Source organism: Nicotiana sylvestris, chromosome 2, assembly GCF_000393655.2.
Source record: "Nicotiana sylvestris chromosome 2, ASM39365v2, whole genome shotgun sequence".
Classification (NCBI taxonomy): domain Eukaryota; kingdom Viridiplantae; phylum Streptophyta; class Magnoliopsida; order Solanales; family Solanaceae; genus Nicotiana; species Nicotiana sylvestris.
The window spans coordinates 29,546,042-29,618,130 of NC_091058.1; the positions used below are offsets into that span (position 1 = coordinate 29,546,042).

The 72,089-nt window shown below is 38.1% G+C and overlaps 3 protein-coding genes across 3 annotated transcripts; 2 read left to right on the forward strand and 1 right to left on the reverse strand.

Annotated features, from left to right (window-relative positions):
- Positions 1 to 25,150: 25,150 nt before the first annotated feature.
- LOC104246448 (serine carboxypeptidase-like 31) lies at positions 25,151 to 29,270 on the forward strand. Its single transcript, XM_009802257.2, has 10 exons — positions 25,151 to 25,470; positions 25,996 to 26,103; positions 26,192 to 26,287; positions 26,562 to 26,654; positions 26,750 to 26,832; positions 26,939 to 27,223; positions 27,350 to 27,471; positions 27,595 to 27,690; positions 27,888 to 27,993; positions 28,634 to 29,270. The coding sequence occupies exons 1-10, from the start codon at positions 25,185 to 25,187 to the stop codon at positions 28,781 to 28,783; spliced, it is 1,425 nt and encodes a 474-aa protein (XP_009800559.1). The 5' UTR covers positions 25,151 to 25,184; the 3' UTR covers positions 28,784 to 29,270.
- A 2,908-nt stretch (positions 29,271 to 32,178) lies between these two features.
- LOC138884105 (uncharacterized) lies at positions 32,179 to 33,536 on the forward strand. The gene is made up of 3 exons (XM_070164895.1): positions 32,179 to 32,556; positions 32,619 to 32,928; positions 33,205 to 33,536. The coding sequence occupies exons 1-3, from the start codon at positions 32,179 to 32,181 to the stop codon at positions 33,534 to 33,536; spliced, it is 1,020 nt and encodes a 339-aa protein (XP_070020996.1).
- Positions 33,537 to 46,295: 12,759 nt separating this feature from the next.
- Positions 46,296 to 47,939, reverse strand: LOC104246449 (probable 2' cyclic ADP-D-ribose synthase BdTIR). The gene is made up of 2 exons (XM_009802259.2): positions 47,356 to 47,939; positions 46,296 to 46,433 (listed from the first exon to the last, which is right to left on the reverse strand). Exons 1-2 carry the CDS (start codon positions 47,859 to 47,861, stop codon positions 46,307 to 46,309), a joined length of 633 nt encoding a protein of 210 aa, XP_009800561.1. The 5' UTR covers positions 47,862 to 47,939; the 3' UTR covers positions 46,296 to 46,306.
- Between the last annotated feature and the right edge of the window lie 24,150 nt (positions 47,940 to 72,089).

Here is a 72,089-nt window from a genome sequence, read left to right on the forward strand (position 1 = left end):
AGTGGGAGGCACCCATAAAGGTAACTGAGTTGAGATCCTTCCTTGGCCTTGTTAATTACTATCGTCAGTTCATCAGTGGATACTCAGCAAAGGTCATACCATTGACTAAGTTGCTAAAGAAGAACAAGCCATGGGTTTGGACGGAGCATTGTCAAAAGGCGTTTGAAGGTCTTAAGGCAGCTGTAATAGAGGAGCCAATCTTGGCATTACCTGACTTTGCCAAGACTTTTGAGGTGCATACAGATGCATCAGACTTTGCCATTGGGGGTGTCCTGATGCAGGATAAGCATCTTATAGAATTTGAGAGCCGCAAATTAAATGAGACGGAGCGGCGTTACACGGTACAAGAGAAGGAAATGACTGCCATTGTGCATTGCCTTCGTACATGGAGACATTATCTGCTCGGGTCGAGGTTCGTGGTCAAGACTGATAATGTGGCTACTAGCTACTTTCAGACACAGAAGAAGCTCACACCAAAGCAGGCTAGGTGGCAGGATTTCTTGGCTGAGTTTGATTATGTGCTGGAGTATAAGCGGGCAAAGGTAACGTTGTAGCCAATGCCTTGAGCTGGAAAGTCGAGCTTGCTGCAATCACTTCAGCGAGATGGGATATTCGGGAGGCTATAAAAGAAGGCATGCAACATGACCCAGCAGCCAAACAACTTATCGAGTTATCCAACCAGGGTAAGACGAGACGTTTTTGGATAGAAGACATCATGTTGCTTACCACGGGTCGGCGGGTCTACGTGCCTAAGTTTGGAGACATTAGACGGCAGATCATAAGGGAGAATCATGATACAATGTGGGCTGGTCATCCAGGCCAACATCGCACCAGGGCCTTGGTTGAGTCAGTCTACTATTGGTCACGCATGCGAGATGATATAGAATGGTATGTGCAGACTTGTCTTGTATGTCAGCAGGACAAGGTTGAGCAACAACAGCCCGGAGGACTGATCCCATGTGCTAATAGTACATAGACCTTTATCCACGTCGACCACCTTCCTTCTCCACCATAGCATGGCAGTCTCTGAGAGGTACAATATTGCAGTGTTGATCTTGGCCTCATCGTCTTTCACTTTGACGTGCGTGAAGTAGTTCTCCAAGTGCCAAAGGAAGTTTTCCACTTCTTGTGCATCACGAACACCTTTGAACACCGGGGGTTTGGGAGCCTTGATCTTGGCCTCCCTCGTCACCACAACATTGCTGGCTACCTCGGTCACGCCAACATTGACATGCTCATCAAGTGACTCTATCTTTGCCTTCATAGCATCGATAGTACTCAAAGCCTCCATGAGTCTGCACTCTAAGGCAGTGATGATTTGCCATAGTTCCATCTCAGTCTGCGTACGTCCCTCCAAGTCATTTCGGATACTCTCAATCTTTTCAAGAGTGTGCCCCTCAAGAACGTTAAGGGTGCCTTCCACCTTCCCCAAGCGTTGGCCAAAGATCTCCACAGCGTCCATCCCCGCGTTCATCTTTATCACCCACTCTTTACCGAGCGAGACATCCTCTGGAAGGACCTCCACTTCATCCTCACTCGCCTCAACGACAGATGGTTCTTATGATGTAAGCCCTTCGTTTGACACAACCTCAGGTGGCACCTCCTAGCTCTTGTTGGTGGCATTCCTCTTTTTGTTACGGCCGCTCTTGCCAGCAGCATCCTGGATGATGTTGGCTTGGGTGTTGGCAGTGTTAATTTCTCTGTCGTTCGCCATTCCCTTAGTTGAAGCCTTCGCTCTGATATCACGTTGTCACGTCCTTAGTTGTTAACTAAGTACACGTGCGACACTTGACAACTCGCTCACAATCTTGCACAACTTGCTCACGTTCTTGTTATGTCAAGTCAGCCTTACTGTACTCAAGATCGGTAAGAGAATGAAAGAAAGAACACAATAGAATTGTTAAAAGAATCTTTGTATTAGAGAGAACTTGAATTGTTTGCTTGATGAATTACGAATGAATGACCCCCTTTATATACTAGTCTCCTAGGGGCTAGTGTGTAAATATTAATTATTACACAAGTCCTTGAATTTACAAGATAAGGACTTTTTCTAGAATTCTTTACAAGCCTAGAAGATTCCAAGGACTTTCCTAGCAAATCCATAATGATCTAAGTTCTTCCTAAGGAAATGTTCATACCTTTCTAGAATCTTCTCACAAATGCTAGTCTTCTTCTTATGTAAGCTTCCACATGGCATTAATATATGCCAAATGGCGCCTATGTGACATGATGACATGGCGGGTCATCACATTAGGCCATAAAAATTGTTCAGCCGCCCCTGTTCTTGATAAGAAGCGCTTTCACTTTAATAGCCTTATGTACCCCGAATTCAAATAGTCCGAGCCTAGAGCAAATACCGGTCACTCAATGGAGAAAAATGGAAAAAATACATAGCAAATTGAATGTTCACATGCATGGTCAATAAATGAAAATTCGTAAAAAGAAAAATTTAAATAATGAAATTATTTTAAACTATTTGCGTTGCTCCAACATTAAAATAATTGAATATCAATATTAAACTATTTGTGTTGCTCCAACATCAGCACTTTCCTCAAATCTTTTCCAATATGCGGTGCTAATTTTCAGGATTTACATTTCAATATCAATATCCTTTCATAAATGAAATAATTTTAAGGCCCCAAATGCAATAAGATTAAGAGTAATTGTTAGGCAGACAAGTTCCACTGAAAGGAAACCAATAATCATATGGTGAGAGAATTTAGTACTGATTCTAGATGCACTCGCCATTTCATTAGATTAAAACACCTTACCACTTTTTTCATATTTGTGTTCTCATTATGTCCTACTTGACTTATTACAGAGCAAGATAAAGTAGTTATTAATTAAAAAGATTGTGGAAAATTGAAAACGATAAAGCTAATCTAAAGAAACAAAAAATAATGATTCAGACACCTCGAATGCCTACTTAGTGGGAGGAAGCGCTTTAATGTAACCAATAGCTCAAGTGGATGGGAGTAAGAGACTTTATGTTTAAAATTTTATTAAACAGCATTTAGCCACGTTGTCTACGAAATTGAATAATTACGAATCCATATCATGTGATACAATATATTACTCCACCTATGTTTACATGGAACCTATGGTACTATATTCTCTAACGAATTGGACGTCGCTCCGAAAGATTCACCTAGAATTATATTTAAGGTACTTGATAGAACAGTTGGAGGTACAGATAAATGGGCTGTTACGGGAAAAAAATTACTAGACTTGCATTTTCTTCTATAAATTTATACTACACCGATTTAGAGAGTTTGTTGATAGTTCAACTGAAATTTGTCAACGGATAGTGGTCAAAGATGATGGCTTGCATTTTCTTAAAGATTTTACTACCTATAAGTTGTAGTGTATATGTTACAACTCATATCCACATGTGTTAGTTCATGCCATATATTAGTTAACATAAATCCAAAAAGGAATTATCTTTGAGATGATAAGAAGTCAATCCTATTGGTCTTAAGTGATACAAGAGTGTATAAGAGTGATTAACCAGTATTAGAAGTTAAACGAATCAAGGATGTTGTAACTCGTATTTTCAGGTAATCTAGCGGCGCTTAATACACTCAAGAGGTCATTTATTAAGGTATTTTAATCATATAATATCTGTATCATAAGTTTTGAAGTCAAACGAGTTATGAAACAAAAGTCGACAAAGGTTGTCGCAACTTAGGTTCATAATTTTACTTAAACATTAGGTCAAATGTTTCTAATCTTTTCTCATAATTTACAAGGAATTACGGGGTGATATACCAACTAAATTAAAGATATATGAGTCTAGTTTCCAACGCATTAAACCGTTCATCGATACGATCTCGGAGTAGAGAGATATTCGCGTTTTCGCGAGACTGCGCCAAGCACCTCTCTATGGGGCCCACTAAGTCGGTTTAAGATATTTGGACCTATATAGGATGACTCCAACCCATTTTAAGTCATTTCTTTTCACTATTTTCAGACCTTAGAACCCTAGGAACATCCTCTCAAGGTTCTCTCAAGATTCAAGACCCAAAAAAGGGCAAACAACACAAATCAAGTGTCGGGAATTCCGTGGCGCTAGTAAGTCTCTTGTTCTTCTTGTTGTTGCTCATTTTTGTGTCGTTCCAGCTCGTGTGGGAGGTGGTTTTAAAGGGTTTATGTTCTGTAAATACTCCCTCATGTTCTTAATATCAATCCTAGGTGATTTCAGGCCTTCTAAAGTGATTCTAGTGCCGAAAAACACTAATTGATCGCTAGTTTCGCTTTGTTGTTGTTGTGGCAGCATTGGAGGGATATTTCATGGAAATTTAAGGTCAAATTGGAGTTGTTCTTTCTGTATAAAGGTAAGGAACCTCTTACTCTATATGTATTTAAGATTATCCAAGTTGCGGCTAAGCCATTGAAGCTAGAACTTGTGAGATATATATCGAAAGGCTTGGTAGTAATGTTATTGTTTTGTGGACTGTTTTGCGTTGTTGTTGGGCTGCGTATTTTACTACTATATTGTGGAGTTTTGGAGGAGGAAGGGTGTGGAGAAACACCATATATATGTAGGTTTATGGGCTGATAGTTATTCGTAATATTTCCAGGTTGTTTGACACGACTACGATGGTCGTCGTATGTATGGAGTGATTAGACTGTGTGTGAACTATTTTGGGAGGCTCAATATGTTTATTATTGATATTGTTTGAGCTATTTGGTGACTGTTTTGAATGGTGTGAGGTCATATATATAGGGGAGGTACTGTCCGTTTCATCGTAAAATAGGTTGTGGTCGATACATAATAGTTATGACGCTTAAATGATAACGATAATATCGTTTCTCTTATTGTAGACTAAGGAGTTTTGACAATTGCATAGCTTGAGATTGGGGCAGTATATACAAGGTATGTGAGGCTATCCCTTTCCTTCTTTTGCACGACTTCAATTGTACATAATGTAATGAACGAGCTTCCAAAGATACTCTACTCTTAGAAGCTAGCAGTACTTATATTGTTTTCCCTCTTATGGAACGATTGATGTTAATGTTGCTTCTCTTAGTCTTATGTTATCAATGTTGTTGGTACTTCCTGATTCTTATAAGGTTCATAGTGAAGAGTTAGTCCTAATAACGCGTACAGAGGATACCGACCTTACGTCACTCCGAAAGGTTTAGAATGTGATTCCATGAGTCGAGCATGCATTATATATATGTATCTATTTTACTCTACCGAGCCACGCTATAGTTGGCCGGGTACGGCACCTATTGTGCAACCACTGATCAGTTGGGTTTTACCGAGCTCCACGTGGCCGGGTACGATTCTACCGAGCCTATTATGGCCGGGTACGATATGATGATGATGATGCCCACAGAGGCGAATGCTTTAAAGGTTTATGTATTTATACATATGTATCATGCATTTCATGTAAGTAGCCCTCAGAGGTACTAAGATGTTACAGGTTGTATATTCTCTATCCTTGCTTACATTACTGATCGTATTTATGGTTCCTTGCCTTACATACTCAGTACTTTATTCGTACTGACGTCCTTTTATTTGTGGATGCTGCATGTCGTGCTGCAGGTCCTGATAGACAGGCAGGTGCAGCTCTCCCACCACAGTAGACTGTCCAGTTCAGCGGTGATTGGCGAGATCCCTTCTCCGGACTTGCCTTGGTCTTGGTATGCAATTTTTGTTATAGACATTATGGGTATGTCGGGGCCCTGTTCCGGCTATGTTGCAACACTTATGTTCTTTTAGAGGCTCATAGACAGGTGTCGGCTCATGTATAGTTTGGTATGCCTTGTCGGCTAGTTTTTGTTGTATAGTCTTTCATAGTAGCGTGGTAGCTCATACCTTATACGTAGTTTCTTGATTGTCTGGTCATCCCCTGCTATGTATGTTCATGCCGTCATATTTTATTGCTGGTTGTCCATGATCTAGGTCTACCATTTATATTGATCTCGTCAGCCTTAAAAGATAATAATGAAGGTTAGATGAAATGTACGTTGGTGCTCGGCAAGTGTGGTCGGGTGCTAGTCATGGCCCTTCAGTTTGGGTCGTGACAAACTTGGTATCAGAGCAAGTCTGTCCTAGGGGTTGTCTATGAGCCGTGTCTAGTAGAGTCTTGATTATGGATGTGTAGCGCGCCACATTTATAATCAGGAGGCTACATGACATCTAGGGTTGTTACCTTCTTCCTGAATCTAGATCGTGCGTAAAGTTGAGTCGTAAGTGTTCGTCTCTAATATTCACCTTGTTTTTTTCAGTGATGCCTTCGACTAGAAAGCAAACGATTAGTAGACGGCTTGATACAGCAGCGGGAGAGGGTACCAGTCAGGTGCCCCAAGTCAGAGCAGGATAAAGTGAGGCTCAAAGTGAGATGCCCTCTCATACCTCATCTACTCCATCTCCTCCAGAGGATATTAGAAGGCGCCCAGCGCCTCCAGTTCCTCCGTCTGGCACTCCAGACCAGGATATGCGGAGTGCTTTGCAGTTATTGACTAGCTTGGTAGCTGCTCAGGATCAGAGGCAGAATACAGGTGCTGCTGAGAAACCAGTTAGTACAAGAGTTCGTGATTTTATTAATTTAGACCCTCCAGTGTTTACCGGATCAGACCCCAAGGAGGACCCACAGACTTTTATTGACCAAGTTCATCGTACACTTCGGGTTATGCATGTTAGTGATACAGAGGCAGTAGAGTTGGCTTCTTATCGGTTACGGGATTTAGCGGTTCTCTGGTATGATAGTTGGGAGAGATCCAGGGGTCCGAACCCTCCTCCAGCTGTGTGGAAGGAATTTTCTGAGGCCTTTCTTCGTCACTACTTGCCAGTTGAGATACGACGAGCTAGAGCTGATAAGTTCTTGAACCTTAGACAAGGTAATATGAGTGTGCGAGAGTACAGTATGCAGTTTGATTCTTTGGCAAGGTATGCTCCCCATATGGTGGCCGAGATGAGTGATAGGGTGCATATGTTCGTGAATGGGTTGGGACCACATCTAATAAATGAGTGTACGACAGCCTCCTTGGTGGAGGGCATGGATATTTCCCGTATTCAAGCTTATGCCCAGACCCTAGAGGATCGTAAGCGCCAGCAGAGGGCAGTTAGGGAGCAGGATAGAGGCCAGCATAAGAGGGCGAGATTTGCAGGGTATTCTGATGACTTCAGAGGCCGCATCAGGCCACAGTTTTCGAGGAGTTCGGCGCCACCTGTAGCTAGTGCTCCTCCACAGTTTCAGAGGCCTCGATATGATCGATCCTATTCTGGTCCAGGTCAGAGTTCGCGGGCATCTGGCTCGCAACATCACAGGGATACTAGTCAGATGAGACCCCCAACACCACATTGTGATCAGTGCGGCAAGGCCCACTTTGGACTGTGTCGTCGAGGTTCTGATGCATGCTATTCGTGCGGGCAGCCTGGCCATATGATGCGGGATTGTCCTAATAGAGGAGGTGATGGTATGGCTCAGCCGACTGGATCTGTGTCTGGTTCTTCCTCATCAGTTCGACCTCCAGCACGGGGTTTTCAGCAGTCGACAGGTCGTGGTAGGGGTAGAGGTGCAGTGCCGAGTTCGAGTGGTGCTCAAAATCGAACCTATGCTCTAGTAGGTCGACAGGATCTCGAGTCGTCTCCAGATGTTGTTACAGGTATTATATCTGTGTTTTCTTATGATGTATATGCGTTGATTGATCCGGGATCTACATTATCATATGTTACACCCTTTGTGGCTAATAAGTTTGGCATTGAACCTGAATTGATAAGTAAACCTCTCGCGGTATCTACTCCGATAGGAGATTCTGTGATTGCTAGAAGGGTATATAGAGGTTGCACTGTGATGATTTGTAGTCGTCAAACCTCGGCAAATTTATTTGAGTTAGAAATGGTTGATTTTGATGTGATAATGGGAATGGACTGGTTGGCCTCATGCTATGCAAATGTTGACTGTCGTACGAAGATGGTTAGGTTCCAATTTCCGGGTGAACCCGTCATTGAATGGAAAGGGAACATTGCTACACCGAAAGGTAGGTTTATTTCCTATCTTAAGGCAAGGAAAATGATCTCAAAAGGTTACATTTATCATCTCGTTCGCGTTAGGGATGCGGAGGCGAAACCGCCTACTTTACAATCAATCCCTGTGGTCAACGAATTCCCAGATGTTTTCCCAGATGAACTCCCAGGCCTTCCTCCTGAAAGGGAGATTGAGTTTAGCATTGATGTGTTGCCTGACACTCAACCGATCTCTATTCCTCCATACAGAATGGCCCCGGCAGAGTTGCGAGAGTTGAAGGTGCAGTTGAAGGACTTGCTGGATAAGGGCTTTATTAGGCCTAGCACTTCACCTTGGGGTGCACCAGTCCTCACACTCATTTTTTTACATAACAACGATACCAATTTATCGTACTCCATTGTAAGCAGCAATTTAACATGACACTGTGGAGGTGAACTATACCTCACAGAGTTATTCTCCATTATAACCGCACCCCTCAATATAATGAAACCCTTATTTTTTGCTCTTCAGACATTATAAAAAAATGCTTGATAAGAAGAAGAGAAATATGAACGGAAGTTTGAAGGAAAGTTTTGAATGGATTTTCATAAAATTCTAACGCCTTTAAATAAGGCAAGTCCTAGCTTGGGGTGCAGAATATTTTTATGTAAAACGCAGTATAATACCACGTTTTATGTATTTGAATTATTGTTATGTCAGTTATCCGCAGAACACTTAATTGTGGGCCCAAAAGTTAGTGTAAAATGTAGTATAATACTACGTTTAAGTAAAATGTAGTATTATAATACGTTTTACACTAACAAACAAATTGTCAGTCCTGCAGAACACTTATTTGGTGGGCCCAAATTGTTGTAAAACGCAATATTATAATGCGTTTTAGTAAAATGTAATACTGCATTTTACTTTAACGACTAACTTTCCGTTAAAGTAAAATGCAGTATGATATTGCGTTTTAGGTAGAAATATAACTATTTTTTAACTGTACAAACGTATTTTATGTCCAAAAAAGAAATCATTTTAGTTTCGGATTCATTGGACTGTTGTCACTACAAACAGGAATATTGATACTACTGTTCGTACAACTTTGGCTTTCTTATCGTGGTCATTTCAAGAAAACCTATTCATAATCTCTTGCCTTATTTTCTCTTATCTTTGGGTTCAGTGTTCCAAATTTTGACAACACAAAACTTGTTCTTTGACTTTTCTTTTGGTTTTTTTATTCGATGTCCGGTGTTTGTATTGGGTCCGATTAAATTTAGATTCGCGACGAATGTTTTATATTTGGGGATAAAGTGTTCCCTAACAAAAGCAACTTCATACTAGAGCTAGAACTCAAGACTTTTGGTTAAGGATGAAGGATTAATTATCACTCATATCGATGTTTAGCCTTTTTTTTTAACCAAGTGTTCAGTAGCCGCTATAAGCTCGACTAATTCGACTTCCCGCTGAAAAATCCCACTTTGATGAGTGATACATAAGTGTTACTAGTAATTAGCGATTGAGAATAGAAAAAGCTTTCACTAGTAAAACTTAAAATAAATTTATTGGTGGAAAGTTTTATAGGAAAGTCGAATTTAACTAGGAATGTATAATATTGTGAAGGATGAGCGCTTGGACATTAATTTAAACTTGGCTAAAAGGCAGACCGCAATTAATTATTATAGCTTTTAAGCTATTTACTATAGTATTTATTTATTTATTTATTTAATCAAACATTTACACCAATCAATTTTTAAAATTTTAAATTGAAATCTGAAGTTTCAAATTGATTTAATGGTTCTAAAAATACGTGATCTATTTTTATGCTAGTTATTAGGTAGTTGATGCTATGTGAAAGATTTGAAAACGAGATAAGAGTTTGAGAGTAAGGCGATAACCAAACCGAAAAGTTAACAGTCGGGGCCTCAAGCTTGTCGATTCGGGGACCTAGGGGTCGATTCTGATGCTCGACTGGGAGCTATGGGGGGTGATCGATGGGTAACTGACAGTTAGAATATTCAACGACGGCTCTTTATGGCCAATAATAAGCAATAAATGAAGAACAATAGATAGAACACGATAAATATAGGCAATAAATGGAGCAATGAAATCTAGAGAATGTGTTAGAGAGTAGAGAGAATGTTCTAGTGTATTTAGCATAGAGCAATAGATGTTTACATAATGACAAGGATCCCCTTTATATAAGAGGGGGAATCCTAACAAAGTACAAAATATATTAATTACAAAGATATGGAGTTGGGACAACTAGTTGACGCCCTGATTCGGGTTTAGACTAGTCTGACAAACTTTGTCGGCTCTAGTTGTACATTTTGGGAACTCCCCACTTTTCCATCATAACCGTTGGTCCGCATCGTCCCGAGGTCGAGCATCGATAACCCTCGAAGATGAACCTCGACCCTAGTCTCGAACCTTGTGAAATGCGCTTACGAGGCACCATAATGACGGAAAATTGGACCCTCCGATTTTACCGTATACAGATAGTCTCTGCATTTCTTAGAGTGAAAGTGATAATAAACAACCTTGAATTCCAGCCCCTCCGGTACTTCCGTAGTGACGGCAGTCATGAGGTGCCAAAAGACAACGTACGCACAGCCCTTGAAAGCCTTCGCATTGATTACGGCAGTTGGCTGTCCCCTGGCCTCCTTTAGCGTGCATGCGAGGCTTCTATAAATATTTCTTTTCTCGTTGTTTACAACTCACTGCACCACCAAGCCCCAAAAAATTTCCTTCTACCTTTACTTTTGTTTTTTCTTCAAAATGCAACTTCCCTTTTTCTTCTAGAATCTTTTAGGAGTCGCGAAAACTTCCGCCTCTGCTTCTCAGGAGAGAGTGACCTCCTCCTCTTCACTTCCATCTAAAGTCAAAGAGGTAATGCCTTATCGTGCTGAGGAATGCGTTCCAAAATTTTTTGCAACGGCTTCCGATTTCAAGGTCGAGAGACCTTCTTCGAAGCTTGGGCGTCGTGAGCCTGTGTCTCAGTATATTAGCTTGGTAACAGATGTCGAAAGGGTGAGGACTGATTGCCGCTGGGGGGACGCGGTGCTTGTGGAGATCCCTACTCGGGAGGAGGATATAACGACGTATAAAGCTGATTTCCCCAGTGTGTATACTTACCCATTTACCCTTGGGCCAGTGGGGCCATCTTTGCCTTCGATAGACCCCGTGATTCTCGACTTCTGCCAACGGTATCAAGTGACCCTTGGCCAAATTCACCCTTTATTCTGGCGCACTGTCTACATGATCAGGTACTATGTGAATATGATTGAGGAGATGCCTTTCACCCTTGATCACCTGATCAGGATGTACAACCCCCGTCTCTTCCGTGGGGGTCTGATTAAGCTCCACATCCGAGCTCTGAGGGCCCACTTCTCTTGTATCAAAGAGGTTGGGAATGGAGGGTAGATGAGTTGTTTCGTCCGAGTGAGGACTTCAAACCTAATCCCAGTGGAAAGGATATCGTTCCCCAAAAGGTGGAATATGGAACGTAAGTAGATACACTATCTAGCATTTCCTACTTCTTTTTAGGTGCATCTTTCCATGCACTTAATTTTCTCCGCTGATGCAGCCATGGAAATTTATCCTGGCACGGTCACGTACCTCTCGGGTTGGGTCAGTCGGTTGGACTCGATTTGACCATACGCTGAGCGAGTGTGGCGTGACCTATCTCGAGCTCTATGGGAAGCTAAGGACCATGGTGAGCTTTCGCCCCTGCTGCAGTCATACCTTTCAACATGAATCGCTACTGGTAGCGTTCTCACTCCCTGTGCTTACCTCTTTTATTTGTGTAGATCTGAGGGAGATCCCCTTGATGAAGGGAACATCACTTGATGAAGAGGATACTTTGGGACCCGATAAAGGGAAGAAAAGACAAAGGGAACCGTCGAATGAACCTTTGGAATCCAAAAAGATCAAGGTGGAAGAAACTAAGGCCAACCTGGTAGCCCTAACTTCGGGAGCAGCTAACAATCCCCGAGTTGAAGGCGAGGGGGAAAATAGTTTCTTGATTGCGCCCGAGGGAGGGGAAAACCTGACCGATCATCAGGCCGTAGAGATGGTGGCTCTTGAGCCGGAGCTTGATGTTGTTGTGGTCCAACTTCGGAATTAGGAGGCCACAGAGGGGGTATTGGGAAATGTTCCTGAGCTGGACGATGGCTAGAATACCCCTCAAGATGGAACGCATTCGGTAGGCGGTTTGAAGGAGCCCAGTTATGGAGCCTTTCATGGACAAGAGATGGCCCTGATTGACTCTACCAGTGATGTTGTTGTGAGTGATTCCCCTCAGGGAATGACCTTACCCCTAAAGGAATGCAAGATGTCCCGAATGAAGAGTCTTCCAGTGCGGGGGTGCCTATCGGAGACAGAGAGGTGCTCGAAAGGCCTTCAGCCGCTCCCGAGGGAATTCCCGAGCTCGATGTTTCATTCATTTTTGGCGAGATAAGAAGGCTTTGCGAGCAGGTAGCTTTTGTGAATCCTGTCTGCCGTTCTGATCTTTGTATTTCTAATTTGTCTTTTTCATGGCTTCAGGACAAGGTGCTTTATAATCATACTTTCACCTGGTTTCAGGCTGAGGTGACCCGTCATGAGCATGAGAAAGCTCATCTTGTTGAACAGGTTACATAATTTCTGTTTTGCTATCGTTTGAATGTTTGCTAGATCCCAATGTTTTAACATCCTAGATTTGATTCATGCAGTTTGAGAAGGAAGGTGCCCTGCTGAGGGAGGGGCTTCGAGCCAGAGACTCTGAAGTCCTCGAACTCAAACGACATGTGAGAGAGATAACCTCTGAGAGGGATACCTTTCAGGAAAAGATGGCCTCAGTCAGGCGTCAACTTCAAGATACGAGGGCGGATAGAGACAAATATAGAGGTCTCCACTCTGAGTTGGTAGCTGCACTATTCGGGATCAAAACCGAAACCAAGGCGCTCATATCTGCGCATAAAGAGGGTGTTATTGTAATAAACGCTCACACCAGGAGAGTGCTTGAGGAGGCCGGACTGAAATTGACTGGAGCCGTGGAGCATGCTCGGTTAGAATCTTGGAGGCGAACTTTAGAGGACATACATGTAGGGGAAATCGAGTTTTCTGCCGAGCTCGAAAGGGTGAAGACCCTAGAGGAGATAGTTGTTACCCTGTTTGCTTCTAGAGATATGCCAGGTAGTGGTTCAGAAGATGACGAGAATAGAGACGGGATTCCCCGAGGGGAAGAGGTTGTCGGAGATCCTGGGATTGTAGCCGGAACCGTTGGGTTGCAACCTCCGGCGGGGCCGTCAAAGGTGCAGGCTCGATGATAGATTGGGGTTCTGTTTGGATGCTTCTTTGTAAGGATTTTTCAAAAGCCTTATAAACGTACCTCTGCGAGCCATATGTATAATAGGCTTTTTGCTTTTTATCATTTCTTTTCTCTTTTGCTTTTCGAGAATAATATGCGATACTTTGATAATCGATTCGAGATCTTTAGACCTTAGGCTATACCCTCGGGTTTTTGCTTTTGCTGAGCAGCCGTGATGGTCGAAAGTCGGTCCCCGAGTGTTCTCGGGTTAGACCTGTCTTTTATACGTTGGGTCACTATGACCTTCGATTTTAGCACTGATGATAGTGGCTCTTACATGTTTGGTCGGTGTGACCTTTAATTTTGATGCTGGCGACAGTGGCTCTTACGCTTTTGCTCTTAGGCATGTTTAGTTAACTGTTTTGGGTTCAATCTCCAAATCGATTTTTGGCTCGAGCTCATTTGACCCTCAAGTTTTTGAATTTAAAACTGGCCTTTAGGCTCTAGCGCTTTGGGTTAGTACGACCCTTTGTATGGGCTGGCGACAATGGCTTTTACGCCTTGGGTTGATGCGACCTTATATGTAGGCTGGCAATAATGGCTCTTACGCCTTGGATCGATGTGACCTTACATGTGGGATGGAGGTAATGGCTCTTATGCCTTGGGTCGATGCAACCTTATATGTGGGATGGCGATAATGGCTCTTACACCTTGGGTCGATGCGACCTTATATGTGGGTTGGCGACAATGGCTCTTATGCCTTAGGCCTTATTTTTCCCTCGTTAAGGACTTTTTCAAATAATGTTTGCCTGACTCTTCGACGGTTTAATAAAAAACCTCAATTATGAGTCGTTATATGGCGATGATCGAGCACCTCAAGAGGTTTGGCTCGGAGGCTGAGTATCTCGAAGCCAGTGTTTGGGAGCTGACATGGTCGAAGCTCTTTTGTCTATGTCGAGGGTAGCCTGTTTAACCGGTTTTTTTCGAAGTATATTCGAAGTAATTGAAGGCCTGTTATTTATAGCGACGGTCAGGCGTCCCTGAGTTGCGTTAGTTTGGCTAGTACAGCCTTGTGACCGGAGTCATTTCTGTTTGGCCGGAGCGTTTAAGTCTCGAGTGAAGTAGTTTCGGCGTCTATATCGAGGGTATGCCTTTTTAGGGGTCTTACAAGTTCGATATATAGCCTAAACTTTGAGATCGGGTTTATGCCTTTAGTAAGGTCTTACAAGTTTTACATGACTTTAAGGTCTTACAGTTTTGAATACTTGGTACAAGTATGGTTCATGCCTTGCTTAAGGTCTTACAGATATTGCTATTGCCGTATGTAGGTCTTACGAGACCGAGGCTGCCCGCATGTGGCCTTACGGCCTCGAGTTTTGATAAGTCGATGGAGATGGCAATTGACGACAGTCCCCGAGTCATCGGGGATTCCTTGGCTCGGGAGCCATTACTTGTGAACTTGATATTGCCTCATCGAGGGCTTACGATTTCGGAGTTTTTGACCCGGAGGTCATGTAGCCTTGAGTTTTTGATGCCAGTCCCCGAGTGTTTGGGACATTTTTGTCTCTGGAGTTGTTTTGTGATCTCGTTGTTTCCTCATTGAGGGTTTATGAGTTTGAGGCTACGACCCCGGGGTCGTACTATTTCGAGTTGTTGACACCAGTCCCCGAGTGTTCGACACATTTTTTGGCTCTGGGGCCATTTTTTGCAAAAATATCGGGCTTTCTTGAGGTGCAAAATGCTTTTGGAAAGTATTCTTTGATTACTTGGTACAAGTATACATATTTTTGTTGTTGCGGGCTCGGTTGTTCTACGCGAACACGGTTCATTCGACCATTTGGCCCGATATATTATTTTCCTACAGTGACCCTTCTTGGTGTATCTTGGCTTCTCTGAGTTGGTGACCTTCCGGGGGGATGGCCCCGAGTATTCGAGGTTGATTGCAAAAGAAGCCTTGAATACTTGTTGAGTCTTCCTCAGGTAGCATATGGGTGTTGCCTCGTTAAAAACCTCGCTGGTAAAACCCTTTTTGGGATAAAATCCGGTCAAAGGAAAAAGAGTGCAATGCATGCCTTAGCAGTAGTATCGCTTCAGCATTGATATGTTCCAATTGCTTGGAAGCTACTCGTCTTCCATGGTACCGAGCTTGTAGGACCCTTTGCCAATTACTCTGAGGACGCAGTACGGTCCTTCCCAATTATGGCCTAGCTTTCCTTCATTAGGGTTTCAGGTGTTGAGGGTGACTTTCCTTAGGACCAAGTCCCCGACTCCGAGATGTCGGAGGTTTGTTCTCCTATTATAATACCTTTTGATCATTTGCTTTTGGGCGGCCATTCGAACCAGTGAGGCTTCTCGCTTTTCATCTAATAGTTCGAGGACCGTAGTCATGGCCTCGTTGTTCGAGCTCTCAGTGGTGTGTCGGAATCTGGCACTTGACTCCCCAACCTCCACTGGTATCAGGGCCTCGGCGCCATATACTAGAGAGAAAAGTGTTTCCCCTGTGCTTGATTTTGAAGTTGTTCGGTATGCCCACATCACTTCGGGTAATATTTCTCTCCATTTTCCTTTAGCGCTTTCCAACTTCTTTTTTAAGTTTTGGATGATGGTTTTGTTTGTGGACTCGGCCTAGCCGTTTGCACATCGGTGGTAAGGCGTTGACAGGATTCTCTTGATTTTTTGATCCTCAAGGAACTGTGTTACTTTGCTTCCGATGAACTGCCTCCCATTATCGCATGTTATCTCAGAAGGAATACCGAATCGGCACATAATGTGATCCCAAATGAAGTCAATGACTTCTTTTTCTCTTATCTTCTCGAAGGCCTGCGCTTCCACCCATTTGGAGAAATATTCAGTCATAAATAAAATGAATTTAGCTTTACCTGGCGACGTTGGTAGGGGTCCGACGATGTCCATTCCCTATTTCATGAATGGCCTTGGCGATAAGACCGAATGTAGCTATTCGCCAGGTTGGTGAATCATAGGGGAAAATCTCTGGCATTTGTCGCACTTTCAGACGAATTCCTTAGTGTCTTTTTCCATGTTGTCCCAGTAGTAGCCTGCCCTGATCACCTTTCGTACTAAGGAATCAACGCCGGAATGATTTTCACAAGTACTCTCGTGGATTTCTCGGAGTACATAGTATGTGTCCCCTGGCCCCAGACATAATGCTAGGGGGCCATCGAAGGTTCTTCTGTATAGAGTCCCATTTTCATCGAGCGAGAACCGGGTTGCTTTGGTTCGCAGGGCCCTCGATTCCTTTGGGTCAGCGGGTAATTTTCCATCTTTCAGATAGTCAATGTATTTATTTCTCCAATCCCATGTTAGGCTAGTAGAATTAATCTCGGCATGACCTTCCTCGACCATTGATTTGGACAGCTGAATAACAGCCCTACGGAGTAGGTCATCTTCTTCAACAGATGATCCCAGGTTTGTGAGGGCATTGGCCTCGTTGTTCTGCTCACGAGGTATGTGGACCAGAGTCCATTCTTTGAAACAGCGCAATGTGATTTGGATTTTGTCCAAATACCTTTGCATCCTATCTTCTCGGACCTCGTAGCTCCCATTCACGTGATTTACTACCAAGAGTGAATCGCATTTTGCTTCGACGAACTCAGCTCCCAGGCCTTTGGCCAATTCCAGACCTGCAATCATAGCCTCATACTCAGCTTCATTGTTAGTCAATTTTGCAGTTTTTATAGATTGCCTGATTATGCCACCCGTGGGTGGCTACAGGACTATACCGAGCCCGGATCCTCTTACGTTTGTGGCGCCGTCGGTGAACAGGGTCCATACCCCAGAAGATGTGCCTGATTTTAGTAAGATTTCCTTTTCTACCTCGGGCACGAGGAAGGGTGAGAAGTCCGCCACGAAGACCGCCAGAATCCGGGACTTGATGGTCGTTCGGGGTTGATACTCGATATCATACCCCCCGAGTTTGATGGCCCATTTGGCCAATCAGCCAGATAGTTCAGGCTTGTGCAATATGCTTCGGAAAGGGTACGTTGTTAAAATGTAAATACGGTGGCATTGAAAATAGGGTTTCAGTTTTTGTGATGCGCTTATTAATGCAAGATCTAATTTTTCTAGGTGCGGATACCTGGTTTCGGCATCCCCTAGGGTCTGACTTACATAATAAATAGGAAATTGCGTACCTTGCTCTTCTCGAACTAGCACACCGCTATCTTAGATACGACCAGGTACAAATACATCATTTCATCCTCTTTTGGCGTGTGGAGCAAATGCGGACTAGTCAGATACCGCTTCAGTTCCTCTAAGGCGTGTTGGCATTCCATAGTCCACTAGAAGTTGTTTTTCTTTTTGAGTAAAGAGAAGAAATGGTGACTCTTGTCCGACGACCTTGTTATGAATCTGCCTAGAACCGCTATTCGCCCTGTCAGTTGTTGCACGGCCTATACATTATTTACCACTGTGATTTCTTCGATGGCCTTGATTTTGTCGGGGTTGATTTCGATCCCCCTGTTCAATACCATGAAGCCTAAGAATTTGCCCGAACCCACTCCGAAGGCACATTTCTCGGGATTGAGCTTCATGTTGTAACTTCTGAGGATGTCGAATGTTTCCTACAAACGAGTCAAATGATCCTCTGCGCGCAGAGATTTAACTAACATGTCATCAATATAAAATTCTATGGATTTGCCTATTTGATGCTCAAACATTTTATTAACTAGACGTTGGTACGTAGCCCCTGTGTTTTTCAGCCCGAAGGGCATGACATTGTAATAGTAGGTATCATACTTCGTGATGAACGAAGTCTTTTCCCTATCCTCGGGGTTCATCTAAATTTGGTTATACCCTGAGTAGGAATCGAGAAAGGTGAGGGTCTCATGGCCGACCGTAGCATCGATCAGACGATTAATGTTAGGCAATGGGAAAGAATCCTTGGGGAACGCCTTATTTAAATCTTTATAATCTACGCACATTCTTAACTTATTTCCTTTTTTGGGAACTACCACTACGTTGTCCTGCCATTCGGGATACTTTACCTCTCTGATAGACCCTATTTTAAGGAGTTTCGTTACCTCGTCCTTGATGAATGCATGTTTTACTTCGAACTGGGGTCTTCTTTTTTGCTTCACCGGTTTAAACCTGGGGTCGACACTCAATCGGTGGGTGGTTATTTTCGGAGGGATTCCTGTCATATTTAAATGGGACCAAGAAAAATAGTCGATGTTGTTATTAAGGAATTGAATGAGGTTTTTCTTGAGTTCTAGAGTTAGTCCCATTCTCAGGTATACCTTCCGATCCGGGAGATGCTCGATCAAAACAGCTTGCTCCAGTTCTTCAATTGTTGATTTTGTTGCATCCGACTCTTCGGGGGAAACGAAATTTTGAGGGGCGAGGAAATCTTCTTCATCGTCCTTAGGGGTCTGTATGCTCCTACACTCATCCGAGGTGGAGTGCATGGGGCTCGGTGCCTCCTTGTAAGCTGTGAACATTTCTTTTGCCGCATGTTGTTATCCATGTATGGTTGTTATGCCATATTTTGTTGGAAATTTTATCATCTAGTGCAGAGTTGATGGCACCGCCCTCATATTATGTATCCACGGCCTGCCAAGCAATGCGTTGTACCTCATGTCACCAATGATGACGTGGAACTTGGTATTCTGAACTGTACCAGACATGTCAATCGGGAGGATGATCTCTCCCTTCGTTATTTCGCCGGCCATATTGAAGTCGTGGAGGACCCGGGAGGCGGGTACGATTTGATCGAGCAACCCAAGTTGTTCTACTACCTTCGACCTGATTATGTTGACCGAGCTGCCTGGATCCACGAGCACATATTTAATTCGAACGTTGCTTAAAAGAAATGAAATTACTAGCGTATCATTGTGTGGTTCTGATAGGATCTCAAGATCCTTCTCGCTTAATGTGAGGGTGTCTTCAGTCATGCGGTCTCGGATCGGCCCCTCGATTGCAGCGGATATTTTTATCCGTTTGATCACGGGTCCTTGGGGAATGTCTCTCTTTTTGTCCAGGTTGGATGTTTTCGAGTTTCCCGCTGAATTTCTCAGCGCGCTCCCTGGTTAATGTGAGGACCGATGTTAACGTCCTGAGCATCGTACGAGATCGTACCCTTGGGAATTAGCTCCGGTGTGTTCTCAGGGTTTCGTGGTGGCACACCCGTACCTGGAATAACCGTACCGTCCTTCCCATAGTTTTTAGGTTGTTGTTTTCGGGCACACTTACTGGTTTAGGCATTTTGACCTGAAATCAAAGATCTTGGACAAGAAAAAGTGTGAAAGATAACTTGCATTGTGTAGTAAAACCACAAGAAAATAATCATTATTATTTTTAGCCCCACGGTGGGCGCCAAACTGTTTACCATGAAAATGGTAATAACAATTAAATTTGATTTAGTGGTTCTAAAAATACGTGATCTATTTTTATGCTAGTTGTTAGGTAGTTGATGCTATGTGAAAGACTTGGAAACGAGATAAGAGTTTGAGAGTAAGGCGATAACCAAACCGAAAAGTAAACAGTCGGGGCCTCGAGCTTGTCGATTCGGGGGCCTCGGGGTCGATTATGATGCTCGGCTGGGAGCTATCGGGGGTGATCGATGGGTGACTGACAGTTAGAATAAATTCAATGTCGGCTCTTTATGACCAATAATAAGCAATGAATGGAGAACAATAGATAGAACACGATAAATATAGGCAATAAATGGAGCAATGAAATCTAGAGAATGTGTTAGAGAGCAGAGAGAATGTTCTAGTGTATTTAGCATGGAGCAATAGATGTTTACATAATGATAAGGATCTCCTTTATATAAGAGGGGGAATCCTAACATAGTACAAAATACATTAATTACAAAGATATGGAGATGTGACAGCTAGTTGACGCCCTGATTCGGGTTTAGACTAGTCTGACAGACTTTGTCGGCTCTAGCTGTATGCCTTGGAAACTCCCCACTTTTCCATCATAGCTGTTTGTCTGCATCGCCCCGAGGTCGAACATCGATAACCCTCGAGGATGAATCTCGACCCTAGTCTCGAACCTTGTGAAATGCGCTTACGAGGCACCATAATGACGGAAAATTGGACCCTCCGATTTTACCGTATACACAAATGTATGTTGAGAAAATGTTATGTGTATTAAGATAATTATGCATGTCTTAACAAAATCATCTAAGGTGTAAATACATGTCTTTTGTTTCCAAAATGCATGCGCAATAATCAGATCTGCCAAGCCGTTTTTTCTCTTCTTTTCACTCCTAAATATTCACATCGTATTTTTGTGGAATTTCAATTTTTGTAGCATTTGAGTTTCGATAGGCATTGTATATCTTGAACAAAATCTGTCATTGACACACCTAACATCAACGTAGCGGGAGTATAAATTCACTTGAGAACAGTAAATACACCATCAGAATTAACTATCTGTTTCCTGCAACTTGTTTCCAACATTTAATTTAGTCGCAATTCCAAAAGTTTGTTAGTTTACTAGAATGTTAAGGTCTTATTGCCAATAATTAGTTCCATTTTCAGGGTAGAAAGAAGAGAAAGTGGGAGTCTGGCTGATGCTTACCACTATTTCATATCCTAATCCATGCAAATGCTAACACAAATCTCACAACTAGAATTCTCTCCGAGCTTTGAAATCGTCAACAAATTAAGTTCTTGTCAAATATTGATCATAGAATAAAAAAAAACTGACCCAATCCACCTCTCGTATTTCATTTGAACTTTTCTTTTTAAATTAGAGCATAAAGTACTTTGTTTGACCAAATGGCTTGTCTTCCCTAGCATTGTTTATAGGTCTAATGACCTCCACAATCTCCTTCCATGATATACTAATTGACTATTCAAAGCAGGACCTTTCCTCTTATTTCCATTTTATGTCTCAACAATTATTTGATTCGTAAAGAAGTACAACGTAGTGTACAAGGCATTTTGTGTTTACAGGAGGGTGTGGGGAAGGGCCGCACTCATGGAATGTGATGTAAACGGTCTATTCTAATACAAATATTAGTGATTGCTTTTACGGCTCGAATTCGTGACATACAGATCACACTGTATGTCACGAAGATAACTTTACTTTATCTCCGAGGCTCCTTTTTTCTTATAGAAGTGCAGTTTAACAAAATGTCTGGAAAAGGCGTAAGGTAGCATTCTTTTCTCTGTTCCCAAAGGTAGTTTTGGTGAAGTTCTATGTAAATTATTATATGTGGATTTAAACCTGAGAAGATATATATTGCTAATGTCATTGCATTTTGGGGAAGACTCAAACTTTAGGGTGGTCAACTGATGTCTCCCTGGGACAGTGAGAATCCAAGACAGGATTATTATGTTAAATCATCTTTTGCACAATACGGTCAACATTCAAAAAGATATACATATATCCATTTATGCTTAAAGAATATAGGGATATATAGACTTCTTGACAATTACCTCTTGTCTTTTTGACATGCCATTTCTTGAGTCCTGGCCGTGCATTAATAGAAGATATATAACTAGTCTCTTCTAAACTTTATTCTAGTCTTATCTTATAGGGGAAATTGCACCCATAAAAGATGGGAGAGCCTCTTCCTTTTAACTTAATTTGATTGTTTTGGGGTCTGATCATAATTTTTTGATACTTTCCACTAAATTAAGATAAGATAAGATCACATGGTCTTCTCTAGCTAATGCATTGAATCAGACTATCAGAGATTAACGAAGTGCCAAGTTTATCAATTTAAGATATGAGTTGGATATATATTAGTAGAATGAAGGCTATTTGAGCCCTGTTTTGATGAGTTTCTCTAGTACCCTATCCATTCCACTAATTAGACTTTTATAATTTCAGGAGCCTAATCAGAAGGATTACAGAAGTCACTTAGATACAACCTCTATCTATCCTCATTTTCTGTTCATGTCATTTGACTGATATCCACTTTTTTTTAAAAAAAAATCTTAAAGCTAGCTAAATTGATGGTATTGGAGAGGGTGCTGAGGCATTAAATTAATCAGGGATTGCTCAATTTCTATGGTTCCCTGTCTCTTTAGAATTCAGAACTTTAATAGATGTAAAAGAGAAGGTTGTTCTAACATTATAAGCATAAAGGCTAGTTATACACTATGGCGGAGCCATGATTTTTACTAAAAGATGTAAAAATATAAAAAAAATATACAAAAAAGCCTGAGGGAATCAACATATAATAATATATGCATATAAAAAAATTATCGAGCCACACGGTATAATTTTCTCGGCGAAGGGGTGTCACCTATGTATAAGGTGGCTCTGTCACACTTATACAAACCATGAATAAATACTGAAACTGTGCCCTCTCCATGCCAAAAATAATTAGCACCGATTCTCTATCAGTGCAATTTAACTGGTTATAATAGGTTCTCACTTTATTACTATATCAGCCTTTAATTTGGTATAAATAGTTATATATTGTTATTATATAGGTTAGTTTTACTTAATGTCCTATGGTGTAATAACTGCTAGTGTCCAGAAACCTAATAAATCATAGCTAATATATGTAAATGTTGAGCTCCACTACCCAGTGGCGAAGCCACATGGTAATAAGGGCGGTCAACTGACCATCCTTGTCGAAAATTTGTATTGTGTATATAAGTAAAATATTATGTTTTAGAGGTATATAATACATATTGAACACCTTTTGTCGGAAATTTTTTTCACTTCTTTTAAATTTGAACACCCTTAATAGGTTGTCAATTTAGGAAACGCAAGTGAGCACATAGTGAAAATCTTCTCTCAGTAGCATATGCTCAGTGCGTCAAAAGAACTTTTTAATTAAGAATAAAGAGAAATTTTCTTTCACTAATTTCATTGCAGGTTGAATATTTCCCCAGTAATTGTAAATTAGGCAAATGATACATAAATGAAGGTTTCCAAATTAACCATCATAATATCAAAAGGATATGTAGTAAGATAAGAATTTAGGGATCAATGAAATTAGAGCTACTAGATCCTGGTAAAGGCATATATTTGCTTTTATCATGATTACCACTATATAGAAAGGACTTGCAAAACTATTCAAACATAAAGCGGTTGATAATAGGTAGAAGTTTTACTAGTAAATATTATTCAGCCAAATAAAGTTGGAATCCAACTCATTATTCACATCCAATTAATTAGTTGGTTGTTGCACTCATCCTTTTTCAGTCTCTCGTGTTCAGATCAAAGAGTCACAACGCACAAGGTTCGCCACAAAACGACTATTGTTTCTTCTCTTTGATGATGAGATTCCCAAAAGCTGCTCAACCTTTTTCTGTATGCCAAACACCACCAATTTTCAGAATATAATGCTAAAATGCCTTTCCACTTGTCATTCTATTAGCATGTAAGCTGACATGCAAGAACATAGTGAACATGCCCAAAACAATAATTCAACTTATACTACACATCAACAATGTTAAAGAAGTTCTAATTTAAACTATATCTTAATTTGTTGTTATAGATAAGTAATTTGTTTTTTTTAGTTACGAATTTCATTTTATTGGATGACTACTTGTATATAGTTATCTTTCTATGATTTTATTAGGGTAGAAGTCTATATCACATTTCATGGAGTGCGATCCTTTCTTTAAACCATATGTAAATACGGAATATTTCATGCATCGTGCCTTTTTTAACCATGTGGTTTCAGCATTTCTTGTCATGCTTAATTCTTTTAGTGACATCATCACAGTAACATTGACGTTAAAATTGGTAGTATTAGATACGGATAATAGGGGATGACGTAGTGGTCTAATGTTAGGACCATGATCATTCTAGGATTTCAACTAGTCTATTTGTGGGTGCTGGTATAAAGTGGCAAAATCACTAGCAAACTCCTCCTCCAAGCAGGCCACATAATTGGTTAATTCACCCTAAAAATCTATAATTTAATTAATCTAGCTAACTAGTTATTGCTTCAGTTGCTGTTCCTATTCACATGTCATATATGATTCATTTGTTCGAATTAATTGTGCCAAGTGCCAACGCGTCATTGGCCAGTCGACACCTTTTTCTTATTTTGTAGATCACTACATCGGAGCTACAGTTCTTTCGGTTTTCCCATATTTTATATTTGAATTATAAAGTTCATTGAATATATATATATTTATAAATAATATAATCAAAATCCAGTAAGTTGTCAAGAGAGCCTATCAAAATGTGTTCTTTTCCCTTCCCTATTCTGACCTTATCTGTTTTTCAAGTGTTACCATGTTATTAATGAACACATTAATGAATGTCCTCCTTGCATATTAATTGTTCATGCCTCCTGTGTTGCAATTGAATTGACGCTATTGAGGCAGACAAATTAAGAACTATTTTTGCTAGACAAAGATTTTTTTTTTTATATCAACATTACATATGAATTAATTAATTACGTAGTTGATTAAGTTTAACCGGCCCTTCCCTGTACCTCGTGCACACCAAGTGCACTAAGCTATCCTCTTTATTAAGTTTGTTTAACAAGGACTAGTCTTTTATCCAATGCAGCTGTGCTCTTTTTTGTAATAAGCCATTCTTAAACTTTTCAGTACTAACAAGAAAAAGATGTCACTTATTGGAGGAAGGCGGGAAGATCTCCAAGTGTGAATTACTAGTATTTTATACAAATATTGAGTGTTAGAGCCATGTTATAGTAACCCTTTTTGGACATTTGTTCACGTGATTAGTGATCCAACAACCCACACATTAAAATGGAGACTCCACTAATCACCCTTTTTCATGCAAATTAAACTCTAGAAAAAACTGCCTATAATCTATGTCAGATGCCATAGGCTTGAGATTAATTAATTTCCAATTTAAAACATAAGTTTGGTACGTTTCGGTTTCTAAAATTCACACCTTATAGATAATGGGTTTGTTCATAAAGCGCTTTGCCACAACTATAAATAGATAGGTGCGTCGTGTACTTACACTCTTAACTTACTCTCTTGTCTCCAAATTGGTGTCTTTTTTAGCTTAATCCAAAGATGATGTTTTCCCAATATTCTCTGCTTCTTATTATTTCCTTATTTATTTTAGAGCCATTAGAAGTTGTTGGACGTTCTCATCAATTGTCCAATAACAAGAAGTCTGATTCTTCATTGGGCAGTCAGGATCTTGTAACTGATTTGCCAGGACAACCTAGTGTAAACTTCAGACATTATGCTGGACATGTGACAGTAAATGAGAACAATGGAAGAGCACTCTTCTACTGGTTCTACGAATGCTCAGTTTCACCTGAGGACAAACCTTTAGTGCTTTGGCTTAATGGAGGTAAAACAAATTAAATTTAATAAATTTATGACCTACATCATTTGCAGTCTGCTATAGTTGATAGAGTACTTAAATATATGAACTTTTGGTTTCACTAAGATGGTTTCTTAGACATGCCAACTTTGCATGGTACTAAAGAGTATGTTATTCATGTATCTACAAAGTAAATCTTAAGGACAAATCTTGGATTGAGAAAATGGATATTTGAATTCGGCGCTATCTTTAATTTTGACCACTTTCAACATTATTCAAGCTTGGTATACGAGAGAAATAAATTCTCTTTGACTGAAAAGAAGTTTGGAAAAGAAGAGAAGAGATTTCTTATCAATGTCTTTAACTCCAATTGCCTTTAGAGAGTCCACTATATATCGATAGTCACTAAAATATAGATGTCCAACAAAAGCGTTCACACACACATATATATATAATCAGATATCAGATATGACCTTTTATTTTTTTTTTCATTTCATATTAATAACTATATATTATTTGGTCTTTTCTGATATGAGCTTCACAATATTTCAGGACCGGGATGCTCTTCTGTGGGATATGGAGCAACTCAAGAGATAGGGCCTTTTCTTGTGGACTCTGATGGTTTTGGCCTAACACTTAATCCTTATTCATGGAACAAAGGTTTGATCTTTATTATCCAATAAACTAGTTTACATGCATGCATTTCTGCTTGAAATCATTTTCAATAATCTAAATTATAATGAAGCAGAAGCAAACTTGTTGTTCTTGGAATCTCCAATTGGTGTTGGATTTTCATACTCAAATACAAGTGGTGATTATCATAACCTTGGAGATGATTTCACAGGTGAGATTCATGATTCATTTGTCATTCCTTCCCATTACTTTCTTCAGCAATATCTGTCATCTTTCAATATGATATCTCTATTTGTTCAGAAATATCTTGTGTGATATTGATATTTTGTCTTAATTACTAATTTTCAGTTATCTGTCATCTTTCATAAGTGTAATGCTCATTTATTTATTCCTCAAGAAATATCTTACATGACGCTGATATTTTGTCTTATTTCTAATTTTAATTCGTCCTTTTTCATCTAACATTTTCTGGACTATTTTACCAGCCAATGACACGTATACTTTTCTGCACAATTGGTTTCTCAAGTTCCCATCATATAGAAAACGGGCCTTTTATATTGCTGGAGAGAGTTATGCAGGTAATTTACCATAACTATCTTCTACCAGAGACTACTAACATAACTGTAAAAAAAATTGCACCTACTAATTACATTTTTCATGGTTCTATTGGCAGGAAAATATGTTCCTGAGTTGGCTGAAGTCATTGTTGACAAGAATAAAGACTCTTCCCTTTTCATTGATCTAAGAGGAATCCTGGTATGTGTGTGTGTATATATATATATATATATATATATGGTCCTTCTACACCTATTTTCAGTTGATAAATGAATTTAACTTAATAAAAATGTTGTTATGTGTGCAGCTGGGTAACCCTGAAACCTGTGATGCAGAGGACTGGAAAGGTCTAGTGGATTATGCTTGGAGCCACGCTGTCATATCTGACGAAACTCACAAAATTATTTCAGATTCCTGTGATTTTAACAGTGATGACACGTGGAGCAATCAGACTTGTAGTCAGGCTGTAGATGAAGTGCTTAAACAGTACAAGGAGATTGATATCTACAGTCTCTATACATCAGTCTGCATAAGAGATACTGCTAGTTCACAACAGCAAACACAAGTTTTATTCGATAGCAAGTCCAAGATGGTAACTCAATATTTAATTGCATGAATTTGTCTATTTGACACAGGAGTTAGCCTTTTCGTGTAAATATATTTTTACGCTATCAAGTCATCTAAAGATAACTATTGATAGATGCATGTTTTAATTTAGATGCCGAGGATAATGGGAGGATATGACCCCTGTCTTGATGATTATACTGCCTCTTTTTACAATAGACCAGATGTTCAAAAGGCTCTCCACGTTCACCATCTCAAGAACTGGAGCATCTGCAAGTAATGAAACTTTATTAGTATTGAATTGTTCTTTCTTTTTTTGAAAAGTCTTCCCAGTCCAAACATGACTTGGAAGTCTAAAACAGAGAAACTAACTAGAAATTTTCATATTTGAATATTCAGTATGTCGATCTTCGGTAATTGGTCAGACTCAAAGGAATCAGTTCTTCCAATATATCACAAACTCATCGATGCTGGACTTAAAATTTGGGTCTACAGGTATAGTATTATTCTTAACATAATTGTAGTGGTATTATTAATTTTTCTAACACGTTATTGGGACATGACCAAGTTTTGGTGCTCTTTTATAAAATGTACTGCCTCTTAAGCTATATTAATGTGTGGTTCAATTTATAATGTTTAATTAATTAATAGTATCGTGCTCTAATACATCATCATCCTTTTTGTCGGCTCAGCGGAGACACTGATGGAAGAGTTCCTGTATTATCAACAAGATATAGCTTAAGCGCCCTAGGTTTGCCCATTACTAGAAAATGGAGACCTTGGTACCATCAGAAACAGGTAAATATAGATACCTCATCCTTTAATATTCGTAAGGAAACTACATAAGCGGATGTAAAGCGGACATTATAATTTTATTAGGCTTAAATTATGTATACATATACAACAAAACAAAAGAAACTTAAAATATCTATATACGTATATAATTAATTGATGCTAATTCTGAATCCAGTAACCAATTCTAAATCTTGGATTCACATATATATGTTGGAATAATATCTTGCTCTCTCATCTTCAACATCTACAATGCCATACTATTTCATTGCGCATACACCAAGGGCGGATGTAGAGCAAACGGTACGGGTTTCCATGAACCTAGTAACTTTTGCATAGATCCTGTACTTATACTAAAAAATTCATAAAAATATAAGAATATTTAGCTTGGAATACAGTTCGTTGGTCCAGTTATCATGTAGATTAACTTGAGATTGTTATAGCCTATAGTCCTATAGAAACTCATAAGCTTAAAATTTTGGATCCGCCTCTATATATATATATATATATATATATGTATGTATGTATATCTAGTTTGTTATTTTCTTTACTTGGATTTCCATAAATGAAGATCACAGATTGGCCAGCTGAAAAGCAGCTATTATATTTTATTCTGATTGTTCTGAAGTTTTTGGTTTTGGATTAGGTTGGTGGATGGGTTCAAGAGTACAAGGGGTTGACATTTGCAACATTTAGAGGAGCAGGGCATGCCGTTCCAACTTTCAAACCTAGTGAATCACTTGCATTCTTCACTTCATTCCTTAATGGACAATCTCTTCCTTTCCAGCGAATCTAAAGGGAACTTCTTCTAACTTTATATGATGAGACTTTTGCTATAAGGCACTACATATTTTTGTCTTTATTATATTTTACCCTTCAAAATGGGAGGGGATACTTAAAGCTAGAGGGATTAGCACATAAGCAGTATACCTACGGAGATCTGGTTTTTGAATAATGTAATGGCTTTCCCATAACTATAAGAGGATATATTTTGTGGCGTAAACTCCCTCCTTTATTCCTTTTTTCACTTGGCACTGCAACTTGTTCACTATCCATCCCTTGGAAAAAGGAAAAAAATTGACAAAAACCAAAATGGAGAATTTGGCAAAGTATTCAATTCCTTTTGTTGTAACTATGCATGTTGCTTTGAGTCGAGTTCTATCAAAAACACCTCTCTACATGTATAAGGTAGGGATAAGACTGTATCATCTACCCTCTTCGGACTCCACTCTTTGAATTATATTGGGTGTGTTATTATTGTTATTGTTGTAAGGTTGTTAGTGTAACGGTTTTATTTGCATACTGAAGTAAATTCAAAAAAAGTGTAAGGTTAGCAAGCTAAACTTGTTAGTCCATTGTGGCTTAATTAATTAATTCTTCCTTACTCCTTGTTTAACAACGTAAAAGAGAAGTCTTCACCTCTCCCCTCGACTGCCCCAGTAAAAATTGCACGGGGCGCCTTATTTGGTCGCCCCCATTTAACCTATACCTATTTTTTTAAAAGTTTTAACTTTTACCCAAATTTTTAAACAACTTCAGTCCCATTTCTCCTCCTTCGTTTTCTTCTTCTTTCTTTTGCTGCTGTTGGTGTTGCTATTGTAACAGCCCCATCCCGCTAGTGATATTGTCCGCTCTAGGCCTAGGCCCTCACTGATTTAAAACGCGTCACTAGGGTCTAAGACTTGTTAACTTATATACTCGGCATCTCTCTTGTGTTTTGCCGATGCGGGACTCTATCTAAAGTCTGGGTGTTACATACACCCCCTCTTATGGACTCAGCGTCCTCGCTGAGGTTTGCCCCACCGCATGGGATTCGCCTAGACTCAGCACTGAGGTTTGCCCCGCCTAACCGGGATTTGCCTAAACTCAGTTGAACTCTGACCCACCATCAGCATAGCTGACACAAGAGTAGCTCTAATACCATCTGTAACAATCCAGTCCACTAGTGATATTGTCCGCTTTGGGCTGAGGCCCTCATGGGTTTAAAACGTGTCACTAGGGTCTAAGACTTGTTAACTTATATACCCAGCATCTCTCTTTTGTTTTGCCGATGTGGGACTCTATCTAAAGTCTGGGTATATAAGTTACCCAGACTTTAGTTATATAGTAGTAATACACATGAAAGAATAAGGTGATTATTTATCTAGTATGTTAGAAAGCTTTTTCAAAAACTTCAACTTATAATAGTGCTGAAGTTTTTACAAATGAACTAAATAATTTCAGCATCTTCTGCTGAAGTTTTTGAAAAAGCTTATCCAGTACAAAAAAACTTCAACTTATTTAGTGCTGAAGTTTTTACAAATGAACTAAATAACTTCAGCATCTTCTGCTGAAGTTTTTGAAAAAGCTTTATGACAAACCTAATGAATCCAAGACAAAAAAACTTCAGCTTATTTAGTGCTGAAGTTTTTACAAATGAACTAAATAACTTCAGCATCTTCTGCTGAAGTTTTTGAAAAAGCTTTATGACAAACCTAATGAATCCAAGACAAAAAAACTTCAGCTTATTTAGTGCTGAAGTTTTTACAAATGAACTAAATAACTTCAGCATCTTCTGCTGAAGTTTTTGAAAAAGTTTATCCAGGACAAAAAACTTCAGCGTATTGTCTTTGCTACTTCAGGCCCGTCTGCTAGAATGGTGAAGATTTGCGTGATTGTCTTTGCTACTTCAGCCCCGTATGCTAAAGTTATGCGAAAAAGTGGGTACATTTGCATTTTTTTTTTGCAAAGCGGACGCAAGTTAAAGCGTGATCCAAAAGGCGGGTATAGATGCAAATGCCCCACTACCCCGCCTCCTCGAAAGTCTTGTTGAACTAGTTCTCGAAAGGGTCTTTAATTTAATGGGCTTTTCATTAAGGAGTATTATTACGTTTAGCCCGCGCCAGAAATTATTTACATTTGGTAATCGAAAAAGTATATAAAATTTGTATAACTTTTGTATATATACAAAAATATACAAATTTTATATATTTTCGGTTATTATTTTTACGACGGCTATATAATATCATTTTTCCTTTCATCAAGTTACTGACTAATCGGGATAAAACTTTAAAATATTATTTATTAATTAATATCACATTATCACTATTCACCGTTGTTCCTGGACTTGTCATACCAATACTGGCCAAAGCTTATGTTCGAAATTCTACGTCACACCTATTAGGGTATGGTCCTTTCCCGCAAAAACTCAAAGTGTCTTGTGCATCGAGCTATCTTTTTTTAGGCTTAAAATTTCATTTGATAGTTAAATAATGAACTTAAAGGCCCCAGAGTTAAAGTAAAAGATAAAAATCTCAATTGTTGAATTAACTTTATGACCAAAGAATGCGTAGCAAATGACACACTTAGTACAAGAAGAAGAGAGTAGTGTAGTATAACTCAATGGAACTAAGAAAAGGTTCAAGTTGCAGTGCACGCAATAACAACTCACCAGCAGGGTAATTATTGTTGGTATTATTTCTCTTTAGGCATTACTCTAATTTGATAATGCAAAGAACAAAGAACACTGTTAATCTACAATTAATTTGTGGTTAATTATCATACCCCTCCACCATTAATTTGTTGTAACATTTCTAGATTTTATGTATATCCAAAGTGGGAAAATGAAGTTACTATTTCATAAATGGTTCACATTCATTCATATGATGGTTTCTTAACTTTTGTGACTTTGTTTGTGAAAAGATATACAAACTTTTCAGAAGGTTTGAAGTTACTGTCTTTATGACAATTTTATCATTAAACCAAAAGTAATATTACATAACATTAACTCTTATTTGGCTTCTTACGCGTTTTCTGATAGAAGAAATTGTAGGTGATTTGCGTATATAAACATCATCATTTGTGATCTAAACACCTACAAAAAAAATTATTCTCTCATCCTCTCAAAAGACCATTCTTCTTCTTATTATCCTAGAAGATTATTCTTCTTCCGATTTTTTCTAGGCAATTCTTTTTCGGCAAACTCTAAACTTCCAGCCACGAGTGCACGTGTTTGGGAGTACTGTGAAACTTTGGGAAGAGACCGGTCTTAACGATTTGCACCCAGTCGGACCGAAATCGCTTTCAACATAGTGACTTGCCCTGACACAATATTTATTCGATAAGTTATTTCAATTCTCTTATTACTATTGGTCAATATTATCTACTATTTTTCTAATAATTTGAAAGCGATTTCGTATATAATATTGATTAATGGCTACCACTTTGAACAAAACACTTCCGGAACTGTCAAAGCTTGAGCCTTTAGATGGCAACAATTACAAGCGTTGGTCCGAGAAACTTTTAATTTTCTTTGAACAATTAGAAGTTGATTATGTTTTGTTTAACGAACCTCCTGCTGATGTTGTTTCCAATACTACTGATGTTGCTAATAGTTCTAATATAACTGCCACTGTTATTGCTGATGATGATGCTAAAAAGAAATTTGAAAAGGATAATAAAACTGTTCGAGGGCATCTGCTTAACCATATGCCTAACACTCTCTTTGATTTGTTTATAAATTATAAATCTGTTAAAGTCATATGGGACAGTTTGGAGAAGAAATATGATACGGATGATGGGGGAAAAGAAGTATGTAGTTGGAGAGTGGATCAAGTTTTGAGATGGTTGATGATAAGCCAATCATGGAGCAGGTTCATGAGTATGAAAATTTGACTGCTGATGTTTTGAACAAAGGCACGGAGATGTGTGAGATTCTTCAACCTAATGTTCTGCTTGAAAAATTTTCAGCTTCCTGGAGTGATTACAGAAATCAACTGAAACACAAGAAGAAAAACTTAACTCTTCAAAAATTGATCAGTCACATGAGGACTGAGGAAGCAAACCGTCTCAAAGATGAGGAGGCAGAACGACTTAAGGATAAGATAAAATCTCTCTCTTTTAATTCTTCTAAAGCTAACCATGTGAAATCTGCTAGTACTTTTGAGAAAGACGAGTTTAAAGGCAAATAGAAGAAAAGCCAGAAGAAAGGATATGTAAAGAAGCAGAATTACTTCAATAAATCGGAGCGCCAAATCCAAAAGTCGAAAGGACCTTACTATGTCTATGAAAATATTGGTTACTAGGCTTTCTAGTGCAACCAAAGACAAGGACAAAGCTCGAAGTAGGGAGGGAAAGCTCCATCCCAAGCTAATCTTACTGAAAGTGGTGACGTGATTGTTGTTGCGGTCGTTGAGGCAAATATGGTGGCTAACAAGACTGATTGAATACTGGACACAGGCGCTTCAAGGCACCTCTGTGCCAACAAGGAATTGTTCTATGACTTTGAGAAGTCTACTGATGGCGAGTGTGTTTACATGGGTAACTCCACCACGGCAGGAGTTATGGGTAAAGGAAAAGTTCTTCTTAAGTTAACTTCTGGAAAAATATTAGCCTTGAATAATGTTATGTATGTTCCCTCCATTCGCAGAAACTTAGATTCTAGTGCACTTCTCAATAAAGTGGGCCTTAAACTTGTTTTTGAATCTAATAAAATTGTTATTTCTTGTGGAGGAGACTTTGTTGGGAAGGGTTACCTCAATGGAGGTTTATTTGTACTGAACATTATTTAAGAGATTACTAGTAATGCAAGTACTTCTAATTCTACTTATATTGCTGAGTCTATTGATTTGTGGCATGGTAGGCTATGTCATATTAATATTGCTTCTATAAAAAGACTTAGAAAAATGGAATTAATTCCTGCGATTTATATTGATAATTTTTCTAAGTGTCATGTTTGTGTAGAAGTAACATATACCAAAAAATCTTTTAAAAATATAACTAGTAGAAAGACAGAATTGCTTGAACTAGTGCATTCAGACTTAGCTGATTTTAAGAACACTATTAGTAAGGGTGGAAAGAAATACCACATCACTTTTGTAGATGACTTTTCGAGATACACTAAGGTATATCTTCTTAAGTCTAAGGATAAGGCTGAAAGCATGTTTTTAAAATATAAAGCAGAAGTAGAAAATCAATTAGACAGGAAAATCAAGAGACTTAGGTCTAATAGGGATGGTGAATATATAATACTAATACTCTAGAAGTTTTTTGTAAAAAAATGGTATTATAAATGAGGTTAGTGCTCCCTATACTCCCCAACAAAATGGTATAGCTGAACGAAAAAATTGAACCATTAAAGAAATGATGAATTCTATGCTTTTGGTTTATCTGACAAGATGTGGAAGGGGGTGAGGAAGTTGCCTTATCTGCATGTTATGTTCTTAATAGAGCTCCTCATAAGAGTTAGATAAAACTCCTTATGAGTTATGGAAAGGATTTGCCCATAACTTGAAATTTCTAAAGGTGTGAGGGTGTTTGGCTAAGGTTGCTCTACTTAAATTTAAATAAGTAACTGTAGGACCTAAGACTTTTGATGCCATTTTGATTGGTTATGCTCAAAACAGTGATGCATATATATTTCTATCTTGAATGATCATTCTATTTGTGAATCTAGAGATGCAGAATTTTTTGAGCATGTTTTTCCATTGAAATATAATGTTGTCACGACCCAAAACCAACCCGGTCGTGATGGCGCCTATCATGGAACTAGGCCAACTGACACATTCTCAAATAATTCGATATTTTATTAAAAAGCTATATAATAACCTTTTTCATACTGAAATTCCGTAAAAGAGATAAATTCAAAAACCAAAATGCGGAAATAAAAGCCCGACCTCGGGTATCACTAAGTCATGAGAAAATACTACAACTGTTCTAAAATATAACAAGACTAACATAGTTAGAGAGTAGCTAAAAGTACACTAAAAGGAAGATAAAGAAGGAGAAAGGTAGGACTGCGATCGCCAGGCAGCTACCTAGCTATCTCCGATGAAAGTCCGCGACTGGAATAGTCAACAGCCACTACGGTGGCCTGAGATACCTTGATCTACGTACAAGGTACAGGGGGTAACGTGAGTACACCAACCCAGTAAGTAACAAGTCCAAACTATAGACTGATAGGTAGTGACGAACGTAAGCTCAATAGGTAATAGAAATAAACTGTGCAGGAAAAGTAGGCATGCTATTAGTTCAAGAATACAGCTCAAGCAGTAAAATAAATATAGATCTGAACAATGTGTGATATAAAGCTCAGCTAACTCTACATGCCAATGCACAGAATGTATGAAATGCACCATGTGCTCCCACTCTCAAGTGCTCAACCACTTGGTACTGCATATGGTCATCCGGCCCAGGAAAATCCATCCTGGAACATATACAACACTGATTGCAAGTTAACCAGTACCGAGGAACAAGGGTAATCCAACCCTGAGGAGAAATCCATCTCCAGGTATGTGTGTGTGTGTGTGTGTGTGTATATATACACTCTCAACCACTCGGTACTGCATACGGCTATCCGGCTCAGGAAAATCCATCCCGGAACATACTCATTGCTAGCTATAAGTCACTTGGTACCGAGGAAAAGGGTAATCCAACCATGTGGAGAAATCCATCTCTAGCTATTAGTACTTCGAACAAATCCTTGTCCCGGGAAATTCATCCCTCAAAATATCATTTGCGCTCACTGGGGGTATGTTACACACTCCTGAGGGGCTCCTATAGCCCAAGCTCTATCATAATCATCAATATAACTGTTGCGCCGTGCAGCCCGATCCCATAATTGTCACTCATAATCAGGCTCTCGGCCGCGCTCAATCATCACTCTCCAGTCTCACACACACGAGCTCACAATGCCATGAAACTAGCCCCAAACAATGATATGATGTGCCAAATAATAATAACTGAGACATGATATGATATGCATGAATAAGACTGAGTACAGAATATCAATGAATCTAATGAAATGACAGCAAGAAATGACCACTCGGGTTTCAACAGTATCGGCGTGAAGCCCTAACAGGATATCTAGCAAGATTTGATGCACATTTAATTAATCACATGATAGAAACATGGATATCAGCAAAAAAGAGTTACTAAGTGGTGCCATGGAATGAACCAGGCCATAATTCTCATGGTACACGCCCGCACGCCCGTCACTTGGCATTTTGCGTCACCTCAGTACTAATCATATATCACATAGTTCGGGTTTCAAACCCTCAGAACCAAGTTTGGAAGCGTTACTTACCTCAATCAAGTCAAAAATCCTACTTCGCGATGTCCTTGCCTCTCGAACTGGCCTCCAAACATCCCGAATTTGGCCAAAAGCAATACAATGCAATCAATATAGGCCAAAGAACCAATCCCACACGAAAAACTATCAATTTCAACTAAAATTCCGAAATTCACCCAAACCCGGCCCCCGGGCCCACATCTTGGATTTCAACAAAAATCACAAAACTAAAAGCCTTTCACTCACAAGTCTATACATACAAGATTTATCAAAATCCGACTCCATTTGACCCCTCAAATCCTCAATCAAACTCTCCAAAAATTCCAAGCCCTAACCCCTCATTTTCATCCCTAATCTTCGCAAATTATATGATTAATCAATGGGAAATCATCACACATACAAGTATTAGGGCTCAAGCCACTCACCATGCTGATAAACCCCTGAATTCCTCCTCAAAATCGGTCTCAAAAGCTCCAATGCCATCTAAAAATGGTAGAAAATAACCCAAAATTCGCGAAGTCCACCTTTTATACATTCTGCCAAAACTTCCGCATCTGTGGTCCACATGTCGCTTCTGCAACACTGCACCTGCGGAAAATCCATTGCAGGTGCGGTTCTCACTTAAATCTCAAAATCCGCTTCTGTGGTCCAATTCCTGCGCTTGCGCTTTCGCATGTGCGGTCCACTATTCACACCTGCGACTCCTGCCCTCCTCAGCTATGGCCGCTTTTGTGGTTGTTCTTCCTCTTCTGCGGGCCTGCACCTACAATCCTCACTCCGCATGTGCGGTTATGACAACTGAGTGAAATCTTGAGCATTCCTCAAATTCCAACCTTGTTCCGTCAACCACCCAAAATCAACCCGAGGCCCTCGGGACCTCTACCAAACATACCAACAAGTCACATATCAACATACAAGCTTATTCGAACCTTCAGAATACTCAAAACAACATCAAAACACCAAATTACCCTCGGATTCAAGCCTAAGAACTTCTAAACTTCCAAATTCCGCAAACGATGCGAAACATACCAAACCTCGTCCGAATGACCTGAAATTTTGCACACACGTCAAAAATGATACTACGAACCTACTCCAACTTCCAGAATTCCATTCCAAACCTGATATCAAAATTTCGACCGCTGACCAAAAATCGCCAAATTTTTAATTTCGCCAATTCAAGCCTAATTCTACTACGGACCTCCAAATCACATTCTGGATGCGCTCCCAAGTATAAAATCACCTAACGGAGCTAACTGAAACATCAGAATTCACATTTGAGATCGTATACACGTAAGTCAACATCCAGTTGACTTTTTCAACTTAAACTTCTAAATAGGAGACTAAGTGTCGCATTCCACATCGAAACCACTTGTAACCCGAACCAACCAACACGATACGATAAAATACAGCTGAGGAACATATAAAGAAGTAGAAATGGGGAAACATGGTTATAATTCACGAAACGATCGGCCAGGTCGTTACAAATGTTCCTACTGATATGCCTAATAATTCTTTTACATCTATATCTATTAATTCTCATATTGTGTCTACTTCTAGTATTACTGCTAATGATCATGAAAATGAACTTAGAATGAGTAAGATATGTAGAATTGAAGCTAGCTTTGGTCCCAACTTTATCACTACTTTCTTGATTGAAAATATTGGGCTTAATCGTTTGAATTATGAATTAGTGTCTACCTATTTAATATAAGAAGACCCTAAGACTTATGATGAAGCAATGAGGTCAATAGATGCTAATTTTTGGAAAGATACCATTAAAAGTGAATTAGTCTCTATAGTTTCTAATCACACTTGGGACTTCTTTGATTTGCCTAAGGGTTGTAAATCCATAAGTAGCAAGTGGATATTTAGAAGAAATTGAGACTTGATGGTACAATTGAGAAATATAAGGCTAGACTTATTATTAGGGGTTTTAACCAAAAGAAAGGCGTTAACTACTTTGATATTTATTCTCCCGTAACTAAAATAACATTTAAAAATGTTGTTGCCTTAGCTGCTATCCATAATTTGGTGATACATCAAATGGATATTAAAACTACTTTTCTAAATGGTGATTTAGAGGAAGAGATCTCTATGACTCAATCTGAGGGTCTTGTGATCCAAGAACAGGAGAATAAAGTATGCAAATTGAGAAAGTCTCTATATGGTCTTAAACAAGCACCTAAGCAATTGTATGAAAAGTTTAATAGCACACTAGTAGATAATGGGTTTGTTATTAATGCATCTGATACTTGTATTTATTCCAAGATGGTAGGATCAGATTGTGCGATTATATGTCTATATGTGGATGTCATGTTAATCTTTGGCCCTAATGTGGATATTGTAAATGGGACTAAGAATTTTCTGTCTTCTAAATTTGAAATGATAGATCTTGGAGAAGCAGATATAACTTTAGGTATTAAAATTAAAAGAACTGCTAATGGTTTTTTGTTGTCTCAATCTCATTATATTGAGAAAATATTGAAAACGTTTGATTCTTTTGATGTAGCTCTTGTGAGAACTCCTTATGATCCTAGCATACACTTGAGAAAGAATAAAGAATCTAGTGTTTCTCAAACTGAATATGCTAAGATTATTAGTAATGTAATGTTTCTCATGAATTATACACGGCCTGATATTGCTTATGCTGTTAGTAGATTGAGTATATATACTCACAACCCTAGTAGTGAATACCGGAATGCTCTTCATCGTTTGTTAAGGTATTTGAAAGGTACTGTGGATTGGTGTTTGCATTTTAATAAACTTCCTGCTGTTTTAGAAGGATTTTGTGATGCAAATTGGGTTACTGACAATGATAAAGTTAGCTCCACTAGTGGCTATGTGTTTACTTTAGGTGCAAGTGCTATTTCGTGAAAGTCTTCAAAACAAACTTGTATAGCACGTTCGACCATGAAATCTGAATTTATTGCTCTTGAATTAGCAGAGCAATAAGTTGAATGGCTGAGAAACTTATTGGCAGACGTGCCTTTGTGGGGAATACAAACTTCACTAGTGTCTTTACATTGTGACTCACAAGAGGCAACTGGAATTGCCAAGAATAGTGTGTACAATGGAAAAAGAAGATATATTCGCATTAGACATGATGTGGTGAAACAATTATTAAAATACAGTGTTATTTTCTTGGAATATGTAAGGTCTGAAAGAAATTTGGCGAATCCTTTAATCAAGGGTTTGGCAAGAAGAGTTATCCTTGAAACGTCGAGGGGGATGGGGCTAAAGCCCATGGATTGAGGAAGTATGGTGGATACTCGTTCGTGGTCAAACGAAGCCATATAAGACTTCAATATGCATTATATTTCCTATCCCTAAGACGTGTGGTTATGATTTATAAGGTTGAGCCTATTTTACTCTTAATGATTCCATAGCCTTAAGGTGGTCTATATGTTGATAGACTTGATGGAATCACCTACGTGAGTGTAAAGTGCGGTCGACTTTTATGAAAGACTTGGGATGTCTTTCTAGAGCACTCATGAGACCCAAGTGTGTGCATGACCATAGAAGCACTTTATTAGTATCGTGGAGTTTGCATAAAATTAAGGATATAGTACGTGTATTGAGGGTCTCAACTCATGTCCATTCAGTTTAAGAGTACTTCACTTTGTGGATATTAGTCGTTGCGTCATTTCACTATGTGTCAATTCAAATCGAAAGATATTGACACTTAAGTACATGTTCCTTCCTTTTGTCCAGGAATTATTCTTATTTTTTATCTTTGCATTAATGGGGGATTGTTGGTATTATTCCTCTTTAGGCGTTACTCTAAGTTGATAATGCAAAGAACAAAGAACACTTCTAATCTACAATTAATACGTGGTTAATTGTCATATCTCTCCACCATTAATTTGTTATAACATTTTTAGATTTTATGTATATGCAGAATGGGAGAATGAAGTTACTACTTCATAAATGGTTCACATTCATTCATATGACGGTTTCTTAACTTTTGTGACTTTGTTTGTGAAAAGATACAAAATTTTTAAAAGGTTTGAAGTTACTGTCTTTATGACAATTTTATCATTAAACCAAAAGTAACGTTACATAACATTAACTCCCATTTGGTTTCTTACGTGTTTTTCTGATAGAAGAAAATGTAGGTGATTTGCCTATATAAACATCATCATTTGTGAGTTAAACACCTGCCAAAAAATATTTATTCTCTCATCCTGTCAAAAGACCATTCTTCTTATTATCCTAGAAGACTATTCTTCTTCCAATTTTTCCTGGACAATTCTTTTCCTGCAAACTCCAAACTTCCATCCAGGAGTGCACATGTTTGGGAGTACTGTGGAACTTTAGAGAGCGACCCGTCTTAACGATTTGCACCCAGTCAGGCCGAAATCGCTTTCAATGCAGTGGCTTACCACGATACAATATTTATTCGATAAGTTATTTCTATTCTCTTATTATTCTTGGTCAATATTACAACTATTTTTCTAACAATTATAATTAAAATGACCTACATACATGGAAAATAGGATGGTGATTACGTTGAAACATTAAATAGAGATGTGAGATGCATCTGCTGCCAGAGTTGAGAAAAGCATGCATTTGAGGTGTTCAAGTGTTTAAACACATAATTAATGAGCTCATTACCCAAATGGTCAATCAACTATTCGAAATTGCCTACTAAAGTCATATTTCTTTCGTTTGTAACAGCAAAGTCACTTAACTATGCCTATAGCACTCAAAAGGACACTCAACTAGATTTCTCATTTGATTGTCAAATACCTATTTTACCCTCTAAATTATCAACTTTTGTCTCCTTTTAATTTATTTTTTAATTTTTAATATTATAATTTTTTTTCTTTTTAATTTATATTATGGGCTTACCTATAGAATAAATAAATTTTATTTATAAATTTAAAAATAAAATAGTATTTAGGCATATATAATGTTGAAATAACAAAATATTGAGCAAAGTAAAAAAAATTAATTAGAACAATTTGTTCGTAATAATAATTTTGATATTAACAACAAAATTCAAAATTTAATTTACAAAATTGAAAATGAAGGAAAATAAAAGTTGTAAAATATATATTCCATCAAGTAATATAAAAAATAATTATTTAAAATAAATATATTTTTATAATGTGTATTATATATTCTTGAAAATTATGCTCAATTATATTTTTATTTCGACATTATATAAGCTAGATATCTAATTTTTCATTTTTTATTTTATAAATAAAATATATTTGTTCTATAGGTAAGTCCATAATGTAGATTTTCTGAGCATGTGATTTTTTCTCTATATGAAATGCTCCTATAAAATCCCAAGAAAATAAATTTTTCTTAATTATTTGCTATTTTTAGGAATTTTTGTAGAATTTTATTTAATTGTTTGCATTTTGTGCATGTTTAAATTTTATTTAAATAATAAAAAATACCAAAAATATCACGCATGTCATTTAGGCTTTATTTTTACATTTTTAGGATTAATCGGTAGTTATTTATTTTATAAAAATTGAAATCACAAAAAAAAAAATGCTTCATTTTTACACTTTTTCCTTTCATTGATTTTTTCTCTTTTAATTTAGGATCAAGTAGCTTTTATAATTTTTATAATTAGTTAATTAGTTTAATTTCACATTTTTAGATAATTTAGAATTTTAATTTCTAGGATTTTTAATTAAAGAAAAAGAAAAGAAAGGGAATAAGGATTTAATTGCAATGGGGTTTTATATTAAGCAATTGGGCCGTTTTAAAGCCAAAACCAGTCCAAATAATCACTCAAGCCCAAATATAATACCCAAATTTCTCTAATTGACCCACCAGCCCAAAATTACCCAAATTTCGCCTAACCAGCCTGGACCAATAACCCACTCCCTCCACATTCTTAACCTAGTAGCTAACCTAAGACCCTACACCTAATAGCAAAAAGAATCTGTCGTTTCCATCAGCTCTAAGGAGCTCCCCATAACCCCATTCTGCAAAAAGAACAACAAAAGTAACCATGGCTTCTTCATTTTTCGTTTCTCAAAAAAAAAAACACCACAGAACCCCTCCCTTTGAAGAAACTCTAGCCTTCTTCCTCCTCACCCCTCACTCACGCTATTTCCACAAAAAGACCATGATTTTCGAAATTCAAAAATTCCAGATTTGGGAATTCAAAAGCTAAAGCTAGCGGAAAAAAAAGAAAGAAGGCAAAAGCACAAAAATCAAAAAAATAGAAGAAGAATTAAAAGCTATTTCAAAACTCTATTCGTGACTCTACATTGCCGAGGATTGTGAGAGTTTTGTTTGCTCTTTGTTGAGCCATAGAGTTGCTGGGTGTTGTTGAAGTTTGATGCTTTCAAGTTGCTGAACTAACTTCTGTTTTCTTCTTTACTTGTAAAGCGATGGAATTGTTGTTCGCTACTGCTATGTTGTCCATGTCCCATTGATTCACCTGTTCAGCCTTTATCTGGTTATTTTGAGATATTTACTTGGCTGTTGAGGTATGACTTTGATTTCATTCATGTAACTCATTTGATTGGATGATGTAATGCTTGAATCTCATTTTTATAGGTTCTGTTTGTTTGAAAGTTGCTTGTGATTTGCATTATGTTTAATATTAAGCTTGAGGAAATTAACTTGTGCGTTCTTCCTCTTTACGGATATTGGCTATTTCATTATCTTTTCTTTTATATGTTGTTCTATAAGAATGCTAATTTGTATAGTTATTAAAAGGTAGTAAGTCTTCTACGTTAAAAATAGCTAGATCTTAATGGATCATGTTTTTGTTTCATTAATATTTTATTATTTTACTTTATGAGCCGTTCTAGTTGGAATTGGAAAATTGATATGGTAAAGTTAAGTTCATATGTGTCTTGCTAGTGATTTCTTTAGTATTAATGGGTTTGGGATTAACTGTTGATGAAATGTTTCAGTAAAGTAAGTAGAGAATTTGTTTTCCTTCTTCTTTGGACGATAATGAGAATGAATCATTTTAAGTTAAGTTGGTTCTACTTGTAGCTAGTTTATTTTTCATGTCTTTAAATAATTATACTTTAAAATAATAGGAACATTATCAAGCCCTTAACACAAAAATAAACATCCACAATCTTATAGCCTTCACAATAATCTCAAAGATTAGAAAAATAATTCAAATGCGCTAGTTGCTTTAGGCACGATTAATAAATCATTATGACTATGGGTATGGTTCCCATGACATAGTTACGATGTCTAATTCCAAAATTCGGGGTGCATTTCATATAACCCGATTATAACAATTTCGAATAATAAAACCCTTTGAATAAATTGAGGCGTGTCATGCCAAATAAGATTTATAATCCATGGCCCTCGTAAGATTAGATTCAAGAACTAACACTCATAGAAAAAGGTTTGAGGTGTGACATAAATAAATTAAATCATCCATGGCCCTCACAAATGTTGCTATTAAAAATTGAATCTTCGTAGTTGCTTTGGGTGCGTTATTTAAATAATTCATCATAGCTACGGGTACGGTTCCCGTGACGTAGTTGTGATTTTTAATTACTAAAATTCGGGAGTGCATTTCATGTGACCCGACCACAACAACTTTGAACATTAATAAAATAAAATATGTCGCAAATCGCGGGTGCATTTCATGTAGCGTGGTTTGTGGCGTGTTCCAAAAACGGCAAGTGTACGACAATCGTACTTTGTTCAAGAAATAATTCCATAAATCCTAAAAAGGGTTTAAAAATAATTAAAAGCGGTTATAAAACTAAAAATGCACAATAGGTTAAAACATATAGTAAATCAGACAATTAGGCCAACTTTAATAGTTTAAGCGACCGTGCTCGAACCACAGAACCCGGGAATGCCTAACACCTTCTCCCGGGTTAACAGAACTCCTTATCTAGAATTTCTGGTTTACAGACTTTAAAAATAAAAGTCGAATTTCCTCGATTTAGGATTTTAAAATAAACCGGTGACTTGGGACACCAAATAAACTATCCCAAGTGGCGATTCTGATAAATAAATAATCCTATTTCGCATAATGTCACTTTAATTGGATAAATTCTCATACCCCCTTGCGGGTGTAAAATGGAGGTGTGACAAATTTAAAAGAGAAAAAATTATAATATTAAAAAAATAAGAAAAGTTGATAATTTAGAGGATAAAACAGGTATTTGACAATTAAAAATTTGAGAAATCTGATTGAGTGACCTTCTGAGTACTAGATAATTTCGGATAATTGAATGACCATTTAATTAATGGACTCCATAATTAATTAAGCTCAAGTGCTTCTTTGTTTCTTTTGTTTCTTCCTTTGAAGTTCCTTCTTTGAAGAGACACTTTATTCGACAACCACTTCCTCTGATTCACTTGGTTATAGTTTGACATGTCTTAAAAGTTTAATAAAAAATTTAAAAAAATTAAAATTTATAGTCTTAAATACGTCATAATATTTATTCGAATATAATTTTTTTTGAAACTTGTGATCTTAAACATATCATAGTATTTATATGACTATAAAAGCTTCACATTAATTAGGAAAAGTATAGGAATGTATCATTTTTTGTAACAGAAAATAATGTTATACAAAGTGCAACCAAAGAGAGTAGTATGGTACAACAGAAGTCAAAATCATGGTACTATTTTTACGACATACTAGTATGTAGTATATTTCATTAGACTAATCAACTCTTTGTCTAATCTTTCTAATTCCCTTGAAAAGATCAAACCAAAAGAAAATCATAAAGCTCAGAGTAAAAGGTTCCTTATTTCGATCCAAATATAATACTAATAATTACAGTATGCATAAAAGGAATTCTGTCTTTGATTCAAACAGTCAATTTTTGCACTGTGAAATGAACTTTTAATTTCAGTTATTCAAATATGAATTCTTTTACGAATAGTCTTATTAACTACACGATATCTGAATGTAATGTTTCAGAAAGTCTAGACTATAGACACTTTATTTCAGTCTTACCGTCATCACTAGGAGTATTCATAAAAACCCGAAAATTCGAACCAAACCGAAAATCAAACCGACCAAAAAACCGATACTTTTTGGTTTGGTTTGGTTTTGATTTTGAAATTTAAAAACCATCAAATTTGGTTTAGTTTTGGTTTTAATTAAAAAAAACGAACCAAACCGAATATAAGAGTAACTATTTTAAATTTATTATTACACCTATATATATGTATACTTTTATACAAAGTTTTAAAAATTTTATACTAAATATTAATCGTTTGCACTTTTAATATAGTTCTTTACCTTTACATTCTAGTTTAATTGGTAGTTTTCTTTTGTTAAGTGTAAGAATCTATTTCATGTTAAAAATAATATATTTTTAATTGAGTCCTTAAATTATTCATCACTATTTGATTCAATTATCATCAATATATCTTGGTAAATAATAGATTTCTCAAGGGCAATTGATTTGATAGTATTACGTTCAAAATGTGGTCGCCGAAATGTGTGTTTGGTAGTGTATGTCTTATATTTAAGAAAAAACCGAAAAATAACCGAAAAATTGAAAAACCGACATAAACCGAATCGAGAAAAAACCGACTTAATTGGTTTGGTTTGGTTCTAATATTTAAAAAACCGACTTACTTGGTTAGGTTTCTTTTTAGGAAAAAACCGATTCAAACCGAACCATGAACACCCCTAGTTATCACTATTATTTATGACAAATGTATTTTTCTGAAAGATATACTATATATTCCCAGAGAAAGGAATATATGTAGAAACTTCAAATGGACCGAGTCACAGGTAGTGGCTAATTTGGGACTCAGCGTACCATGTTGACTGATCAACATTTTCCAAAAAAGGAAAGTAAAGTACTAAGAAGAACAGCATACGACGTGGCATGAAGTAGAATACCAATTTCCAAAAAGACACGGACTTGAACCTCCCACTGAGTTTTATTTAACTTGTCTTCATCTTCTTTAATTAATCTGGTATATATTCTTATCTGTATAAAACAGGAAGAAGAGATATAATTAAAGTACGTGAAATAGAGAGCTTATATCTTGAATCATCTATGTATTACATTGATTTGATGGATTACATAGACGACAAAAACAACCTGAAAAATCTTACAATTACATTAATAATTGTCGGAAATCCCAACTTACTCGGCAATAAAAAGCCTGAAACATGACTTACATGACAAAGATTAAAGAATATTGAATGTGTTAGCTAGGAGCAAGTCCTTTGAGTCTTCCTAAAGGACTTTGGTTAAGAAAAGAATTAAACTAAGGAACAAATGAATTAATGTGAATTTATTAGAGTTGAACTCATCGATATATAGATCCTCTTTTATTTATCATCGATCAATAGTTGTGTAAAAGTTGTTTTCGACGAATATATATCTTTCTGTGGATCAGCTTCTCTCTTTCTACCTCGTACAAGTTCTTCATTATTGCATCCGAAGCTTTCACCAGGAACTCCGACCAGTCCCTTCACAAAACAATATTACCCAGGTCAGATTTTGTATAAATCTTGCTAAAATAAAGTAAAGAAAAAAAAAACTATGCTCAAACAAAAGGAAAAAAGAAAAAGTCACGCTCAAACAAAAAAAGCAAAAAAAAAGTTATGCTCAAACAAGTAGTAATAATTTAAGAAAGTTTCTATGTACAATCCAAAATAGTTATCCTACTTTCTTATTCTACGTTGTGCCTACGAATGTCTACTTTCTTTAAGTGAAAAAATGTAGTAATTTTTTATAAATATTACAGCTTGTTGTAAGGCTCCGGATAATTTGTTCTCTATTCTATTTTTCTCGAATAAATATGATGTCACATCAACAATAATAATAGACCCAGTATAATCTCACAAGTGGGATCTGGGAAGGATAGTATATACGCAAATCTTACTCATACCTTCAAGAAAATAGAGAGGCTGTTTTCGGAAGATCTTCGGCTTAGGAAAAATAAAAGAAAGAACAGTAACAAGTAACCCCTACGAAAATAACTTTATTTTTGGCTCATTCTAATTTCCTTTTGTTTCTCTCTCTTCCCAAAGTTTGCAAACATGGAATTAATTCCCATGCCCAATAAATATGATGTCACATGTATCTCAATAAAGATTAAGCAAATCATATTTTCAAATGATTTTCTCTTAATCTGCGGTGACATATCAATAGAGTACAAAGAAATTACAATTAAAATGTAACATAGTAGTTAATGAAGTGAGCAGAAAACCAGAAAATCATGCATGGATTCAAATTTTAACATAGGCAAAAACAAAATGTTAGGTCATGGGTATTTATGAAATAACCAAAATATGCGCAAACGAAAAAATTATAACGAGCTAGGAAGCTAAGTATATATTTATAAGTGTCTTTTTGAAAGGAAGAATAAAATGTGGCACGGATACTCACCCTTTTAAAGTATCAAATGTGAGTCCAACGGTGTATTTTGCCTCCTCAAGAGCCAAGTTAAACTTCTCCAAATCCTTATTCGGAAAATTAACATTCAACTCTTTAATAGCAAGTTCCGAAGGTTTAACATCACAAAAAACTGGTATAACCCTCTTCTTTGATTCCATCATTAGAGACAACTCATGCAAGCAAAAATAAGAATCACAATACTGAGGGGAGAAAACAGCCATCCCAATTTTACAATTGCGAATCGCTGGATCGATTTTATCGAACAATTTATCCCCTGGTTTCATGTTCTTACTGTCCAAAAATGGCTGCAGCCCAAGATTATTCTTAATGTGCTCATACAACAATCCTGCTACATTTCTTTTTGTGTCAATTCCTCTGTGGTTTATGAACACGTCGCATGGTGTCCGGTTTTTCGCTGGCTCGATTTGTCGTCGGAGCCGGAGAATTTGATGGCACACGTTCTTGGCTGAAGAGGAAGATATTGCTGAACGTTGCATGGCCCTTTCAAGAAGTTAAAATGACGTTTTGTGTTTTTTCTTGTCAAAAAGATTTGTTTTTTTTGGGTGTTAGTGTAATTGGTGTTATTATGTTTGTAAATTGAATATACATGATATGACCTGTTCTCCTGTGCTATTTATAAGGGCTGGTTTAAATTTGAAATGTGCACTTTACATTCTTATGTTTGATTTCTTAGGGTCTTGTCTTGTCTACTTTTCTACTAATAAAATTGGACCTCAGGGAAATACTAGTATTTGCTTTGACACTTGACAAGAAGGACGAAAAAGAGCAAAAGCCTTTGAATGTTTTGACTCTCTAGGTTTTATGGAGAGTTTAATCCTTCAAACACGTTTTTAGAATTATTTTAATAAACCCTTTATACCATTTTTTGAGTTTGAGAATAATAATAAGACCTCTCTTGAATTCTTTTAGCTTTCCTTTTCTATGAGATTGCTTCTGTTAAATTATCTGATTTTTGCATTTAGGAATCCCTTTAGGGAGGATACTGGTCAAAAGTGGGAATTACCTAATTTTCTTAAATATCAGGTTGTCTGTAAAACTTTCTTTTCAATTTTAAGTTGATGTCGGATATGACTATTCAATATATGAGCAGCCAATATTTTACCACATTCTTCTGTCTTACAGTCCATAATGCTTGATGATTTTGTCTTATAACCGTTATGTTTAATTAGGTCATCAGTGGGACATCAAACTTTTTTTCTTTCTCTTGATTCTTTAAGTTAGGTAAAAACAATGAAATTGAACTACATATGATAAAAAACCGTGTGAATCAAATATTGTATTGATAAATCACACGGTCCGCACGTTGGTTCATGCAATGCATATTTTGTATAAAACTATATCTCTTGTAATGCACGTTGGTTTATAAATATACTTGCCTTGAATTCAATTAAATGTTGATGGAAAAGAACCATAACCCTATTCCTAATAGATGACCCCAAAATAGTATATGCAAATTATAAGAAAGCTTATAGACGCTACAATTGCAGAATTTGCACCCCACAAAATTTCTATTTGTTCGAATATGTAAATAAATTGGAAAACCTATACCCGAAAGAGGGAAACCTTCTGTTTGTTTGCCATTGCAATATCGGAAACCGCAGGAAACAAAGCCCTGGCCTAGTACTTTATTTTGATCGGCAAAAACTGACCCAAACCAAACCCTAAGCAAAAAGGGATGTGCCTTAGTTCAGTCTCGAGGGCGGGATAATAGAGGCGTAATATGTCGGAGTAGTCCCACCCAGTAGATGGACAAGCCAATAGTACCAATCATACCATTATTTATCTGATGCTTGCATCTTTTACGGTTTCCTACTTTGAAACCTCCTGGAGCTCCCCAATCCTCCAAACTTCCTATCTTAGAATTCTTTGCTTCCAATATCCTCAAGTACTATACCTATGCGCCGAATGCATAAAACTTGATTTTGGTAGAATTATGAGACCTCCAGTATCAATGTTGTATTGGTGGTGAAAAAGAGCTACACGTGAAATATTAGACTATTGACATGGCATAACGCGTGGAACAATAACATAGCAGCACGTGGCAGTCTTATTTGATAGAAAAAGAAAAGGCACGGGAAGAAATACCCACGAAACAGTATCAGGCAAGGAATGAATAAATAACAATTAGAAGGAAGATACATGGACTGGAAGGAAATAAAGAAGGGGAATTTGAATAGATATAAGGCATTTATAGCAATAGATGCGTCAGTTATAAAAATTCAAAATAATGGGCAATCAATATCATTAATGCCCATAATTAGCCCAAATTATGGGGGAAAACTGTTACTATTGTATATTCCTATATAAGGGCACAAAATACTATTTGTAAGGACACATCTGAGGCAATATTGAAATATACACTTTACTTTTCTGTTTTTTCGAAACTCTGTGCTTTGACTTTGCAATCAATTATTTCCTTAGTTATTCTTATTATTTTCCTTTGATACTGTTGAGAAAGTGAAGCTAAACTTGGTTATCAGTAACCCGTTCTCTTCTAAAATTAGGCTTTGATCAAAAGATATATTTTTTGGTTAAACAAATTGGTTCCGTTACCGGGAATTTGATAATCTTTTCACTTTTCAAACAATCATGTCAACTGCCAACGCAACAACCAACTGAACCAATAGAACCAACAGGATGGAGGAACTCCAATCCCTTCACCTCAAAATTCTCCTCTATAGTCCCGGGAGGGGACACCTCAAAGATCAACATCACACACGAATGATCAACAAGGGGACGAGCAAACTGTCGAGGACGCATTAAAACAACTAATTGCAGAATACGTCAACAATGCTCTTCAAGCTTTTGTTAGTGGATTGCCAACTGTGCCACCAGCTCCACCTCCAAACAACACTGTAACCACAGAAAACCCACGCTCGGAACTTGCTAATTCGGGAAGCGGAGGAACTCCCAGCGAATCTCGCGATGGAAGGTCAAGTACACCAAATAATTCTGATTTACAAAGTTTAGTACTAACTTTGAAGAAGCAGCTCAAGGAGCAGAACGATCGCATGGAACAAATACCTGGTGTGCCACCCGTAATTAAAGGAGTGGATATTGACAAATATTCACAACAGCCTTGGAAGCCAAGTGCATCTCCCTTGCTAATTCCAAAGAAGTTTAAAATGCCCGATATCCCGAAGTATGATGGAACAATTGACCCACGAGATCATGTAACTGCGTTTACAACTAGCGTGAAAGGCAATGATTTAACCAAGCATTGAGTCGGTGCTGGTAATATAATTTGGCGAATTACTCACGAAAGGAGACTAACATTGTATTCTCTTTTACTAGAAAATTCTATTGATTCTTTTGTTGAGCTTGTAGATTCATTTATAAAAGCATATTCGGGAGCTCAAAAAGTTGAGAAGAGGATGGAAGGTATCTTCAAAATAAAACAAGGAGATACAGAGCTACTCAGGGAATTTGTGGATAGATTTCAGTATGAAAGAATGATGTTACCGCGGGTACCTGATAATTGGGCAGTCATGGCATTTGCAAGTAACTTAAAAGAAAAAAGCTCAGAAGCCACGAGGAGACTCAAGGAACAAATTCGCTCAGTACCTAATAGAAGAAGACACTATCACTCGATCACGGGGTGATGAAAGAACAAGTTCGAGGCGATCAGAAACTGAAAAAAAAGGTCTGGTAAGAACAGGTACAAACCTTACATGGGACCAGCAGAATGGGATTCACACTCTAAACAAGAAAATCTAAGGTATGGTTCTAGATCAAGAGACAGAGACCCGGGTTCATCAACCAAGTTCGGGAAAGAGCGAGATGCGCGGGACAACAATGTTAATACAAAGGCAAAGATTGGTGATTATAGCTTCAATATTAGCACTTCTGAGTTGGTTGTTGTTTTAAGGAGTATGGGAGATAAAGTGTGGTGGCCAAAAGAAATAAGATCGAACCCTAGAAGGAGAAATCCGTATTTCTGGTGTGAATTTCATAACGACCACGGTCATAAAACAACAAATTGTAGATTGCTGCAAAGTGAAATATAGCATTTGTTAATACAAGGTTATTTAACTGACTTGTTCAGCGAAAAGGGTAAGCAAACGTATATAAAGAATAGACAAAAGCCTCTTCATCTCCATCACCAAAAAGGACGGTTAATATGATAAGCGGAGGTGAGGAGGTCAATGGTGTGACATATACGACAGCAAAAAAGACATCAAAACTCACGGTTACCCACGGAAAGCGAGTACGCCAAGTTTTAGAAGAAGAGTATAACGTTTGATGATGCAGATGGCGTGATGATCCCTCACAATGATGCACTGGTAATATCTTTACTTGTACATGATACTAATGTGAAATGAGTTTTCATTGATCCAGGTAGCTCTGTAAATATCATTCTTTTAAGAGTGGTAAACGAGATGCAACCTGATGACAAAATGGTGCCCAAAGCACGTACCTTATCTGGATTTGAATTTTAAAGCACTGTTACAAAAGGGAAAATAGTGCTTACCACATTTGCAGAAGAAGTTGTCAAAGATACGAAATTCCAAGTGATAGATACGGGCATGGTGTATAATATGATTCTGGGAAGGCCTTGGATTCATGATATGAATGCTATTCGATCTACTTCGCATCAAGTTATTAAATTATCATCTCAATGGGGGATTAGAAGAATCCATGGAGATCAGCAAGCTTTTAGAAGTATCAATTCAGTGGCGAATTGAAGCATAGTGAACGATGGTGCAAATGAAAAATAGCAATTACAGAATTTAGTTGAGGACAAATAAGCACAAACCTCAACTGAAGGTGGACAAACGGACATAGATTCAAGGCCTGATTTCATTCAAGAGCCAGAAGAGAATGAAAACATCAAAACAATAATAGAAGAACTCAAGGCTATCACGCTTTCTGAGCAGTGGCCTAATAAAAAAGTTTATATTAGAATGAAGCTAAGCTCAGAAATGAAAGGTAAACTTGTCAAATTTTTACAAGCTAACGCAGATTGCTTTGCTTAGTCACATTTAGATATGACAGGTATACCACCGAAGGTGGTGACTCACAAGCTAAATAAATATTCATCATATCCGCCTGTCAAATAGAAGAAAAGGAAGCAAGGATTCTTCAAAAATCAGTTTATTCAGGATGAGGTATAAAATCTTTTAAAAATTGGGTCCAAACGAGAGGTAAAATATCCTAACTGGCTAGCTAATATTGTAGTAGTACCAAAAAACAATGAGAAATAGCGAGTTTGTGTAGATTATACTGACTTAAATAAAGCTTGTCCTAAAGACTCATTTCCTTTATCGTATATAGATCAACTAATTGATTCTACTGCAGGACATGAGTTGTTGAGTTTTTTAGATGCCTATTTAGGATATAATCAGATAAAGATGGATCATTTAGATGAGGAAAAAACTTCCTTTATCACAGATGTGAGCACGTGATTTTTGCCTTAACGAAAACTACTCCAAAAATAAATCAAAAAATAAAATAAATTTCTTTTACTGTGTAATTTTTGAATTTGCTTGGTGTTAAATATTTGTGTTATGTCCGTAAATGTTTATTTTGTCATAATAAAATGAAAAATAAAATAAAATACATATTGCATGCATATAGGATTTAATTATGCATTTAAGAGATAATTTAAATAAAATCACAAAAAATATGCATTCGTTCTATTTTTAAATGTGTTACTGTGTGATTAATGTTTTGACTATGTGTTAAATAGTTGTTATAGAGTAATTAATATATTTTTGTGAAGTTAAAATTGTTTTATAATTAAAATTGAAAATTTAAATTAGAAAAATGAATTAGTTGAAAAAGGAATAAAAAATCGGACCTGGATTTAAATCCAGGCCCAATTACCCCAACAACCCAATCCAACATCCCCTGTCCGGTCCAATTCAGACCAGACCAAACGACGTCGCTTCTGGATTTTTAATCTGGGCCGTTGATTCATGTTAATCAAACGGTCCAGTTCAGCCCCTGCACAAAAGAAACGACGACGTTTAGGGCAATCAAATCTGAACCGTTCATCCATCCTGATCCTACGGCCTCAAAAACTCACCCAGACCCGATCCATTTCACCCCCGGGTTGACCCCTTTCCCAACTTAAACCAAACGATGTCGTTTGGTTAAGTGGATTGATCCTAGCCATCCATTCTACTTGATCCAACGGACGATACCAATCCACCCCACCCCTATATAAATCCCAAGCCTTACCCCGGCCCCTAACTGAACACCCCCCTCCTACACTGTTCATCATCGTCCCCCAAACCCCCACTCCTAACCCTAGCCGCCCTAGGATTCCACCGCCTGAAACCCGGCGGCATCAACGCCGCCGGTCACCATCTTGACACCCCAGAACCCTCTGAACGTCCCCTACACGAATATGACCTTAGATTCCTTCGAATCAGGCCCCAACCCTTCGAATCTTAAATCGAAGGTTGGCCTGAAAACCTGATCTAAACCAATCAGCACCTAGTTAACACCATAGCTTCCCCTAGTCATCCTGAGTATGGATCTGTTGTTTGTTTGGCTCGAATCAGTTCCGAGCTTCTCGAATCTTCTTTTGAAGATTCGGACCAAACAAGAACAAGCTCAGATTTGTTTTAAGCTGACACCAAATGACCCCTAGGCTACCCTCACCCTTGTGTCATGTTTGGTTCTTCTCGAATCTGACCAGAAATGGTTAAATCCCAAATCGAATTTTTAAGAACCCTAAAAATACCAAACTTTCGGATTCTGTTCAGATTAAGTAAAGATTGAGGTTCAATCGACCTTAGTCGAAGTATTTTCAGTGGAAAATACTTCGACTAAGGTCTGTTTGATTTCAAACAAAAATCCAAATCCAAGCTGAGTTCGAGTCGGATTAAAATTGAAGATTCAAAGGTATTTTTTCTATTATTTTGTGTATTCTACGTGTGTTGTTGTTTGTCTTAATAGCTTGTTAATTTTTCATGATTTTATTTGATTAATTCTGTCACCTTTGTCTCATGCCCGTCTATATGGTCAAATATGAAACTGTTTCAGTTGGTTGTGATTGTTCATAATGTAAGTAATCGACTCGATTAAGTTCGTCGATTAGTTATATTATGAATTCTCACTTATGATAATGCTAATAAAAAAAACAGTCTGCTTCTATTGTTTTAGACCAATTATGGACAATTGTTGTAGATAATCAGTTTAAATTAATACTCGTCAGTTAAATCACCCTTGTTTACATTTCAATGAGTCTGTCAAAATGAATGCTGTGTATATGTTGATTTCTGAACCAGTAAGTTTCAGGGCATTGTCAGTATACTGACAATGCCCCTGCATTTATGTTGATCTGAATTTCAATTCAATTTTTTTGGTTCTGTTAAGCTCTGCGTAGTGTTAATGTGTTTGTATGCAAGTTCAGCTGCTCAATCTGAATCTAGCTTGTCCATTAGTTATTAGACATTGAGTTTGTTGGGTCAATTAACTAACAATGAAAGGACAGAATGTTATTTGATTTAGGAATTGGTTGTTAGCTGCTAAACAAGTTTAATTCAGATAACTTGGACAGTAATTACAGTAGGATTTTAGGGACATTTCTGGGAATGAAACAGATAAAACAGTAAGAGTAATATGATATAATAGTGGGCTGATAATGGAGTGTTAATGGCTATATTTAAGTAATAAAGGGGGAACAAGGGATAATGGGGCTGCTGAAAATCATGTTAGGATCACATAAAGTATTAAAAAGTAGTTTTTAATGGAAACTTTCTAATTTTTAAAGGGATAAAGGGTCCAGCCACCATGACAAAGGTGCAACCAGCCCTGTATAAATACAGGAGCTGGACAGCTTAAAAGAGGCAGACCTTAGAGAATTTTAGGAGAGACTGGAAGAGATTTTGGAAGGGAGAAAAAATCAGTTTCCAGAGAGAGGGAAATCAGCTTTTCATAATAGAAGGGGAATCAGTTATTTCAAGGAGTTTTAAGAGGGAAAAGAAGAGTTTTTTCAAAAAAAAAAGAGCTTAGAGAGAGTTTAAAAACAGAGTTTAAGAGTTCTTTATTGAGAAATTTTAGGAAATTTGAGAGAGGGAAGTCAAGTAGAAACAGAAATTTGAAAAGGAAGATAGAAAGAAAGGAAAACAGAAACAGAAAAATCAGAAACAAGAAGTCCGAAACAGGAAAGAAACTGAAAATCTGAAAAATGTTACTTTTCTAGAATCTGTCCGTTGTTTGCTTGTGAATATTGTTCGGTGAAATCTGAAATTTTTCTCAAGTTTCTATCACTATTCATCTGGGTTCTTCGGGTCTTATTATTGCTCAAATCTGTGGAAAAACTGGTATTCTGCTGATTTTGTTACTGCTGCTACTGCTGAATTTTACTCCTTCTGCCTCCATTTTCAGGTACATGTCTTTTAAATTTTAAGTTGGAAAGAGATTTCAACATGACTCATCAATGAAGCTTGAATTGAAATGCTATTTTCCAATTGTCCAAGTTCATTAGTTTTAATTTCATTTTTATGTTAGTTAACTAGTAGTGAATTCAATTTGATAGCTATGAGTTAAATTGTCTTATTTTGAAATTCATATAAAGTTTTTGTAATAATGTTAGCCATTCCGAAATCTCATTGGTATAGGTATATGTGAATTGTCAAAACAGGGAGTAAGGCATAAAAATGGGCCATTGATTACATCCCATAATACCATTAGCTAAATGTAAAGATTAAGAAGTTACATTAGTAGAATATCTTGTAACAAATATGATTTTGTTTAGATTGGTATAAGTTATTATATGGTATGATGACAGGTATAATCATATGAGTAAAGAAAGTTGGTATAGCTCGTCATGATGTTAAAACGTTATGAATGTTTACGCCAAACAGTTAGGTTGCATGTAAGGTAACTTTGTTGAATTAACTTGTATAATAATTCCCTTTCTATAAATTCGATGCTTATCTACCTTCATAAAACAAAGTGACCAAATAATTAGGCCTATTAGATTAAAAGCGAGTATATGAGAATGAAAAGATATGTACAAACATAAATTGCCACACTTTACATCAATGATAATTAGAAATAGAATTTGCATTAAGTAAATAATGAAAAATTCTCGGAAAATATTTCATTCCTTTATGAATCATTTATTTTCAGTTTCATATGCAATTTATTCTTTGGCATATATATATATATATATATATATGTCATATTTGTTTAAAAATAGTATTAATCATGTTTTTATTCTGTTCTTTGAATTTGAATAGTTGGAATGAATATAACTTATATTCGAAAATCATAATCGACGAACAACCTCTAATAGATTGCGAATTCTTTTCAAAGAATTTATAAGCCTCTAAATAGGAGTTTCTCATGATTTTCACATAAAAGAAATACATGAATATAATAAACAATTGTGGAAAATCCCTAAACCATTACAAATATTTTGCGCAATCAGGGATACGTTCGCGTACCCTGGTTATATTTTTAAAAGTAAAAATTCGGATTATGCGTACGCGCAATTTCGAACGAATATTTAATAAAAGGATTTTTCCAAGGGCGTGAAATCAATTTCATAAAAACCCGAGATGTACGGTTCACTATTCAAGAAAAACAAATATTCTTGATTCGACACAATTTCGAGAAATGATTGCTTAAATATATTATCAAAAGTTATTGTGTACACGTACGCGTGACACAAGTCCGCAATTTTTTTTAAAAAACACGAATATACGTACGCGTAATTCGATTCAAAGAAGGGTCCTCAATCATAGTAAGTATAAGCGGTAGCAAAAATCATGTAACATCAATAAATTTAATCAAGATAATTAAGCCAATAATAAAAACAGTTAAGCGACCGTGCTAGAACCACGGAATTCGGAAATGCCTAACACCTTCTTCCGGATTAACAGAATTCCTTACTCAGGATTTCTGGTTCGCAGAATAATAAACAGAGTCATATTCTCCTCGATTCAGGGATTGAAATTGGTGACTTGGGACGCCTTAAAATTCCCAGGTGGCGACTCTTAAATAATTAAATAAATCCCGTTTCGACTGTCCTTTAATTGGAGAAAACTCCCCACGCGCCCCGCGGGCACGGCAAAAAGGAGGTGCGACAGCTCTGGCGACTCTGCTGGGGATTCAAGTGAAACTGTAACCCAGAACCATTGGTTCAGGGTTTAAAGAATTCGAGCTTAAAATATCTGTGTTAATTGGCTTTATTTACTATATGATTTTCAACTGTTTATATGCTAATATGCTAAATGTTTTTTTTACCGCTTTAATATTATTTGAATTGTGAATATATACAACTGCTACGAAACCCCCTTCTTTCTGAGTCTTCTGAATTTATGGTGTACACGTGCGCGTGACCCACCTTTCTGTTAAAGTCATACCAAATAAGACGGAGTTGGGACAAGTAACTAGGCCGGGCAGACTTTCGTGCTCCCGGTACGTTGCCCCCGCTTCGGCTCAAACTGTCCGTTTGGGTAAGCCAGGTTTAGAACAATCAACCTAAGGTTTTACACTTAGAATAACTCAGCCATGTACCGGATCCCTAGTAGGAACGAATATTTGCATCATATGCATTTGGCCTTGGAGACTCAACACAGGGGTTGGGTCTGTCTAGGACAGGTGAACCCAAAATAAAAAGACCATCATGATGCATCCTACTTGTTACTTGTGCATTCATTTGCCTCGAACATGCTTGTTGACCAGCTTAAATAAAATCATGGTAAGGAGAAAGGAATAAAATGAGTTGTTTTTTAAAAAAAAATAAAAAAAAAATGTTCGGAAAAAAAAATGATTTTTAAATTTTGCAATAAAGGTATTTAATAAATGAAATAATAAAAAAAAATATATATATATATATATAAAAAAAAATCGAAAATAATTTTTAGTATAAATTTCCCAAAATGAATTTTGACTTTATTAAAATTAAATTTCAGATACAAAAAAAGCACCACACAAAGCCCCTCATCCACAAGTACGGAAGAATTTCTATTTCAGCTTCAAATGTGGTGGTATGATTTAGGCGAAGATGGTCAAAAATGGGTCGTCAAGCATTTGGGAAATCTCACGGACATTATGAAAGTTAAACCCCGTGATGATCTGATTGCGGCGTTAGTAACTTTTTGGGACCCTGTTCACAATGTCTTTCGTTTCTCTGACTTCGAGCTTACTCCTACATTAGAGGAGATAGCTGGATATGCTGGTTTTGACGGAAGTCTAAGAAATCAAAGCTTGATATTCACAAAGGCTCCTTCGGTACATCGATTCTTCGGTCTTCTGAACATCAGCAGTCAAATCAGGAAAAACAATGTCATCAATGGATGTTGTTCCTTCAACTTTTTGTATTCAAGGTTCGGAAAGTCAGATGGGTTTGAAATTCATGAAAAAGGCCTTACTAATAAGCAAAACAAAGACACTTGGCAGATTCACCGTCGATTTGCTTTCATGGTGGCTTTTCTAGGAGTCATGGTCTTCCCAAATAAAGAGCGAACAATTGATATTCGCACCGCAAAAGTTGTGCAAATCCTTACCACCAAAGAAAATCACACCCTTGTCCCCATCATTCTATCAGATATTTATCGGGCTCTGACTTTATGTAAATCAGGAGCAACGGTCTTCGAAGGATGCAAAATTTTGTTGCAAATGTGGGTGATGGAGCATCTCCAACAACAGCCCAAGATCATACAATATGGGTCAAAAAATGATAATTGCATCGAGAGCTATGAGGAAAGAACAAAAAATTATCAAGCTCCAGAAGGGATAGAAGCATGGGTATCTCATCTAAAGGCTTTAACGGCAAATCAAATTGAATGGACTCTGGGATGGCTCCCGATGAGGGAAGTAATACATATGTCAACCTCAAATAGTTATCTGCTACTATTGGGATTGAGAAGCATTCAGCCGTATGCACCACTAAGAGTCCTAAGGCAACTAGGGAGATATCAAATAGTTCCTGATGATGAAGATTTGAGTATGCAAGTAATCGAATTACACCCAGAAGCCACTATTCCCGAAGCTCTACTTCAGCAGATGTGGAATGGATGTCGATACTTGAAAAGTGATACTCAAGTCCCAGACACTACAAAGGGTGAGATGAATCCTGGATATGCAAGGTGGTTCGAAAAACGGTCTCGCGTGGATGATGTACCAGAACCTGAGCTGAAAAGGCCAACAAAAAGACCCCATGTTCAAAACTTCAATGATAAAATCCAAGAGCGGTTGATCTGGGGAGAAAAAGAAAAAGGGTACAAAGCAACTATCCATGCCCTAAAAGAAAATCTAAGAAGCCTCAGTTTGGAGAAAGATTTGCAAGCACAAGAAGCCGAAGGCGAGAAAAAGAGTCTAGCTTGTGAGAATGAAAATCTTCATGCTCGATTCCAAAAAATGAAAAGAGTTTCTGAAACGCCAAAGAGGAGCTGGAAGGATCAAAAAACCATCGCCAATCTCTTTGAAAGAATGCAAGATTATGATTCCATTCTTGCGGAAAACGAAAGGGCATTGAGCAAAGCAAAAGAAAGGATCCAACAATTAAACGAAGAAGCCAGATCTAACAAGGAACGCCAAGATAGGCAATCCGAAAAAGACAAGGCACAATTCAAGAAGGAAAAAGACTATTGGATGCGATCAGAAGACCAGCTTCGTGCACAACTAGAAGAGGCAAGAAGATGCAACAGAGAACACCAACAAGCAGACCTCGACAGGGAAAGAGCGCAAGCAAGATTAGAGCAGGCCAGACTCCGAGCTTTGTTAGAATCAGCTCTAGATCGTGAGAACCGTGTCAGAGATATAGCCACCACTCGTCAGCAGCAATTGCAAGACCAAGACCAACGTCTCCAAGGTTTCAGGGCACAAATCCACGACCTGGCAGTCTTCACATCTCAAAGTTATGTAAACTGCCAAGGAATGGATTATGAAAGATTTACTGAGCATGCGCCCACTTTTGCTCGTCATCTAGCAATGGAGTTGGAAAGGATGTATCGTACGCTGGGAGGCCATCCGGGTCAAGCACCACATTGAGCAGATAATCCAATATTTGACAACAAAAATGGAAAATGGGGCATGTTGTGAGATGTTATGAATTGTATCTTTTATTTTGATTTAAGTGTGTGTGTTTTCAAGCCATTTTCTTAAAGTTTTCAAATGTAATTCCATCTTTGTGTAATGAATAAAAATGATTGCCTTTGGTCCGAACTACGCAAGGTCTGATTCATGTAAAGAGCATGATACGTAGGCAATCTCTCAGATTCGACCACCACGATAAAAGATATATATAATAAATAAAAATGAATAACAATAAAAATTTCAAGAAGGCTGGGACGACACAAGCAGCCGAGCAAATACATAATAGAAAGGGATTATTTGTCTAGGAGCATTGCATCTCAACGTGTGATTATATATGTGTTAAATTCTCAAAACTAACAAGTTTGTCCATTTTCAGAATTCAAGCAGTTAGTTTCTCTAAAGAGTATACTGGCATATTATCACTATCACACAAGATCAAAAGGACCGATACCCGAAAGTATGTCTATCCCAGATGTTGACACAGGTATGGAGATAGAAGAGATGGATGTCGGGAAAATGAAAGAAGAGATGTTTAAGCTCAAGCAGCAAATGGCTGAGATGTACCAAGCTTGGTCTACAGGACAGTTACCCCCATCTTACCCAAATAACCCTGCTCCATCAATGACCCAAACTCAGGATAATATCACCACTGAATTATCCCCAAGTTTCCCCATTTATCAGCACTACCGAGGCACCACCTCTCAGACACCACAGTCTCCACCTCCAAAACCAGTTCCGTACTTTCCTCCACCTATGACTCCTGTTTTCGTAGCACCTCCCCCTGCTACATTTCACAAATCTCCTAGTGAGCCTACATTTCAGGCCCAAGACAACCAATATTACCCCCGGAGCCCACCTTCAAAGCCTCCGAAATCAATTCAACTACTCCTCGGTTTGATCTCCCAACCGAAATTGACAAGCCAGTCAAAAATGTTGAACAAGAAGAGATGTTCAGGAAGGTCAAAAGTCTAGAACAATCGTTCCGAGACATGCGGGGATTAGGTGGGCAAGTCAGTGTAGCATACAAAGATTTATGCTTATTCCCCAATGTACAATTGCCAGTTGGCTTCAAGATGCCCAAATTTGACTTATACAGCGGGCACGGCGACCCGGTAGCCCACTTAAGGGGTTTCTGTAGCAAGATGCGAGGAGCTGGGGGAAAGGATGAATTATTAATGGCATACTTCAGTCAAAGTCTAAGCGGATCAGCTTTGGAGTGGTATACACGCCAGGACCATGGAAGATGGTACACCTGGGATGACCTGGCACAGGCATTCGCATACCATTTCCAATACAATCTGGAAATCATCCCAGATCGATTATCTTTGACCAAATTTGAGAAGAAACACAATGAGAGTTTCAGAGAGTATGGTTTTCGGTGGAGAGAACAGGCAGCAAGAGTAGATCCTCCTATGAAGGAGAGCGAAATGGTAGACTACTTCCTCCAAGCCTTGGAACCAACTTACTATGCCCACTTGGTTTCAGCGGTTGGAAAATCATTCAACGAAGTAGTAAAGATGGGAGGTATGGTGGAAGAAGGTCTCAAGACAAATAAAATCATGAGCTATTCAGCAATTAAGGCAACTACTCAAGCTATTCAAGGCGGGGTCGGAGGAATCGGAAGGAAAAAGAGAGAGGAAGCAGCCGTAGTTGATTCAGGAATTTGGTCGGGACCCAGAGGTTCACCGCTTTACTATAATCAACCACGACCTCGCCAATCAGCTTACCATCATGATTCATCCCAACACTACTATCACCCTTCAGAGCCTCATTTTTCCATTAACCATGCTCAAGCATACAATCAGCCACCTGTTCACACCAATTGGCATGCTCCTGTCACACCAAATACTTACCCATGAGCCTATCCCGGACCAGGTTTTAGGCCGAGGCCAACATTCAAGGGAGAAAGGGAACAGAAAAAGAAAACTTACACTCCATTGGGAGAGTCTTACACTAGTCTGTTCCACAGGCTGAGACAGCTAGACATGTTGAGACCAATACAATCCAAGCTACCCAATCCTCCTCCAAAGAATCTGGATTACACCATTAGATGTGAATATTGCTCCGGTGCACCAGGCCATAATACGGAGAAATGTTGGCATTTGAAAAATGCAATACAAGAGTTGATTGATACTAATAAAATCGAGGTTCAAAACCCCGAAGCTCCAAATATCAATAGAAATCCAATGCCAGCCCATCAAGAGGCTAACATGATAGAAATCATACAAGCTGATGGAGAGACAAAGAAGCCGTCACAAACTGTCATGATGATCAAAACTCATGAAACCAAGCCAGATAAGCAGTTAATGGAGGAGAAGCCGGTGTCTAAGCAGAACAAAAATGGTGATGAACCATCTATAATAGTCGATGAGGCATCATCGACCAAAGTTGCCGCAAAACAAGAAAGGCCGAAAGTGATAGTACCAGGGGTTGCTAACAAACCCGTTGTATTCGTGGAAGGAGCACGTACAGATCGGGTTATTATTGCACCTGTAATCCAGCTGCCGATCATCAACAACAAAACCATCCCATGGAACTATGAACGGATGACCGTAATGTACAAGGGCAAAGAAATCAAGGAAGAAGTGTGTGAGGTGCAAGGCTTGACTCGTTCGGGAAGATGTTTTACTCCCGAAGAGCTGAGAAAAACTAAAAACAATCCAATGCCAACAAAGAAAGCTGTGACGGAAGAAGAGGCGGAGGAGTTTTTAAGAAAAATGAAACTCCATGATTATTCTGTTGTGGATCAATTAAAGAAGACCCCCGCTCAAATTTCATTGTTGTCATTACTGATCCATTCAGAGGAACACCGTCTGGCGTTGATGAAAATCCTGAATGAAGCTCATGTTCCTGAAAAGATCTCTGTAAATCATTTGGGCAAAATAGCCAACAGAATCTTTGAGACAAACAGAATTACATTTGCTGATGATGAATTACCTGTGGAAGGTACCGAGCACAACAGAGCTCTTTACCTCACCGTGAAATGTGAAAACTCCGTAGTAACCCGGGTATTGGTTGACAATGGGTCCAGTGCAAACATATGCCCTCTCTCCACTTTAAACAAATTAAAAATTAAAGAGGAGAGGATCCAGAAGAATAGTATCTGCGTACGAGGATTTGACGGTGGAAGCAGAGATTCATTTGGCGACATAGTGTTGGAACTAACTATAGGGCCAGTTGAATTCACAATGGAATTCCAAGTGTTGGACATATCTGTTTCTTACAACTTGTTATTGGGTCGACCATGGATCCATGCTGCTAAAGCAGTCCCGTCAACACTACATCAGGCTGTCAAGTTTGAATGGGATCATCAAGAAGTAGTCGTGTATGGAGAAGAAAGTTTAAATGCTCACAGCAGTACCATTGTACCGGTCGAGGGAACAGAAAATGACCAGGGACCATGGGTATACCAAGTGACAAACACAGTGTCGATAAAGAAAATTCCAGAAGGAAAATACCTTCCGAATCCAAGGATATCCTCTGCATCAGTCATGATAGCTTATGAAATGTTAAAGAATGGCTTTATACCCGGCAAAGGTCTGGGCTTATTTCTGCAAGGAATTGTACAACCAGTATCTCTCCCCGAGAACTGGGGAACATTCGGTTTAGGGTTCATACCCACCACCAATGACGTGATAAGGGCCAGGAAGTTGAAACACCAAGCATGGGTTCTTCCAAAACCAGTACCACATCTGTCAAAGTCTTTTGTCAAGACCGGCGCTAAAAATCGCCCGATAACAACAATTCCTAAATCCCGGGTCAATCCTGAGAAGGAATTAATTGAAAGGTTCGAGAAATTGTTTAGTGATGTGAATATGTTGGAAAGCGGAGAAGGGTGTAGCAACGCAGAAGTTCAATTCGTTGGGCCAGAAACAAAGCTCAATAATTGGAAAGCCACTCCTCTCCCAATTCGAAAGGAGTCTTGGTAGTTTATTTTGATTTTCTTTCAGTTTGTTTGGGTTATTTCAAGGTTGTAATCCCAAAGTTTATCTTACAGTTGGTTTGAAGTGTGCAAAACCTTGTTATCTTTCATCATCCAATAAAAGCAGTTTCCTTTTTATTATCATTCCTAATAGCTTTCTTTTCTTTTTCTTCTTTTCTGTACAGTTCCTTTTACGCTGGCTCTAGTGATATGGCATGCATGAGGAATCCTCAGCCCAGTCTTAAAAATCAATCTGGTTCCGAAATATTAATTCAAGAAATATATTGTGATTATGAATCAGAATATGATGAAGATGAGGTTTTTGAAGAGATTAGTAAAGAGTTAATTCACTTTGAGGAAAAAATCAAACCTAACTTGAGTGATACCGAGGACGTCAATATAGGGGACACGAGTAATGTCCGGGAAACTAAAATAAGTGTCCATCTCGAACCAAAGATCCGAGAAGAGTTAATTAAAGCACTCATAGAATTCAAAGATGTTTTTGCATGGTCGTATGACGACATGCCGGGCTTGAGCACTGATTTAGTGGTCCACAAATTGCCCACCGATCCAACGGTGCCTCCTGTCAAGCAGAGGCTGAGAAAATTCAAGCCTGATATGAGTATGAGAATTAAGGAAGAAATCACCAAACAATTGGAAGCAAAGGTCATTCGAGTCACTCGATATCCTGTTTGGTTGGCTAATGTCGTTCCTGTGCCAAAGAAAGACGGCAAAATTAGAGTATGCGTCGACTATCGCAATCTCAACAAAGCAAGTCCAAAGGATAATTTCCCATTACCCAATATCCATATTTTGATCGACAATTGTGCCAAGCATGATATAGGGTCTTTCGTGGATTGTTATGCCGGGTATCATCAAATTCTAATGGATGAAGAAGATGCAGAAAAGACGGCATTCATCACACCATGGGGAACTTATTGCTATCGGGTAATGCCATTCGGTTTAAAGAACGCCGGGGCAACCTATATGAGAGCAATGACCACAGTGTTTCATGATATGATACACAAGGAAATTGAGGTGTACGTGGATGATGTGATCATAAAATCAAAGCATCAGGCCAACCACGTTGGGGATTTGAGGAAGTTTTTCTTGAGACTTCGCAGATACAACCTCAAGCTTAACCCTGCCAAATGTGCATTTGGAGTTCCATCCGGAAAGTTGCTGGGATTCATAGTCAGTTGACGAGGCATCGAGCTAGATCCGTCAAAGATTAAAGCCATCCAAGAACTGCCACCTCCAAAAAACAAAACTGAAGTAATGAGTTTGTTGGGGAGGTTAAATTATATCAGCAGGTTTATTGCTCAGCTCACAACAACCTGTGAGCCAATTTTCAAATTGTTAAAAAAGGATGCTGCAGTCAAATGGACCGATGAGTGTCAAGAAGCGTTCGATAAAATAAAAGGGTACTTGTCAAACCCACCCGTGTTAGTCCCGCCAGAGCCAGGAAGACCTTTGATTCTTTACCTGACGGTTTTGGAAAATTCATTTGGTTGTGTATTGGGGCAACATGACCTCACTGGCAGAAAAGAACAGGCTATCTACTACCTTAGCAAGAAGTTCACAGCTTATGAGGTTAAGTATACTCATCTGGAAAAGACATGTTGCGCCCTAACATGGGTAGCTCAAAAATTGAAACACTATTTGTCATCCTACACTACTTACCTCATTTCTCGTTTGGATCCATTGAAATACATTTTTCAAAAGCCTATGCCAACGGGAAGACTTGCAAAGTGGCAGATATTGCTCACAGAATTCGACATCATCTATGTGACTCGAACTGCAATGAAGGCTCAAGCACTGGCTGATCATTTAGCCGAAAACCCGGTCGATGAGGAATATGAGCCGTTGAAGACTTATTTTCCTGATGAAGAAACAATGCATATCGACGAGGTGGAGCAAATTGAAAAGTATGGCTGGAAACTTTTCTTTGATGGAGCCGCTAACATGAAAGGAGTTGGGATAGGAGCTGTAATCATTTCTGAAACAGGGCATCACTATCCTGTTACGGCTCAATTACGATTTTATTGCACCAATAATATGGCTGAATATGAAGCTTGCATTTTGGGGTTAAGGCTAGCTGCAGACATGGGTATCCGAGAAATCTTAGTCATGGGAGATTCGGATCTTTTGGTACATCAAATTCAAGGAGAATGGGAAACCCGAGACTTGAAGCTCATCCCATACCGACAATGTCTACATGATCTTTGTCAGCGGTTTCAATCAGTGGAATTCCAACATATTCCAAGAATCCATAATGAGGTGGCCGATGCATTGGCTACCCTGGCATCAATGTTGCACCATCCGGACAAAGCTTATGTAGATCCGATACATATTCAAGTCCACGATCAACACGCTTATTGCAATATGGTTGAAGAAGAATTTGATGGTGAACCATGGTTCCACGACATCAAGGAGTATATCAGAATGGGGATATATCCCGCACAAGCCACAGGAGATCAAAAGAGGACCATTAGGCGATTAGCAAATGGATTCTTCTTAAGCGGAGGAGTTTTGTATAAAAGAACACCAGATCTTGGATTATTAAGATGCATAGATGCCAGACAAGCTACAGCTGTCATGTCTGAAGTACATTCAGGAGTTTGCGGACCCCACATGAGTGGATATGTGTTGGCAAAGAAAATCCTCCGAGCTGGTTACTATTGGCTTACCATGGAGCGAGATTGTATCAGTTTTGTGCGCAAGTGTCATCAATGCCAAATACACGGAGATTTGATTCATTCTCCACCATCCGAGTTGCACACAATGTCGGCACCATGGCCCTTCGTTGCCTGGGGCATGGATGTGATTGGACCAATTGAGCCGGCAGCATCCAATGGGCACAGGTTCATTCTGGTAGCTATTGATTATTTTACCAAATGGGTTGAGGCCAAGACATTCAAATCAGTGACCAAGAAAGCTGTGGTCGATTTTGTCCACTCAAATATCATATGTCGATTCGGAATCCCGAAGGTGATCATCACAGATAACGGTGCTAATCTTAACAGCAACTTAATGAAGGAAGTATGTCAACAGTTTAAGATTACACATCGTAACTCTACCCCATATCGGCCCAAGGCGAATGGAGCAGTAGAAGCAGCCAACAAAAACATAAAGAAGATACTTCGGAAAATGGTAGAAGGTTCAAAACAATGGCATGAAAAATTACCATTTGCATTATTGGGATACCGCACTACTGTTCGCACTTCAGTAGGAGCCACTCCTTATTTGTTGGTATATGGCACTGAAGCAGTAATTCCTGCAGAAGTTGAGATTCCTTCCCTTCGGATCATCGCCGAAGCAAAGATTGATGATGATGAATGGGTCAAAACCCGTCTAGAACAGTTAAACTTGATTGATGAAAAACGATTGACCGCAGTATGCCATGGTCAATTATATCAAAGAAGAATAGAAAGAGCATACAACAAAAAGGTACGTCCCCGGAAATTTGAAGTAGGTCAGCATGTGCTGAAACGTATTCTTCCACATCAGGTCGAGGCAAAGGGCAAATTTGCCCCGAATTGGCAAGGACCATTCATTGTGACCAGAGTATTATCGAATGGTGCACTATGCTTAACAGACATTGAAGGCAAATGCATAGATATGGCGATCAATTCTGACGCGGTAAAGAGATATTATGCATAACTTTTTGAGTGTTTGTATTTAGCATTATTTCGAAGATTGGAATGACAAAGGCAATTTATTCTGCTATCCAGACACTATACCATTTGCTTCCCCTTTGAGCCATACTTGTTTCTTTCCTACCCTCTCTTGGAATCAATAATTTAAAAAAAAAAGGTTTGAAAAAAAATCATCACTATTATTGGGTGAACTACGTTTGACCTGATTTCTCAAAGAAGGATACGTAGGCGCTTCACGGCTCGGTCATAGGGTGCACAATATACATAAAATATGCACAAAAAGAAACATCAAGCGACCCCAATCAAGGAACTGGGGCAAGAATTGTATTAGAAATAAGAAAAGATTCCAAGAGTTGTAATTTTAAACACATACCAAAATTATTTAGCTTTTCCATTTCTAACCCCATACCAGAAAGACCTTTTGACCAATCTTAGAAAAAATGCTGAGACAAGCAAATGAAGATGGTTCATAATACTCTGGTACAAACGAGAAAAGAAAGTAAAAACGAGAGAGTCTTATAGGTGAAAACCCACACGGGCACCATAAGACGACGGAAGTTGAGAGAATAGTAAAAATGAGAGAGTCTTATTGGTGAAAACCTTCGTAGGCACCATAAGGCGAAAAGGAAGTGAAAAAAAAATGAATAAATAAGGAAAGCTTATCAGTGAAAACTCTTTAAGACTTTGCAAGTCCAACAGGTCTGTGAAATGAAAAATGAAGTTGGGTTATGGAAGTTTTGGCAAAAACAAAAAAGAGACAATTGAAAGGAGATTGATTAAAAGACTGGGTTGATTAATCCGAAATGCATACCATGATCATTGGTGCCAGTAACTCCAATCAGATAAGTTTTCATTCTTGCTCCAACAGTCATCCAAAATTGGATTTTTCTTTTCATTCTATAATTGTCGAAATCAACGTGTTTCGTCACTAATAATCTTACTTTTCTAAAAGCTTTGAAATAAGTTTTATTCCAAACAAATAAGAAGGAATGTCAAGGTATATTACCAAGATTCAAGGTTGCAAAATACGGCCACAAAAAGTGGAAGATAAAGGATATGGGTGTAAGAAAGGTGAAATCAAAAGTGGATCAGCAAAGTCAGAAGGGACATATGATTACAGTTAAAAGGGTTCGAAGGAAAACATACAGAGGGGAATCCTATAGTCAAGGATCAATGACAAAGACAAAACAGTCTTTTCAACCATTCTAAGGCAATAAAAAGAAACGAAGAGAAGCATCACCATCGGCAAGAATACCCCAGTCAACCACCCGGCTTTAAACTAACGAAGTTTTCTTTGATTTAAAACAGGGGCAAATACAATATTTGTGTCAGGAAATACCTGATGAAGAAAAAGAAGTCAGGCGTCCACCTGGATAATGAGGATGAAAATTAAAGAAGTCAGGCGTCCACCTGGAGAATGAGGATGAGAAAATTAAAGAAGTCAGGCGTCCACCTGGAGAATGAGGATGAGAAAAAAGAAGTCAGGCGTCCACCTGGAGAATGAGGATGAGAATTAAAGAAGTCAGGCGTCCACCTGGATAATGAGGATGAGTGTAAGCACGTGATTTTTGACCCTCCCCGAGAATTTTCACATTTTTAGCGTGAATATGTGAAATTGGGTCCAACACGGTCATTTTAACTATTTTTACTTTATTTCGGCGCAAAAAGAAAATTTCAAAAAAATATATATAAATTTTAGTTTATGTATCTCTCATAAACTTGAAAAATACAAAAATTGTACTTTATTTTGGTACTTTATATAAATTCGAAAATTACAAAAATATAGTTCTATTAATGTTTGCAGTCATTATAACTTTGAAAAAATACAAAAATATTACGTCTTTATTAAAGAACGAAAATTACAAAAATAATTTTATTAATATTCTATAGTCATTTTTAACTTTGAAAAATACAAAAAATATTACTTCATATTTTATCTTAATATTTAAGAAAAACGAAAATTACAAAAAATATAGTTTTATTAATATTTTGTAGCTATTTTAAATCTTGGAAAATATTCAAAAAGATATAGTTTTGTTTAAATACTAGTCTTATTTTTGGTAGTTATTTTGCTTACATAGGACTAGTTAAGCAACGTGTTCCTATTTCTCGGGTCCTGGCAAAAGAATAATATTCGGGTTTAAACTACCCGGTTTTAGGCCTAATTTTCGGACCTAGCCCATAATTAACCGTGTCCAGGACACGTGGGGAACCCCACCACGCGTGGGGGACATATGCCTCGAACCCCACCACGCGTGGGGCTCATTTTCATGGGCAAAGCATTACAAAACACGGACCAACGAAAAGGGACGGGGGGACTTTTTAAAAAAATGGGAAAAAGGGGTATTGTTCCCCTTTCTTCTTCATAAAAGAAGAACGAACGAAAAGAAAAAAAAAAAAAGAAGGAGAACTGGAAAAATTTGAAAAAGGAGCACTGTTGATCCGTCTTCTTCAAAGGAATGAGAAGAAGAGAAAACCAAAAAAAAACTCTACTCCAAAAGCTTCACTCCCTTGCGTCCGAAACACCCCACGACCCCTTCCCACCGTCGGACCCATCACCTTCCCGACGCTAAACCGACCACCTCCGACCAGTCCTAGCAACCTCCAGCCCAGTCCGTCGACCTCCGTCCATAACCACCACCCAAACGAACGCCATAACCACCACCCCCCACGGCCAAACACCGACTGAAACCAGTCGCACCCCCACGCACCCGCCATTGCTCGTCGTCAACCTCAGCTCTAGCCTCACCCCCTACTGTCCGAACGACCAAAAAAACCAGCTGCGACATTCACTCCTTCGCGCCCGTCGACCATCGTTCGCCATCGTCTTCCTCATCTCGCAACCAGTCCGTCAACCACTGCCCGCAACCACCCCCCGTCGTCAACTGTCCAACGATTTCTTTGTTGCAGCTTCACGCAACAGTGCTGCGCCAAAAATACAGCAGTTGTTGCTGCGTCGCTGCGTTGCTAAGTAAGCTCAGTCGTTGCTTCAGTCCGGTGAGGTTGTTTTGTTCGTCGAGGTCCGGAACGTCGAGGTCGTTCCGAGTTTTCGTTGTTGTTCCATGTTCGGTGAAGTCCGGTTCAAGTTTCGTAGGAGGCACTGTTTGTCGTTCTAGGATTGCCGAAGTTCGAAGGTTGGTGTTCTTCGTCCTTTGTTTCATTTCATTCATTTTGCATATTATGGTTCAAGGCAATAAATGAAAATATTCTATATTTATGAATGTCAACGATGCAATTTTTGTTGTTGTGTTAAAAATGGTATTTTATGTTTAGTTACTGCATGCTCAAAGTTAATATGAGCATATGAACGAGGTTATTCTATTTTTCATTTTTTATGGATATTATTACCGGTTAGAATCGTTTTTTTTTAAACTCGGATGGCTTCACTAGTAGGAAATTGTAGTTGTTTTAAGTTTCCCTTAAAAGTGAAAATGAGACGAGCCTCGCAAAAATAAAAAAAAAAAAAAAAAACAAGCCGCGGGGCCCTCTAAACGTATATATTAAATACTTAGATTCCGGGACGGGCCGTTTAGCAAGTTTCACGGCCCTACCCCAAAAATAATAATGCGCTAGTTGCTTTAGGCGCGCCTTTAATAATGTTATCTCCCTAAACTCGGGTGCACATTTATGTGACCCAAATCCAAATCTCAACAGAGTCGAAATATGTCTTTAGTCACGGGCGCATTGATTGTGGCGTGGCCCGAGATGCATTTTCATGACGTTGCAAATTCTTTTTAAAAAAAAAAATATATAAGAATGAGATGAGCCTCGCCAAATAAAAACACAAATTGTGGGGCCCTCAGTAAATACTTGTTTAAATTACTTAGAATTCAGGAGGGTTGTTTAGCGAATTTCACGGCCTCCGCAAAATAATAATGCGCTAGTTGCTTTAGGCGCGTCTTTAATAATTTAATTTTCTTAAACTCGGGTGCGCATTTCATGCGACCCAAATCCAAATTCTAAAACATCAAATAAAATATGTTTCGGATTGTGGGTGCATTTCATGTGACACAGTCCAAAGATATGTTTTAAGCGATGTTCACATTTCTTAATAATAATAATTAATAAAGCGGTTAAAAGATAAAATTTGCACATGGTTCATAATTGTATTAAAAATCAGA

Excerpts from the sequence above, each read along its gene's own strand:
- LOC104246449 (XM_009802259.2), bottom strand. The coding sequence starts at position 47,861 with ATGCAACGTTCAGCAATATCTTCCTCTTCAGCCAAGAACGTGTGCCAT. Across the intron at positions 46,434-47,355 it reads ACATTTGATACTTTAAAAGG|GGACTGGTCGGAGTTCCTGG; the intron begins GTGAGTATCCGT and ends TGTTTTGTGAAG.
- LOC138884105 (XM_070164895.1), top strand. The coding sequence starts at position 32,179 with ATGGCTACCACTTTGAACAAAACACTTCCGGAACTGTCAAAGCTTGAG. Across the intron at positions 32,557-32,618 it reads CGGATGATGGGGGAAAAGAA|GTTCATGAGTATGAAAATTT; the intron begins GTATGTAGTTGG and ends ATCATGGAGCAG. Across the intron at positions 32,929-33,204 it reads TGAGAAAGACGAGTTTAAAG|GCGCTTCAAGGCACCTCTGT; the intron begins GCAAATAGAAGA and ends TACTGGACACAG.
- LOC104246448 (XM_009802257.2), top strand. The coding sequence starts at position 25,185 with ATGATGTTTTCCCAATATTCTCTGCTTCTTATTATTTCCTTATTTATT. Across the intron at positions 26,288-26,561 it reads CCTTGGAGATGATTTCACAG|CCAATGACACGTATACTTTT; the intron begins GTGAGATTCATG and ends CTATTTTACCAG. Across the intron at positions 26,655-26,749 it reads TGCTGGAGAGAGTTATGCAG|GAAAATATGTTCCTGAGTTG; the intron begins GTAATTTACCAT and ends TTCTATTGGCAG.